Genomic DNA, 72,089 nt, shown 5'->3' with positions numbered 1-72,089 from the left:
GGTTATCCTTCTTATGTGCTAGAAGATACGGGTGCATCACATACATTTATTTCTGAACAATTTGTTATATCACATGATTTTCCTGTTGAGCCATTAGCTACTGTAGTATCCATCTCTTCACCTTTGCGGAGAGGTATAGTATCAGTGAAATCTGTTAAGAATTGTACACTGCATTATGAAGGCAATGGGATTGAGATCGATTGTATTGTACTTGGTTTGTCAGACTTTGATTATATTATCGGCATACACATGTTAACCAAGTACAGAGCTACAGTTGATTACTTTCAGAAGGTTGTGAGATTCAGACCATAGATGGCAGACGAATGAAAGTTTTATGGTAAGGGTTCACGAGATAGAATCCCTTTGATATCTGTTTTATCTATGACTCATTTATTACAGAAAGGAGCAGAGGGATTTCTTTTATATGCCATAGATGTGTTGAAAACTAGCCCGAAATTGGCAGATTTGTCAGTGGTTAGTGAGTTTGCTGATGTCTTTCCTGATGAGATTTCAGGATTGCCTCCAGCTCGAGAGGCAGACTTCAACATTGAACTGATGCCAGGTACGCAACCGATATTGAAAGCTCCTTACATAATGGCATCGGTTGAATTGAAAGAATTGAAGGATCAACTTGAAGATATTTTGGCTAAGGGGTACATTAGACCGAGTGTTTCACATTGGGGCACTCCAGTTCTATTTGTACGAATGAAGGATGGATCGATGAGACTGTGCATCGACTATTGGCAACTGAATAAAGCAACGGTAAAGAATCGATAACCTTTTCCTAGAATAGATGATTTGTTTGATCAGTTGTAGGGTTCTTCAGTTTATTCCAAGATCGATTTGAGGTCTGGTTATCATCATTTGCGAGTGCGAAATGAAGATATCTCAAAGAATGCTTTCAGAATGAGGTATGCTCACTATGAATTCATTGTTATGCCATTTGGACTGACCAATGCTCCGGCAATTTTTATGGGACTGATGAATAGAATGTTTCAGAGATATCTTGACGACTTTGTTATTATTTTCATTGATGATATTCTAATTTATTCAAAGAATATGTGTGATCATGCTGAACATCTAAAAATTGTGTTAAAGACTTTGAGAACAGAGAAATTGTATGTCAAGTTAACCAAATGTGAATTTTAATTTGGTTGCAAAAAGTTGTGTTTGTTGGAAATATCATTTCAGGTGATGGTATTTTAGTCGAATCGAGCAAGGTTGAGGCAGTGATAAATTGGCCAAGACCTACTTCAGTGCCGGAAATAAGGAGGTTTATGGGCTTAGCAGGTTATTATCGAAGATTTATCAAGGATTTTCTAGTATTGCGAAGCCTATTACTCAGTTGACACAGAAGAATGCGCCGTATATTTGGACTGAAGCTTGTGAAGCTAGTTTCATCGAGTTGAAGAAAAGATTGACAAGTGCACCGGTCTTGACGATTCCTTCAGGTACTAGTGATTTCACTGTTTATTGTGATGCTTCTCACAGAGGACTAGGATGTTTGCTTATGCAGCGAGATCATGTTATTGTTTATGCCTCAAGACAACTGAAGCCACATAAAACTAGATATCCAATTCATGATCTTGAATTGGCAGCCATTGTTTTTGCATTGAAGATTTGGCGACACTATCTTTATGGTGAGAAATTTTAAATTTATTCTTACCATAAAATCTTGAAATATCTGTTTTTGCAGGCTAAACTGAACATGAGGCAAAGAAAATGGCTTGATTTGATGAAAGATTTTTATTGCGAGATCAAATACTATTCGGGGAAATCCAATGCAACGGCTGATGCATTGAGTCAAAAGATATGGACCTTATCTTTATCTACTATCGGTATTTATCATTTTATAGATTATTGTTGTACTACTGGATTAGTATTTGAAACAGATGTGAAGCCTATTCGCATTTGTGTTATTCGAGCTGAGCCTGAGTTATTGATGAGAATCAAAGAAGCGCAGAAAACAGATTTGAATATTCAGAAATCGATTGAGATGGTCATATTAGGGAATCAATCCGAATATAAGGTCAGTACTGATGATGTTTTATATGTGAATAACAGACTTGTTGTTCCAGATGATTTTGATTTGAGACAGCAGATATTACAAGAAGCTCATTGTAGTAGATTCAGTGTTCATCCTGGTGGCATAAAAATGACAATGATCTGAAAAATCAATATTGGTGGAAACAGATCAAGTCTGATGTCACCAATTTTGTATCTCGATGTTTGAATTGCCAACATCAAGGCTGAAAGAATGAAACAAGGTGGTTTATTACACAACTTGTCTATTCCAGAATGGAAGTGAGATCACATTTCCATGGATTTCGTTACAAATACCGCGTTCATCCAGAGGTTGTGATGCCATTTGGGTGATTATTTACAGGTTAACGAAATCAGCGTGCTTCATTCCGTACAAAATGACGTATAAACATGATTAGATTGCAGATATCTACGTCAGAGAAGTGGTAAGATTGCACGGTGTGCCTAGCTCTATCATTTCAGATCGAGACCCCAGATTTAAATCTCATTTTTGGCACAGCCTGCAGCAAGCTCTAGGTACTCGATTGCATTTGAGTACTGCATATCATCATCATAATGACGGACAGTCAGAACGAACTATTCAAACACTTGAGGATATTCTTAGAGCTGTAGTGCTAGAATTTGGCACTAATTGGCAAGATTCATTAACACTTGTTGAATTTTGATATAATAACAGATATATGACCAGTATTGAGATGACTCCATTTGAAGCGCTGTACGGGAAGAAGTGTAGATCTCCTTTGTATTGGGATGATGTTTCAGAGGCACCTGAACTTGGGCCAGATATGATTCGAGAAATGACTGAGAAGGTGAGGCTTATTCAAAAAAGAATGAAGACGACTCAAGATCGACAAGCCAAATATGCAAATATCAGATGTAGACCGTTATTTTGATCAGGGAGATAGAGTATTCTTGAAAATTTCTCCTTTTAGAGGTACAGTCAGATTTGGAAAGCAAGGAAAATTGTCTCCACGGTTCATAGGTCCTTATGAGATTCTCGAGAAGATAGGCAATCTTGCCTATAGACTTGCATTACCTCTATCTTTATCTGGAATACATGATGTCTTTCATATATCTATGCTGCAAAAGTATCAGCCTGATATTTCTCATGTTCTTCAACCTGATGAAGCTGAATGACTGCTAAAATTGGTGTGATTAAAAATCTACTGGCTAGCGCACCAGGTCAAGTAATAGTAAAGTGTACAAAGGTCCAGATGTCGAACCCACAAGGACGGTATAAGTATGAGTACTAAAATATGATTATTTTCACTTAATCTAGACTATTCAATAAAAGAGATTTTAGATTTTAAACTAAGAAATTAAATTGCAAAAAAAATTTAATTAAAAATGCAGCAGAAATTTATGATTAAATTAAAATATGGGAAAAGATCGATCAAGGACACACTTATGTACAAAACAAATTATGTAACATGTAGTTGATTCAGGACTCGGATCTAATCTTAAATTACGGGAATTCTCCTTACTTGTTCAAAGGTCTATTCCAAGAACAATCAAACCTATTCAAATATTGATGTATTAATCTTTTGTAATTCTAATCAAATTTGAATGCATTAAATATTTGTGAAAATTCAATTTTCACCTAAACCGCACACTGAAACCGAATTCTATTTCTAGTCGGTTTTACCATGTGTTGATTATCAAAGTGATCGGAATCAATACCTTCTCTGTCAACTTGGAATCGATTAACATGAAACCAACAGTTGATCAGGCTATTCACAAGAAAAATATAAATATGATAATCAATAAAATAAAATCAAGTCTGAAAAATCCCAAATAATCATCCAAGTTTTCTATATAAATTTGTCCGGCCCAATCACGTGGCCTTGATCGAAAAAAAAGACTACTCAATAAACAAAATCATGATTCAAACAATGTTTTTAATCATGAACTAAATAAAAATAAGAAAAGAAGAAGAAACGAGAAATCTTCTCTCCCAAGCGTGTAGTAGCCGCCTCCTCCGTTGTCTGCGTTCTAGCACCTTTAATTTGATGCTAAAAACGATATTTATATGCCCAAAGATATGGAAAAGATAATATCCTTCCCGAGAAAGGGTTTCCAATTTTAAAAACTCTGTACTTGCGGCTCGCTCGAGCGAGAACAATGTGCGCTTGAGCAAGAAACTCTATGATCCGAAGATTTTAATTGTCGTTTTTCTCGCTCGAGCGAGCACAAAGTGCGCTCGAGCGAGAACTTTTCTGCCTCGAGAAAACTCACAACCCAGACCATGCGCGATTGCTCCATTTCTTGCGTTATCGCGCTTCTCTCTTCCATTCTCCATCCTTGCGTTGCTCCATCAAATCATGCGCGATAGCGCTGAGCAGCAGCACTTCTCCATAGCGTGGCTTCATAGCGCGATAGTGCTGCGCAGCAGCACTTCTCCGCAGTGCGGCTTCATAGCACGATTGCGCTTCACCATGCGCCCTTCACCTCCGCGATTCCCATGCGCGATTGCGCATCCTTCAGCGCTCTTCCATTTCTTCACACAAAAATGCAGCTGCTCACTCCATTGGCGCATACATGCCTCCTCAAATCTTTAACGTGCACAACTGCTGCTCAATCATTCACGCATAGTGACGCATTAGTTCTTTCTTCAATCCCGTCTTGAATCTTGTCTCTTTTTCACCACAATTTCTGAGTTCCCTTCTATTTTCCTGAAAATAAACCGAGGGGAATAACTTGTAGACACAATGCATGGAATGACCCAAAATACACTAAAACATATCACAAATACATGAACAATAAACATAAAAATATCAAAAAATAATGCATACAAAATGCACCCCATACTTAACTCTTTCTCGCCCTCGAGCAAGAAATGCAAAAACAATATGCAAACACAAACATAAGTAAGAATTTCATGAACAACATAGCCTCCGATAAGTTTCAACTTCAACAACTAAAAATTAAAAATCACAAACTTCTGATTGTTCACTATACACCGTCAGTTTAACGTAAACATGTGTTTGTGCCATGTCATTTCAGTTTCATGAAACTTCAAAAGAATCTGTCCTAAGAATGCTTAGCGACCTATGACAATTCAGTGCAAGTGTCACAATCCAGCACTCCTTCATCCCAAAAATCCCAAACAATAACATATACTTTCTTGAGATAAATTACACACCACCGGATTTTGCACCCGATTTTTTTAAACCCCAATAATTACCTGCAGACTTAGCTATAACTATGATATGATTAGAATTTCAATCCCCTTGTCTATAGCTCGGATGGAGCTACAATCCCATTTAGCCCGCAAACTTAGCTATGGAAGAATGATTAGAATTTCAATCATTTTCCAAGCCCGGATAGAATTGTTATTTTTTAAAAATTTCAAAATTTTAACCCCATGGAATCTGCATACTTAGTTAAGAAAAAGGGATTAGGATTTCAATCTCTTACTCGTAACCCGGATGGAGTTAACTTAAGTTTCAACCAAAATGTTTTGAAAATTTTCTAGGTGCGCCCAAGATCATACATGCAATGTCATAAAATCATCAGGAATCCAAAGACACTATCATGATCAACAAACACCTATTGTCGTGCAATGGTCAAGCAAACACGAACTTCATCAATTACTTCGCTACATTACACCTGTCTAACATGCGTGCTTAAAATGATTCACGATTCAACCAACTGCTTCTCATGTTTAATCAAAAGCAACATTTTCTCAAAAACAATTTTTTTTTCACAACTCTATCATCATCGGCCAACATTCATCATTCTACTTATTCACACAACACAAACACAAAACAAAATGATATGTAGGATTACGAACTAAATGCAAAGAACTAAACCATATGAATGCAAAACACAATGATGAACGAAACAAAACTTAATAACACCCCCCCATAGTTATCCAAAGCATTGCCCTCAATGCTCTAGAAACACAAACAGTATGCACAAACAAAGAACAAATTCAAGACGATCAACAAAAGCAGAATGTAATGGAAAACTGAAACTCCCCTGGTTAATTCGTTGGCATATCCATCGTTCTCTTCCTTTTCACACTCTAGCAGCGCATCTTTTGAGGTGAAAATAGTCGACTGGGTGAATCGGCATTCACGGCAAACTGGCACGGGAAAGAAGCAAAAATCTAATAAAGATAAAAAATAAAACTATGCAAAAAGAAACTAAAAGTCAAGGTAAAAAACATTGTGTTGCCTCCCAGTCAGCGCTAAATTTATAGTCTATAGCTTGACTATATTCATCTATTTAGTGGCGACATTCAAGGTGGTTCCTCCACCCTCTTGGAACAATTCTTAGGAATTTTGTAGCATGTTCTTGTTCCGCTTTGCTCAAAAAAATTCATAGGCTCGATTCCTTCAGAAATATTACCCTACATTCATGCACAGACATTTTCATGAGTCATACAAATAAAATTCACAGCAGAACTAGACTTAAAATTTAGGCCATCTCTAGCTGACTTAAATATATGGAACACAACTTGCTCTCCATTCAGTCTTAACACCAATTTTCCCTTTTCAACATCAACTAATGCTCGAATCATGGATAAAAAGGGACGTCCTAGAATCATGGGTACTTCACAATACTTCACAATTTTCATCTATGTCAAGAATAACAAAATATATAGGATAAATAAATTTGTCTATCTTGATTAAAACATTTTTCATGACTCCTCTTGGGTATTTAATAGATCCATCAGCAAATTTAAGAGAAATATTTTCTGGTTCAATGTTGCATATACCCAATTTCTTAGCAAGTGCACGAGGCATCAAATTTATGCTCGATCCTAAATCACACAAAACATTATCAAATGATAAACTTCCAATATGACAAGGTATGGAGAAACTCTCTAGATCGTGAGATTTGGTTGGAGCTTATTCTGCATCACCGCTGAGCAGTCCTCATTAATTGCAACCTACGTCACGTCGTTCAACTTCTTTTTATTCCTTAATAAATCCTTCAGAAATTTGGCATCTGAGCTAAAGCTTCTGCAAAAGGTATGTTAATATGCAGTTTCTTGAAAATTTTAAGAAACTTTTTAAATTGAAAATCAAACAATAACTGTTTAGCTATATGGGGGAAAGGTAAAGTAGAAATATCAACATCAACATTAACTTCAAATTTTGAATTTTTACCTTTCTTACCTGCTGTGGAAGAATTTTCAGCACGCGCATCCTGCTTGGAATCTGAATTTTTCGGCCCCTCCATAGTGTTTTCTTCGTGCCTCTACTGCTCCTCAGACTGTTCTCTATTCATGACCATGATTGCATTCACGCCTCTAGGATTTGGTTCAGTATTGCTTGGCAAAGTTCCGGTAGGACGGGTTGACAATTGGGTTGATGTCCGACCCATCTGAGTTTCCAACTTCTGCAGCATACCATCTTGATTCTGTAGCCGAACCTCAGTACCAGCTACGTACTTTGTCATTATCTCCTCAAAGCTTGGCTTCTGCACCTCTTGCTTAGGTTGATTCTGCTAGTTCTGATTATAGTTGTTGTTGTAGGAGTTGTACGGCTGCCATTGTTGCGAAATTTGTGCCCGCAAGTGCACGGTGTCAAGTTTTAATATAGTAGTGAATAGAGTATCGTTTTCACAAGGAGTAATATGAAATTATCTATTACTTGTAATTAAAATAGTCCTAATTTTATTTAGAAAATCAATAATGAAGATATTTGCAAAAAAATAAAATAATCAATGAGTTTTTATAGCACACACACAACTTTCAAAGAAATGTCAATCAGAGAAAAAATGGTCTAAAAGTTTTGATTTCATCTGGTTTCAACAACAACTACTCCTAATTAAATTATTTTCATGAATTCTATTCAATTTATAGCCAAGAACACTTAATTATATTATTTTCCTCTCCCAAGCAACAAATAATGTGTATCAACTAAGATTCAATTCCAATATCCCTATTAAAAAATTTAGTCTTAGTGATATGTGTAAAACAATGTTCTTCCTAAAGCTCTGTTAAAGTTATATACTCTCTCGAGTTATATAAACAATTAACGATATTATTTCTATCGGTCCTATTCAAAATCTCCTCTCCCGAATGCCAGATTTCAAATAAATATATCAAATCAATTAGTGATCAATTAATTGAAAAGACAATAAAAACTAGAAAAAACAATTAATTTAGGAGAATTCAATCCAATAAAATCAAAAGCTCGTAGAAGAGTCTATATCAGGTTCCATCTGATCTCTAGACTATAAAAATTTAGTTCATAATAAAATTCTGATAAAAATAATTCATGTTCATAAATCTAGAAATCAAATCAATAATATAAATTCAAAGAAAGAAAACAAATCCGAATATGCGATCTTCTGTGTCCGGTTGATCGACGTCCGTCTTTGTTGATTGATGTTCTTCAATTCTTGTCCAGATTTTTCTCTTCAAATTCTCACGATCAAGCCCTTGATTTTTTGTCTGAGTTTGTGCGGCTGCTGCTCCTCTCTGATGTGTATCCATGAGCTTTTATATAAGTTAGAGTCCAGCCCGAAGTCCATGAATCGAAGCCCAAAAAAAATCGAGAGTTCGAAGTTTCTGAAATTCTAATTTTTTTTCCTAAAATAGCAGATGCGCAAATGCGTGAGATTCATGCGCAAATGCGTTTCTTTAATTCCCCAGTTTCTGGACTTTCACGCATATGCTCCATTTTTCCCGCAGATGCGCTTACTCCTTTCTCAGATTTTTGCCTTTTTGCGCAGATGCACCAACTTCTTGCGCTTCTGCTATATTTCTCACACAACAGGCGCAACTACTCTTGTTTCTAGCGCATATGCGCTTATTCTTTCCTCCAAAAACTGATTTTAGGCACAGCTGCCCCTCTTCGTTGCGCAGGTGCGCTTCAATTCTCGTCCAGGTTGCAGAGATGCGCTTGTTTCTTGCGCAGCCGCGCTACTGCATTTTTCCATCGGAGCGACAATATTTAAAAATTCATATCTAACATTCTAGCCGTCGGATTGAGTTGAAATTTTTACAACGGCTTCAAAACATCTTAAACTTTACTATGAACTGTGGATATTGAATTTAAATTTCTCAAAAATTCCCAGTAATTTTCTGAAGTTTGTTGTCCCATAATTCGGCTTTTCGTTTCTTCTCGCTACTTTTCTCCCAATCCTTGCAACTCACAAAAAAAAAAATAAATATCAATAATACCTACTCAATACATCACAAAATCCAAATCAAATCATATATAAATTAAGTGCATAAATTTCACTTATCAGCCGTCCTAGATTTCCTGCAAAATTAGCCACCTCCACCTCAAACAATTGTTGTTCTTCTTGCAGATTCTCTTGTACTTGAGTCGTTGGCTCTACTTTCATAAGTGGCACTTGGTATGTTAGAGCATTAATCTTTGCATTCATGGCCATTAAAGAATCAAACTCTAGAACTCCAGCCTTCTTCTCCTTCTTCACATCCGACCACCCAATATTGCTCTCTATCATATTACCAATTATCTCTCATGCATCTGCCGGTGTTTTCCTGAATAGGCTTCCATTAGCAGTAGCATCCAACATGGATCGAACAGACTGATCAGCCCCATTGTAGAAAGTCTGAGTCTGCTGGCTCTTAGTAAGATTATGTTGAAGACACATCCTCATCATCTTATTAAATCTTGTCCATGCCGCATGAAGAGATTCCCCTCCTTTTGCTTGAATGAGATGATGTCAGATAATAATTTTGCCATCTTCGTAGGAGGGAAATAATTGTTCAAAAAAATTTGAACAAGTTGGGTCCACGTAGTGATAGAACCCGTAGGCAAATCATCCAGCCATTCCATTGCATTGACTTGCAGAGAAAATGGGAATAACCGCAGTTGCACTGCATCAGATGTTACCCCATTAACCTTGAAAGTGTCGCAGATCGACAGAAAATGCTCCAGATGAGCGTAGGGGTCTTCCACAAATGTGCCCCCAAATATTGCTTGCAACTGAATCCTCTGAATAATCGAAGGCCTCAATTCAAAGTTATTCGCCTCCACAGCAGGGAGAATGATTCTAAAGCCATAGCCTTCAACTGGCGGACAAATTAGATCAAGAACTGTGCGATTATCAACTCCATCTGCCATCTCTTCCTCAGATTCTGATTCAAGTACTAGATTAAGATTCCTCTTTGCTTTTCGAATTCTGCTCAGTGTGCGCTCGATCTCCAAGTCAAGTGGTAAGAGATCTTTGGTGCGTCGAGTGCTATGCATAAACAAGCAGATAGTACCTGAAAATCACCAAGAAAAGAAGAAAATTCAGAATTTAATAAAATAAATTAAAATAAAGTCTAATCTCAAGTGGAATAAAAATTCTGATATCAAAACAGTCCTCGACAACCGCGCCAAAAACTTGACGGCTAAAATCGGTGTGATTAAAAATCTACTGGCAAGCGCACCAGGTCAAGTAATACTAAAGTGGACAAATGTCCAGATGTCAAATCCACAGGGACTGCATAAGTATGAGTACCAAAATATGATTATTTTCACTTAATATAAACTAATCAATAAAAGCGATTTCAGATTTTAAACTAAGAAATTAAATTGCAAATAAAATTTAATCAAAAAACGCAACAAAAATTTATGATTAAATTCAAATATGGGAAAAGTTCGATCAAGGACACATGTAAGTACCAGAAAAATTATGTAACATGTAGTTGATTCAGGACTCGGATCTAATCATAAATTACGGGAATTCTCCTGTAACACCTAAAATCTAATCTACTAAGTTGCATGCATTTAATTTAACAAATATTAGAATTATTATTTTTAAGTTTAATTGATTTAAATTTTTTATTTGAATTACATGTTAATAAAATATTAATTATTTATTTAAAGGAATTTATTTTACTAACTACTAAATTAATTCTTTTAATTGTGTACGTTTACTCATTTAAATTATTTTATTATACTACTTATTAGTTTTAAAGATTTTAAAGGTTTAAGCCTTCTTATTTAAATAATGTTTATTATTTAGTTTATCCATTTAAATTATATTAACCATTTCCTTTACTTATTTAAAAACTACTTGAGCTATTGTATAGTTAATTAAATGATTTTAACTATTAAACTTATTTATTTAAATATTTTGACTGTCCAACTCATTTATTTTAAATAACATAAGTTTGGCGGTTAACTACTTTAAATTATTTTAAATGTCTAGCTTATTTATTTAAATTCTTTTTAATTGTATAAATCATTTTAAAGATTTTATTTCCTCTTGTGTATTTATTTAAACTACATTTAAACGTTAGTCTAGTTTGTTTAAATTATTTTAATCGCACTTTTTATAATTTAAATATTTTATTTATCGTTGTGACATCAAAATATTTAAGTATTGAAGATTAGCATTTTTAAACTCAATAAATAGAATTTAAGTGTTTAACTCTTAAATTGTCAAAATTGAGTATTTGCAAAATTTGGGCCTTAACGCTTATAAAATACTACATATTATATTCTATGTATTATGCTTCCTACCCGCTTAATCATAAGTGTTGACCCGGCCCAATAGGTACTTGCACTCACCCAAATGATATCGGCCCATTAAAGAAATCCACTTAGCCCAAAACAACCGGCCCTGTATGTTTTTTCTCTTCTCCAAACATCAGACGAGGGCCTCTCATTTTCTCCTCTCCATTCCCTCACGTGATCGGATTCTCAGGTTTCCCCTCCATTCCAGCTTCCTGCCGACGCTAGCAGTCATCCTTCCCGGCGAAATCACCTATCCAGTCAGATTAATCGAGCTCCATATTCCCTTTTTCCAGCGATCACAACTCAACCGAGTTCCCTGCCCTCCACTTCTGATTTTTGAGCAGAGGCAGGAATATGGGCTTTTTGGCCACCAAGTAGATTATTACATTGAATGTTTGTTTTCTTGCTTGCAACTCGTTCTTTGTCTGGATTTAGGTAGTTACACGACTCTTCACAGATTTCTTGATGGCTCTCGTTCGAGCTCGGTTCATTTTGGGTTTATGCCGATTCAAAATTTTGATTCCTCTTTTGACGTCCGTCACTTGCTTGTGTCATTTCATGTTATTAATCCTATGTTGGCTAAGTGTGAGTAGAAGTTCGGTTATTTTTTGCAATTCCCTTGTCCCTAGATTCTCTATTTTGCCGTATGCTGGGGTATGTTTTGCTCGAGCTTGTTTATTGGTTGGATTGTGTTGTAGGGGCTTCCATGGTTGAGAAGTAGCTCACATGGTAGTACCTAGGGTGTGAGAGTTGGCTGGCAAACGTTGAGGTGAGGGGCTGTGGATTTGATGTCAAGGGAATCGGGTGATTCTGAGGCTGGGGCAGGGCTGATTCGAACTAGGTATTGACTTAGGACAGGGCTATCTTGAGTTGGGTTTTGGCTAAGGTAGGGCTGCCTCGAGGTGGGAATTTACTCTAGGACATGGTTCGGTTCTTAGGCATGGCCGATATCTAAGCTTGGGTGTTAGCTTGTAAGGGGTCGGTGTTATGGTTTGAATGGGGCTGGGAATTGGCCTTGGTCTTAGGCTATAGGTTTGGAACCTGGTAATTCAATGTTTAGGAGCCTAGAAAGGGAGATGAATTAATACATGGGTGAGCGGAAATTTATCGAGCATAGGGCTGTCCGAAAAAGATCATTTAAGGTAGGGTTACACTCATGTTTTGGTTGAGGGCTCGGGTTTAGAAATAGCCTAGAATGCTAGAGAAATGTCGTTTCAAGCGGGAATTAGGTAGTGTTAGGGAGAGCTTCTTAGAAGCACTTCTCAGCTTTTCCGTTAACAAAAATTTGAAATTTTGTGAAATTTTGTTAACAAAAAGTTGAGAAGTGCTTCATAAAAGCTCTCTCAAACACTATCTTAGTTCGGTTAAGTTTTGGTGATGTTCTAGGCTATTGAATGTTAAGGTGCGGGAGTTTAAATGTTAAGTGTTGCTGCCCGAAAACATTATTGCCAGAAATTATTGGATAGGATTTGCACTTGGAGGATGAGTTCTTAGTTGAGTATAGAGTGCTTGGGAACCATGCTTTCAAGCGAAAGTTGTTTAGACTAAGAATTTTATAAGTTATAAGTTTAAGTGGATTGCTCGGGATATGTCCTAAGTGACAAAAAGTAAAATTCTAGATTCTTAGCTATGGTATGCCACCTAAATCACCATCCATGTCAACCATCTTACTTCATTTATCTGAGTATCGAGTAAAAGTTTGCAGAGAAGGTCATTTCTTGAGTTTAGTCCAAATCTTCGAGTCAAGTCAGAGAAGAAAGTATTTTTATTAAGGAGAGTTGATTGTGACTTATCAGGGTATGGACGGGTTGGGAGAAATCCTGGCTTCCCTTACCAACTCAGGGTATGGACGGGTTGGGAGAAATCCTGGCTTCGCTTACCACCTCATGGGTTTGGACGAGCTGAGAGAAATCTTGGCTTCCCTTACCATTTCAGGGTGTGGATAGCTGGGAGAAATCTTGGCTTCCCATACTGATATGAATCTAGGAGGTGCTCGAAGATTCATATTGTACCAAGATTTGATCCGTGATTTACAATGGAGAGTTGAAGAATTTGGAATTAATGGGAATCAAGTTGGACTGCTTGAAGATCATTTTGGTGGAAGTTATAATACTATTAAAGTACAAAAAGATCAAGGAAGTGAAGAAAACCTTGGAGAAAATACAAAAATAAGTCAGAAAGCCCGAAGCCTATGCGCGCCCGCGCCTTTCTTGTCATGCGCCCGCGCGTCTGAGTGAATTTTGAAGTTGTTGGACAGACGGCCATGCGCGCCCGTGCCTTCACGTTTTACACACACTTTGGTGTGTTTGTGTGTGTGCGTGATTTTTGATATATTTTGATATATTGTGCTATTTTGAGTCTTTTAAGTCTATTAGGAAACTTCTAGATGATATCTTTGATATATTTTGCATTATCTTTAGGATTTTGGAATTATAATTAAACGAAAAAATCTTTAGTCTATTTCTATTAAGATTTCTAGTTTATTTCTTTTATATATTGTAAACTTCTCATTCATGAGAGACAGATTATTGAAGTTATTGAATTATTAATTTTTATCAATTCTTAAAATTTTTTCTAGAATTTTGTCAAAGCTTTGCTTTGGTTTTATCAAAATCAAACTTATCAAAATTTAACAACTTTGTGGCGTTTGTCAATTGATTATCTTCGTGGATTGTCAGAAACAAGTTTTCTGAAGGTTCCATTGTGATTAATTGTTTTCTTCTCGTGATTATCTGTTGCTAATTTCAAGTAAATTAGAGGTGGATATCTGAAAACTTGCTTGTTCAAAAGGTCGGGACAAAATTAAAGAATCTTTTTGTTATTGGATTGAGGGTACGATTTTAATATAGTCTTGTTTGTCTTCCATGCATCCTAGATTCGCATAACATACCAACAAGGGGCAAGACGGGTTGGGAGAAATCTTAACTTCCTTGCCGGCATAGTATACTGCAGCCATTGATCGATCAAAACTAAAGAAAAGGGACACAATCAATGATCTAAGTTCACAGTCAGTTCAGTTTATCAGTCAGTTCAGTTTATCATTTTACAGTTCAGTTTATCAGTTCACAGTTCAGTTTATCAGTTTACAATTCAGTTTATCAGTTTACAGCTCAGTTTATCAGTTTAAAGTTCATTTTATCAATTTACAGTCCAGTTTATTAATTCTCAGTTCAGTCTTTTCATCCCACATGTTCAGCCTTGCTATGCACTTGCAGTTTATGTTCAGTTTCAGTTATATTCAGTCTTGCATGCAATATTTTTAAGTACTCCATTTTGTAAGAGATTCAGTTAAGAAAAAAAAACAATGTATTTTCAGTATATGCTATTTTTAATTGTGTGTGCATGTATATTTATTACTCGTTATTTCATCTCATATTCTTGTTGAGTCTTAAGTCTTACTACATCTTCTTGGTTCAGGTGAGGATGATTTCTCATGGGACTGAGGGGCAGGACCTCCAGGGTTAATAGCATCTGGCGGAGCACACCCATGACCGTCGCTTCCCGTTACTTTTCAGTATTGAGTTGTCTGTAATAAAGAATGATTTACATTTGTTTATCTTCCAGATTTTTAGCTGGATGTGATTCCCTGCATTTGGTTCTAGGCATGTAAACATGTTATTATCTTCTCAATTTTTTGTAGTTGGGACTGTACCCAAACAATTTCTTATGTTTACCGTGTTATGTTTCTTATCTTTTGAGAGTTTTTCTTTTATTTTGAAATGTTGAGTTGAGACAGGTAGGTTTGATTATAAACAGATGGGTCATGCCGAATTTTTCAAAAAAAAAAAAAATATATAATATAATAATAATATTATTATTAATAATAATACTTCGAAATTCCTCCTTCTCATTTATTTAATTAAATTAGAGGTTAGGATCATTTTAGTTTGTATTAGAGAGACGGTACTGCTTTAGGTTGTGCCTACTGCCGGTTGATGAAACCTAGGGGATCTCGCCTCAAAGTCTATAAGTTTTAAGAAATTTTATATCTTATGGGAATTTGAGCTATACTATAAATGTTTTGATGTCACATTCTTTTAAAAATATTTTCAAAACTACTTGTTTAATTTATTTAAATGTATAATTCAGTGTCAATTTTTGTTTGAAATTTCTTTTAGTAGTTGTTTAACAATCAAATGTTTATTTATTTAATTTTTTTAAAAATTTTTTTGCATGCGACATCAAGTTAAACGAAGTTGATGTTCAAACATTCCTTTCGGTTTTGGATAGTACTTGGAAATTATTTGAGTTATTAGTGTTAAAAAATTTGATGAGATGGTAATAGTTTGTCGAAAAATGTTAAACTTGAGTATTAGGAGATATTAATTGTGTGTACTATTATAAATTGTTCTCTTATATTGGATTTTAATCGGATACGACTAGGTGCATAGTTTTCTTATAAATTGATAGATGCTTGTTTTGTATTATATTATGAATAACCTAAGTTTTGATTTTGTTCAGGGGACAAATTTGGATCTTGGATATTGGTGAATCGGTTACTAATGAACCTATCGATTATATGAATTATTATTTCGATCATTATTTCCTTTTTCTTCCTTTGTGCTTGTATCCATTGCAACATATGCTTTCGAATATCCAAAGTCTCTTTGCACGTCTTTGTGCATTTATGGAATCGTATGACATCAGTCAACGTCGTATTTTGTTATTTTGACCTTGGTTAAACTTCTTAATAATTTTTTTTTATATTTCACACTTCTTGAAATTTTTCTTCGGTTTTAGAGCCACATGTTGATGTGAGTAAGATTCACCTTGTCTTTCTTTTTGGTGATCTACCTATGTTGTGTTTGACATCTGAATATGTCTTAGGACCGTTGTTTTCCCTGATTATTGACCTGTGTGGACTTCTCTCGACTGAAGTCACGCTGATTGCCTTAATTATGCTTTGATTATTTGGGCATGATGTCATTACCCATGGATGAGTGATCACAAGATTTGATATCTTGTTGATTTATATTCATTGTTCTTAGAATCTACATTATTATTCACTCTCCCCAAGAATTGAATTATGAGTGAGTTGTTTTCACTCATCCAAATTTTCATCTCCAGATCGTTTTCCTGTAATGCTTGCATTATTTTATTTCATATTGAGCAACATTACTTGTATGTTTGCTTCCTTATATGATCCATCATAATGAAGACTCGAGTGGATTATAGTTTCAAAGGTCATTTCGATTTCTTGTGTAGAGATTTGGCTCGTAACTTTATATTATGTGTTTGGACTATTGGAATTTAGTATTAGTACTAGATAAAACCCTAAGTTGTCGTTGCGTTATGGGGAATGACGACTATCAATTATATTTAGTTCTAGCGAGAAGACTACTAGTAGTGAATTAGTTGAATGAGTTGTTTCATTTTAACAGGATCGTTAAGGGCAAACAGACGATTTTGGTAAGCTAAATGGTTGTTTGATTATCCGATTAAGACTTGCAGCATATTAGAGAAGAAATTTTCCCCGTGTAAAATCAATAATTTGGTTGATCAGTCGTGAGATAAGAAAATAGTGTTGTCCTTAGAGACTTTTGGGATACTTTACTTTTTACATTCCTAGATTTCGTAAATGTCAACCGGAAAGACTAATGCACCAACTATGGGTACAGAATGACAAATAGAAGACTCGGGTGGTTTTTGGATAAGCTATAGATTTAACTATCGGTGAAATACTAAGGTACAAGAGGAACAAGAGGAGGAATTTACGCTCGGGTTACAAACTCTTCGAGGTGTCCAATTGTATACCAAGTATTTAAAATATGGATTCAAGTTGTACCATACAATAATTTGGGAATTTTTTGATTTTTCATACCTGCTGTCGAGTTGAGCTAGAGGTTGGAGATATGTCCTCATACGATATGTGTAACGCCTCGATTTTATCTTAATTGAGCTTATTTGAGCTAATCAGAGATTACAGAGTTCAAGAGCCGACTTTATTTTGATCAGGGTCTATTTTGCAAATTTTTAAAATTTCAGGGACTAAACGCAAATATGGAGTTTTATGTATTATCTTGACTTGTTTGACTTGGGATGAGTCTCCTACTTCCGCCCTTGCACGCCTCCTCCTCCATTGTTAATGCCTCCAACCTTTTCAAGCTTTCAGATTTGAGTTTCCGATCGATCCGTCCGTTGGAATTTATTTCTGAAGGCAGTTTAGTGATCACAGCAGCGAGAGCTCCGTTATATCGTAAGTTTTTCTACGATCAGATTCATTCTAATTTTTAGATGTTGTTAGAATCGATTGAGTTTCAAGTATGTTGTTCTTGACAGAGTTCTGATCGTTTATTCTCAGTCGGTTTTGAATTATAGCGTCGTTCGGAATTTTTTTGATTTTTGGAAGCCATTTTCGAAAATCTAGTTTTGAGATTTGTTGGGTTTGAGCCTTTATGGTTGTCTTAGAATTGGATTGAGTTATGTGCAAAGCTATACCGCTGTCTGCATTTTTGGTTTGTTCAGTTTATAGCCGTTATGCCACCGGTTTGAATTTTAGAGATTTTGAACCGTTTTGTGTTGTTGAACCTTGGCTTGAGAGTTGATCGTCGTTTGTTAATCTTCTTTGCCTCCGTAAAGATTTGTTTGTAGTTGTCGAGCCCTGTGTTAGCAGCATTAGATCGTCGAAGAGTTGGACGAAGAGCGGTAAAGAGTTTACCTTGAGACTTGTTGTTGTTTAGGTTGTATAGTTTTTGATACAATCTTTTTTGTAGCGTATCTAGAGTTTGAGCTACTTGCATTGAAAGATTAAAACATTCATCGTTAGCGGGATAGCATACTCGGGACAGTTGGTTCTCGAGTTTCCCTTAAAATCACATACTTGCATCAATACATGTTCTAGCATGTGGAACTTGTATTTTGTGGTTGATTGAGTTTTATTATGTGGCTTAATGCTTTATGTTTCTTATGCATTCATCTTGAGCCAAACCCTTAATTTCAGCGGGCGGAACAACCCTTTTTGTTTAGAGGTTTTGGGGGCTATACTGTGAGTGGCCTGGGTGTAGAGGTTCACCTAGTGTCAGCATACTCCTTATAGTCGCACAAAAGTCTAGGGGATTGGGATACGTGACACCACCTCGATTGCGGTCTGAGCCCATGCTATAGGCTGGGGAGGGATGTAGTGGAAGAACGTGGTTCGTTACTTGTATTGCTTGTTATGTTGCTTTTACTAGGAATATCATTCTCACCGGAGTTATCCGGATGTTGCTTTGTTTTGTTTGTGTACTTGGCAACAGGAGGGGCAGGATCAAGTCAGCGAAGACTTGGTTAGCATCTAGAGGGAGAGTTAGTAGTGGGACGGTTTAGAAGTCGTGTCAGCATGTCTACCTAGTATGTTGGAACTTGTTTAGATATCGAACTTCGTTGTTATGTTGTATTGATTATGCAAGCTTTCTGGTTGAATGTTGTTGTTGCATGTTCTATCTTTCTGAGCAACTGATAGACTCTAGAACCTCATGTATTATTTGGAGAAACGGTGATTGTAATGCATGATTATGATTTGAATGTATTGAATGGCTTTTGGATTGAGTTCGCTAGTTGATTATGTTTTTGTTGTTCTGGTGCAGGGTGCGAACGGTCTGCAATTTTTAGCAGACCGAGCGCCCCCCCTTCCGAGAATGACATCAAGTCTGCTGTTTTGGGCGCGCTCGATCTGCTGTTTTTAGCAGACCGAGCGCAACCCCTGTTGAGCAGAACAGTAGAGCTGTGATTTTGGAGGCGCCTGTTCTGCAGTTTTTAGCAGACCGAGCGCACCCCCTGTTAAAAAAAATTCTTTTACTTTTAGTCTTGGATCTTGTATGCTTAATTGTTGTTTATTTCGAGATTAGTTGTTTAGAACTGAGGTCTCACATTAAGTGGTATCAGATCGGTAAGTTTTTGGTGGAACTAGAGTGAGCGGCGTAGATCGAGTCTGCGTGTATTGTCTACTCGCATGTGATTGAGTTATTTAACTGTTTATTAAATTCCATGCGAGCATGCTTTATTATTTGAGAATTAATTGAATTACATGCTTATGTGATTTAATTTATAAAGCATGATTTAATTGAGATATAATTATTTTTGTTATCGACTAGTATCCGGTATTCTTTGTGGTTGTAAGGGCACCGATTGTAGCGATTGAGATATCTTGTGTCCTAACCTTTGATTATCAGACGGGTCCTCGTTGAGTTATTAACAGAAATCCACCGCCAGTTACTCCACCAAATGAGGAAGCTAGTACTGAAACTGTTCAGATGGATGCTACAACGACGCCTATGGAAACCTTGCTGAAAAGATTTCAGTCTTTTAATCCGCCTTTGTTGCTAGGTACAGAGAATCCGGTTGACAATGAAAGCTGGTTGGATGCCATTGATCAGTTGTTCGATTCCCTTGATTACTCTGACGACCGCCGAACTAGGTATCATCAGCTCCGTGGTGTTGCTAAGAACTGGTGCATCACGACGAAGAGATCCATGGAGAATCGAGGTACAGTTGTTAATTGGTCCCTTTTCAAAACTGAGTTTTATAAGCGGTTATTCCCTGTTTCGTACCGAAAGGACAAGGGAGCCAAGTTTGCCAATCTCAGGCAAGGGAATTTGAACATTGAGGAGTACGTAGCCAAATTCAATAGTCTGCTGCGTTTTGCACCACATATTGCTGAAAATGAGGAAGTAAGGCTGACCAATTCATTAACGGCTTGAATCCTGATATCTTCACCCTTGTGAACACTGCTAGGCCTGATAACTTTGCGGATGCCATGAATCACGCAAAGGGAGCTGAAGCGGGTTTGTGGAGATAGAAAGGAAATCAGATGGTACCTCAGTAGTAGAGACAACCTCAGAATCAACCGTCTCAGTATCGGAATCAGTCACCTCAGTATCAGAACAAAAAACAGAGGTATGAAGGTGGAAGCAGTGGGGGAAACATAAAGGATCATTACAAAGAAAGAGGGAAACAATTCAAGAGGCAGGGGAACAGTTCTTCTAGTTCCAGTGGTTCCAAGAAATTTGGTTCAGGACAGAGTTCTGGATCATCATCTTTGTTCTGCAACAAGTGTGGGGGTAGACACTCACCAGATTAGTGTGTAGGAGTCTTTGAGAACTGCAATACCTATCAACAACCGGAACACTTTTCTAAGGTGTGCCCTCAGCATAGTAGAGATTGAGCTCCGAGTGGGAGTTCATCTACACCTACAGCACAGCCTGAGAGATAGTCTTCTGCGGTTCATTCCTTCCAGCCTCAGTAGCAGAACAGACAGGGAGGTAACCCTAGTGTGAACCAGCCTCCGAGAGGCTCATTGCAGTCGGTTCAGTGTTCATCCTAGAGGTCGGAAGATGTATAACGATCTGAAGAACCAATTTTTGTGGAAGAGAATGAAGAGCGATGTTGCGAGGTTTGTATCTCGATGTTTGAGATGTCAGCAAGTGAAAGCAGAGAGAAAGCGACCGGGTGATCTGTTGCACAGTCTATCTGTTCCTGAATGGAAATGGGATCACATTTCTATGGATTTCGTTACGAAGCTACCGCGATCTGTTCAAGGATGCGATGCTATTTGGGTAGTAATCGACCGTTTGACGAAGTCTACTTGTTTTATTCCATACAGGATGACGTATCGTCATGATCAGATGGCTGAGCTGTATGTTAGCAATGTTGTGAGATTTCATGGTGTGCCGAAGTCAATCATTTTAGACCGAGATCCTAGATTCACTTCGCAATTTTGGCACAGTCTTCAGGAATCACTTGGTATTCGTTTGCATCTGAGTACAGCTTATCATCCTCAGACCGATGGACAGTCAGAGCGGACTATCCGGCGTTAGAAGATATGCTTTGTGCAGTAGTGCTAGACTTTGGCACTAGTTGGCAAGATTTTTTTCCTCTTGTTGAGTTTTCTTACAACAACAGATTCCAAGAGATTATTGGTATGGCGCCTTTTTTGGATTTGTTCAGCAAGAAGTGCCGATCTCCGTTGTTTTGGGATGATTTGTCCGAGTCACCGAATTTGGGATCGGATATGCTTCGAGATATGGTAGAGCAAGTTAACATCATTCAGATGAGAATGAAGTCAGCTCATGATAGACAGGTGAAGTATGTGAATGTCAGACGTATACCTCTGAGTTTCGAGTAGGGAGACCGCGTTTTCCTTAAGATTTCTCCTTTCAGAGGCACTGTCAGATTTGGTAAGAGATGGAAGTTATCTTCGAGATTCATCGGGCCGTACGAGATTCTCGAGAAGTTAGGCGATCTTGCCTAAAGACTTGCACTTCCTCCGTCTTTATCTGGTATTCACGACGTTTTTCACGTCTCTATGCTGCGGAAGTATCATTCAAATCCTTTTCATATTCTTCAGCCTGACGAAGCCGAGTTAGACGAGATTCTAAGCTACTTTGAGCAACCGATTCAGATCCTTGATCGGAAAGAGAAGCAGCTCAGGACCAAGTTGATTCCATTGGTGGAAGTGCAGTGGAGCCTTCATGGAGTCAAGGAAGCAACTTGGGAGACAGAATCTGACATGAGGCAGCGTTTTCCTGAGTTATTCGGATGACACGAGTACTTCTTACTGTCATCTGTTCTATATTCTTATCTTATGTGATTGATTCTGTTTGATTTCGAGGACAAAATCTCTTCTTAGAGGGGGAGAATTGTAACGCACCGATTTTATCTTAATTGAGCTTATTTGAGTTAATCAGAGATTATAGAGTTCAAGAGCCGACTTTATTTTGATCAGGGTCTATTTTGAAAATTTTGAAAATTTAAGGGACTAAAACGCAAATATGGAGTTTTATATATTATCTTGACTTGTTTGACTTGGGATGAGTCTCCTTCTTCCTCCCTTGCACGCCTTCTCCTCCATTGTTAACGCCTCCAACCTTTTCAAGCTTTCAGATTTGAGTTTCTGGTCGATCCGTCCGTTGGAATTTATTTCTGAAGGCAGTTTAGAAATCAAAGCAGCGAGAGCTCCGTTATATTGTAAGTTTTTCTACGATCATATTCATTCTAATTTTCGGATGTTGTTAGAATCGATTGAGTTTCAAGTATGTTGTTCTTGACAGAGTTCTGATCGTTTATTCTCAGTCGGTTTTGAATTATAGCGTCGTTCGGAATTGTTTTGATTTTCGGAAGCCATTATCGAAAATCTAGTTTTGAGATTTCTTGGGTTTGAGCCTTTATGGTTGTCTTAGCTTTGAATTGAGTTATATGCAAAGCTATACTGCTGTCTGCGTTTCCGGTTTGTTCAGTTTATAGCCGTTATGCCGCCGGTTTGAATTTTAGAGATTTTGAACCGTTTTGTGTTGTTGAACCTTGGCTTGAGAGTTGATCGTCGTATGTTAATATTTTTTGCCTTCGTACAGATTCGTTTGGAGTTGTCGAGCCCTGTGTTAGCAGCATTCGATCGTCAAAGAGTTGGACGAAGAGCGGTAAAGAGTTTACCTTGAGACTTGTTGTTGTTTAGGTTGTATAGTTTTTGATACAATCTCTTTTGTAGCATATCTAGAGTTGGAGCTACTTGCATTGAAAGGTAAAAGCAGTCATCGTTAGCGAGATAGCATACTCGGGACAGTTGGTTCTCGAGTTTCCCTTAAAATCACATACTTGCATCAATACTTGTTCTAGCATGTGGAACTTGTATTTTGTGGTTGATTGAGTTTTATTATGTGGATTAATGCTTTATGTTTCTTATGCATTCATCTTGAGCCAAACCCTTGATTTCAGCGGGCAGAACAGCCCTTTTTTTTAGACGTTTTGGGGGCTATACTGTGAGTGGACTTGGTGTAGAGGTTCACCTATTGTCAGCATACTCCTTATAGTCGCACCAAAGTCTAGGGGATTGGGATACGTGACACCTCCTCGATTAGGAGAGTCGGTGAGTTGTTACGTGATCTCATCCTCGGGATCCCAAAAGCAGAGCAACAACCCCTTGTTTATCAGAGTTGATATCCCTATTTTTAAAGACGTGCATATCATTCGTTTGGATTTGATTATGTTGTCTTGAAAGCATGTTGTTGTTATATTACATGTATTGCCTGTTATGTTTCTTTTACTGGGAATATCATTCTCACCGGAGTTATCCGGTTGTTGCTTTGTTTTTTTGTGTACTTGGCAACAGGAGGGGCATGATCAAGTCAGCGAAGACTTGGTTAGCATCAAGAGGGAGAGTTAGTAGTGGGACTCGGTTTAGAAGTAGTGTCAGCATGTCTACCTAGTTATGTTGGAACTTGTTTAAATGTCTAATTTCGTTGTTATATTGTATTGATTATGCGAGCTTTATATTTGAATGTTATTGTTGCATGTTCTATCTTTCTGAGCAACTAATAGACTCTAGAATCTCATGTATTATTTGGAGAAACGGTGATTGTAATGAATGATTATGATTTGAATGTATTGAATGGCTTTTGGATTGAGTTGTCTAGTTGATTCTGGTTTTGTTATTCTGGAGCAGGGTGCAAACGATCTGCAATTTTTAGCAGACCGAGCACCCCCCTTCTGAGCATGACAGCAAGTCTACTGTTTTAGGCGCACTCGATCTGCTATTTTTAGCAGACCGAGTGAAACCCCTGTTGAGCTGAACAGTAGGGCTGTGATTTTGGAGGTGCCCGGTCTGCAGTTTTTAGCAGACCGAGCGCACCCCCATGTTAAAAAAAAATTTCTTTTACTTTTAGTCTTGGATCTTGTATGCTTAATTGTTGTTTATTCCGAGATTAGTTTTTTAGAACCGAGGTCTCACAATATGTAAGAATTATTTGTACTTAGAGACAATTTAATTCCATAAACGGTTAATAGTTCATGGTATGCTTTGGCTTCAAGGATAAATATGGATTACATAGTCATTGCGTCTTAGATAGAGAAAGGTGGATAAACCGGTTGGGAAATTTTAATTAAGAATTGAACTTTCGGTAGAATCAAAGATGCTAGAGATGAACATTTTAATTGGTGAATGAATATTAGGAATCTGATTGGTCATCTATTTGGACTTTATATATTATTGGATAATATCTTGGAATTGAACAACAATAGATTTTATGGTTATATTTCCATTTCAAGGATTAGATTAGATTTATTTATATAAACGGGTCAATCAATCCTAAGTTGAGGAAAGTTATTTGTTTCACTTGGAGTTAACTGAACTAGAGTCGTTCTTGAGGAAATTCTTAATCATCCTCAGAAGTGTTGCGAGCTGTAGTAACAAAGTAGGGGATGATCATAGTTCAGGATCATTAATTAAGCAAAGCACTGCTAATAAGGGGCGTAGGCATTTGGAAATTCAAAATGGTTATTAAGTTGTTCTTGAAGGTATTAAAATACTTACAGGGAGGTCATGTCGAAAATACTCAGACAGCAGTTTATATAAAATAACTAAAACTAGGACCTCAACAAACTTAAACATCACACAACCAAATCCCGGCCAGACACGAAAATGAATTCAAACATTTAACACATGCATGAGCCGACAAGGCTCGATAAAAATTTAAAACATAGCAGAAACTCTCAAATACAACACAAATACATTGGGGCATCTCCCCGGAGAATATAAAAATGACTCTAACATAATACATAATATAACTCCGATAATACATAATATAACTAGGAGACAAGACACTATCCAACCTCCTCATCAAGCTCCTCCAGCGGACCCTCTGCCTGGTGTTGTAAAGTCACTTGGGTAGCCTACCATGGTGCCAAACAGCAACCACAGTAACCCTCCCCCCCCCCCCCCCCGCCATAATTAACTGAGGTTAGGATTCTGTTATGAAATAGTTTGGCAACAACAACAAAACATATAAACTATGCATAAACACATTATAAAATGTAGTATGCAATGCATGAAATGGGCTCAAAGTAAACGGGATAACAGGAGCCAACAAACGGTACGATAACAACTGGAACAATGCTCGAGCTATAACACAGGGGAGCTACATCGTCATGTAACTAAACCGCTCTGCCAAGTATGCAAGGTATGTCGTGATGTGTGAAATCAAACACCCACGACTCGGCCTCTATACAGCTGATAACGATACAACAGATAGGCACAATAACGAACAACATACGATGTCAAGATTCCAAGTGCATATCACACAGAAAATGCATCAAGGAATATACAATCATAATTTCGGTCTCAGGGATACTAGGCATAAAAAGCCAAGTTTTAGTTATTTTATATAAACCGTTGTCTGAGTTATTTTGGGATGTCCTACTTATGGGGAGGTCATGCCAAAATTTTTATTGGCCCAAACTTTATTTTAAATCGTTTTTCCGCTGCTTTGACTATTAATTACTTGATTGTATGATAATTAAATATAATTAGTGTAACCGGGCCTCACATGCTATGTATTGGAGATTTTGATATGTCGATTGGCAATTGATTTCTATTGATTAGTTGTGTTATAATATTGCCAAAAACTAAAGGAAAGGGAGCATTGTCTTCTTTGTCTGGTGCCCCATATGATCGACATCGTTTTTGGAATGCCACAGCCGAGTCTTATTGTGTTGAGTTGACGGAGAAGGGATTGCAGAAAGAAAGAGGAATGAGCCAGAGAGTATGATGCTCCGACATTAATAGAAGCGAGGAGAAGAGGTTGGGAAACATTTGTCAAGAGTTTGCCAAAGGCCGTTATATCTTTGGTTTGTGAGTTTTATGCCAATCTAATGATCAAAGATGTGAATCTCAAGGTTAGAGTTAGAGAAAAATTGGTGACTTTTGACAGGAGCACAATTAATACTCTCTATGGCATGCCAAAAATTGAAGATGATGAGTATCAGGTATTCAAAAATGGTCCATTTCCAGATGATCTTGTACTTTAGACTTTGTGTCATGATGGGGCGGAATGAAAGAAAAATTCAAAGCACGAACCTATTACATTTTCATCAATCTTTCTTCGACGAGAAGCAAATAATTGGCATGAGTTCGTAGCTGCCAGGATGTTGCCATCTAGGCATACATCAAATGTGACGAAGGCTAAGGCCACTCTTGTTTACTACATAGTGACAGGGAAATCCGTTGATGTGGGGAGGGTGATTCAGGAGTCTATTATTGCTGCTGTTAGGGGTTCTTCGACTATCAATGTACCCCATTCATCTTTGATTACAGAACCTTTTCAGAGTGTCGGTGTTGTGTGGGATGCTACAGAGCAGCTTCTTGAGATACGAGGTCCTATAAAAATTACCGATGCATTGAAACGCGATAAGAAGAAGGCGGCCAGTACTTCCGCACAGTCGGCTGAACCATCGCAGCCCTCTGAGCCACTACCACACTTTGAGGCAGTACCTCCTCATTTGGAAGACTCTTTGTTTGAAACGACCCTAACCTCTAAACTTAAATAAATAATAAAAGAAAATGCGGATTTTAAAAAAAATTTGTCATGACTTGTTTGTAAGTAAGTAAAACCTCCCTGTCACAGACATCAATTTTAACCAAAAGCAATAAATGCGGTAATCATAACTACTGCGATAATCATAAGTACAAAAAGGAAAGACAACCACCACCCAGTTGCCAAAATAGCAATAACATGTTTAACAAATAAAACTTAAGCACAGGGAAAACACATCCTGGCTACTACCAAAAGTACATAAGTTTAAACTCTTTATTACAATCATAAACTAAAGCGGAAATATAGCTACGATGGTCTTAGGGCCTCGCACCACCGGTGACCTCAACCTCGAGGAGCCTGCTCTTCGGTCTCAACAAACTGCTCCTCACCTGGCAAACAAACAATCATAGTGAGTCTAATGACCCAACAAGTATAAACAGTGCTATAACAAGGGTTTTAAAATACTCCTAGCAATACTCAAACTACAATACATAATATAATTTGAAACTTAAACTGTAAACGTGTGTGAAACAAGGGAAATGGGAAAACATGCAAGTATGAACTCACACCAACTCACGCCATGAAACTTATGAACATTCTTGACTTAACTGAAATGCATGCATAACATAAAACTAAATAAATTGAGACGAGTCAACTGATACTTGAAACTTTAACTTTTGCTTTTGCTTTAGAACTTAGATCCTCAAATTGTGACTCAAGTTTTGATCATGATCATGGCTACAGTGCACTATGCCGGCAAGACGCCGAGATTTCTCCCGACGCAATTTGCCCCTTTACTTTCCTTTTTGGTAGGGGAGCCGAGATGAACCCGACCGCTTACTACACGTCTCTTTTGGTAGGGGAGCTGGATGTCTCCTAGCCGCTTACTACATGTCTATGGCAAGTGGGTGAGGCATCTCTCAACCCACATTGCCCTGTCCAGTCACAATCAACTGACTTTGTTCAAAAAATATTTTCTTTCCTTCCATGACTCGACTCAAAATACTTAGCATGCAAGAACTTGTAACGACTTCCTTTGAAAATATTGTTTGGCTCAAAGATGAAACTCACGCACACGAATATGCAACTTAAGAAATAGAACTCAACTCAAAAATATGGGTGCAAGGTGGGTGAGTGGCTGCCCCTAGGTGCTAACCCAACCTTAACTCAAATTCTCACATTCAAGGCAATAACCCGAGCAAATGCACCGAAAATCTCTTAACTCTATCATCCCTTAACCAAATTTGACTCCGCTCAAACCGACACTCTCCAAACACTACCAACTAACCAATAGACCAATTTGTAACTTCATTTGAAAGCCCAAGCAAAAGGATCAAAAACTAAAATTGGACAGCCCACTTTACTCCTAAAAATTTTGCACCGACACCCTAACTTCGAAAATCCATAACTTATTGAAATCTTAGCCGAAACAAGCCCATTTTATACCGACGCGACCACAACATCATGAAATGGACCTAGGACCAGCCCTAACCATGCCCAGACCTCGTTCAGATCCTCCCCTGCCCCAAAATAGAACTGCCCTGTCCAATCCAAACTCACTCTACAACACCTCAACCTTGAGAAAACACCACCAAGACTTATTCCCTTACCTCCACTTTCTTCCAAACCACCAACCCACTCAAAACCAACCTAATGACATCTTGTGGGACTTAAATTAACCACCTAGGCAGCCTGTGAGACCTCGGTTCTAAACAAAAATTAAAGGAGTAATTCAATAAGTAAGCAATTAAAAGCCAAGAGCATTTTATTTTATTTTATATTTTTTTAAAGGAGCGTGCGGGCGCGCATGGCGTCCTGCCCAAGCCCTCGCGCGGGCGTGCCACCAGAGGCGCGGGCGCGCCTGAAGCTCTGCCCAAAACTTCCGAAACAAAGTGCAAGACGCGCGGGCGCGCATGGCCTGCTGAATTGGCTCAAAACAAGCCTCCAAAAGTGCAATAACATAACCAAAAGAACTCTAACATGATCCAACTAATATATATCCAACAACATAGCATTTAAATACATAAAAGTGAAGCACACGCATCGATGCTAGCTATTACAAGCCGAATACAGAATACAAGAGTTCTAACCACAAGCAAGACCACTTCCAATCCAAGTTCAAGTTCTTAACATGCTTCAAAACATAAACTAGATTGTCATGCTAATAAGACTTCTAAACCGAGTCTCACTTCTACATCATTCCCTCAAAGCTAACCATGCATCTTCTGACTTGATCCTGCCCCACCTGTTGCCAAGTACACATACAAAACAAAGCAATAGCTGGATAACCGGTGAGAATGATAATCCCAGTAAAAGCAACATAGCAAGTAATACAACAATAATCATGCTTTCAAGACAACGACGAAATCCATAACAACGTAATGAGATGCATGTCTTTAAACCGGGATATCAAATCTGATAAACGAGGTATTGCTACTGTGCTTTTGGGATCCCGAGGATGAGATCACGTAACGACTCACCGACTCTCCCAATCGAGGTGATGCCACGTATCCCACTCCTCTAGACTTTGAGCAACTATAATGAGTATGCTAGCATCAGGCGAAACGACTACGACCCAGGCCACTCAATCATAGTTCCCAAACGTCTAAACAAAAAGGGTGGTTCTGCCCGCTGAAAGCAATATTGGCTCAAGATGAATTCATAACAGAAACATAACATAATCCACATAATCAAAAGTCCAAGAAATCAACAAGACACGAGTTCTTCATGCTAGAACAAGTGTACAAACAAGTATGTGATTTAAAAAGGGAAAACTCAAGAACTAAGCTGTCTCGAGTATGCTATCCCGCTACGATGACTGCTTTTACCTTTCAATGCAGTAGTTCCAACTTCTGGAAAGCTACAACAAAAGATTGTATCAAAGTCTAACCAATCTAAACAACAACAAGGGTAAAGGTAATTCTCTATACCGTTCTTCGTCCAAAACTCTGAAACGAACAATTGCTGTTAATCTTGGGCTTGACAAGCTCCAAATGAATCTGTTCAGATACCAACAAATGATCAATAACCACGATCAACTTACAAGCCAAGATCACAACTCAATAACGGTTCGAAATCCCCAAAACTCAAACCGACGGCATAACGGCTATAAACTGAACAAACCGACAACGCAGACAGCAGTTCAATAGCGATATCAACTCAATTCAATGCTAATACAACAACAACAAGACAAACCCAACAAATCTCAAAACCATGATTTTCGAAAATAGCTTCCAAAAATCATAACAATTCCGAACGTCGCTCTAATTCAAAACTGACAGATAATAAACGATCAAAACTCCGCCAAGAACAACATACTAGAATCTAAAACGATTCTAAGAACCTCCGAAAAACAAAACATATCTGATCGGAGAAATACTTACGGTATAACGGAGTTCTCACTGCTGTGATCACTAATCTTCCTTCAGAATTAATTTCCAACGGACGGATCGAGTTCGGACCGGATTTTAAGAGCTTGGAGAAAGCTTTGGGCGCCTACAATGAAGAGAAGCCGATGGATAAGAAGAAGATAAGGCAAGGAAGACTTGGTCAATCCAATTCCAAGAGTAGATAAAATAACAATCTCAAAATTTGCGTTTTAGTCCCTGAAATTTCCAAAATTTGCAAAAAGGACCCTGATCAAAATCAAACCGGCTCGAGAACTCTGTAATCTCTGATTAACTCAAATAAACTCATTTAAGATTAAAATGGGGCGTTACAATTCTCCCCCACTAAGAAAAGATTTCGTCCTCGAAATCAACGAGAACCACAACTCAAAAGATAGAATAAAGAACTAAAGACAGTAAGAAGAACTCACGTCATCCGAATAACTCTGGAAAACGCTGTCTCATGTCAGACTCTTTCTCCCAAGTCGCTTCCTCGACTCCGTGAAGGCTTCACTGCACTTTCACTAACGGAATCAACTTGGTTTTGAGTTGCTTCTCCTTCCGATCAAGGATCTGAATCGGTCGCTCAAAGTAGCTCAGAGTCTCGTCTAACTCAGCTTCATCAGGCTGAAGGATATGAGAAAGATCTGGATGATACTTACGTAGCATAGAGACGTGAAAAACGTCGTGAATACCAGATAAAGATGGAGGAAGTGCAAGTCTGTAGGCAAGATCGCCTATCTTCTCGAGAATCTCGTACGGACCGATGAATCTCGGAGATAACTTCCCTCTCTTACCGAATCTGACAGTGCCTCTGAATGGAGAAATCTTAAGAAAAACACGGTCTCCCTGCTCAAAACTCAGAGGTCTACATCTAACATTTCTCATATTTTGCCTGTCTATCTTGAGCTGACTTCATTCTGGTCTGAATGATCTTAACCTGCTCTGCCATATCTCGAAGCATTTCCGGCCCCAAATCTGGTGACTCGGACAAATCATCCCAAAACAGCGGAGATCGGCACTTCTTGCCGTACAAAGCCTCAAAAGGCGCCATACCGATACCCGCTTGGAAGCTGTTGTTGTAAGAAAACTCGACAAGAGGCAAATAATCCTGCCAACTAGTGCCAAAATCTAGCACTACCGCTCGCAGCATATCCTCTAACGTCTGGATAGTCCGTTCTGACTGTCCATCTGTCTGAGGATGATAAGCTGTACTCAGATGCAATCGAGTACCAAGTGCCTCCTGAAGACTATGCCAAAAGTGCGAAGTGAATCTAGGATCTCTGTCTGAAACGATCGACTTCGGCACACCATGCAATCTCACAACATTGCTAACATACAACTCAGCCATCTGATCATGACGATACGTCATCCTGTACGGAATAAAGCACGCAGACTTCGTCAATCGATCGATCACTACCCAAATGGCATCGCATCCTCGAACGGATCGTGGTAGCTTCGTGACGAAATCCATGGAAATGTGATCCCACTTCTAATCAGGAACAGATAGACTGTGCAACAGACCTCCTGGTCGCTTCCGTTCTGCTTTCACCTGCTGACAATTCAAACACCAAGATACAAACCTCGCTACGTCGCTCTTCATTCTCTTCCACCAGAACTGGTTCTTCAGATCGTTGTACATCTTACGACCTCCAGGATGAATACTAAACCGACTGCAATGAGCCTCTCGGAGAATACGCTGTCTCAACTTCAAAATATCAGGCACAACAATAAGGTTATTCACTAACAAAACATCATCTCTAACCTGGAATTCAGACTGATGACCCGATCTGACTTTCTCTTTTGAAATTTGGATGCTCGGCTCAGACTTCTGTGCTTCTCTGATTGCAACAAACAACTCTGACTCGGCTTGAATAGCAAACACTCTGATAGTCTCCCTATCTGTTTCAAACTCTAAACCAGAAGTGCAACAATCATCGATCAACTGAGAAACACCAATAGTAGAAAGATATAAAGAACAAAGCTTTCGGCTCAAGGCATCTGCAACTGCATTCGACTTCCCGGGATAATACTTGATTTCGCAGTCAAAATTTTCAACAGATCTAACCATCTTCTCTGTCTCATATTCAGCTCTGCCTGCGAAAATAAGTACTTGAGGCTCTTATGGTCAGAAAAGATCTCGAAAGACTCACCATAAAGATAGTGACGCCAGATCTTCAGTGCAAAGACGATTGCAGCTAGTTCAAGATCGTGAACCGGATAACGGGTCTCGTGCGGTTTCAGCTGTCTCGATGCATATGCTATCACATGCTTATGCTGCATAAGAACACAACCCAAGCCTCGGTTAGAAGCATCACAATAGACTGTGAAACCTCCAGTACCCTTCGGAATAGAAAGAATTGGAGCACTGGTCAGTCTCCTCTTCAGATCAACAAAGCTAGCCTCACAATCTGGAGTCCAAACAAAAGGCGCATTATTCTGAGTCAGCTGGGTAATTGGCTTGGCAATAGACGAGAAACCCTCGATGAATCTGCGATAATAACCCGCTAAACCCATGAAGCTTCGGATCTCAGGTACTGATGTCGGTCTAGGACAATTCATAAACGCTTCAATCTTGCTGGGATCGACAGAAATCCCATCTTCAGAAATAATATGACCGAGAAAGACAACTCAATCTAACCAGAATTCGCATTTCGACAGCTTGGCAAACAACTGCACAACTCGCAAAATCTGCAATACGGTCCTCAAGTGCTCTGCATGGTCAGTACGGTTCTTCGAGTAGATAAGAATATCATCGATAAAGATAATGACGAACTCATCTAAATAACGCTGAAAGATACGGTTCATCAAACCCATAAAAACCGCTGGGGCGTTAGTCAAACCGAACGGCATGACTATAAACTCAAAATGACCATACCTTGTTCTGAATGCGGTCTTAGGAACGTCTTCCTCTCGCACTCTTAACTGGTGATAACCTGACCTCAGATCAATCTTAGAGTAGATAGAAGAACCCTGCAGTTGATCAAACAAGTCATCTATTCGGGGTAAAGGATACCTGTTCTTAACTGTAGCCTGATTCAATTGACGGTAGTCGATACAGAGCCGCATAGAACCATCCTTCTTCCGAACAAACAGAACAGGAGCACCCCAAGGCGATACACTAGGTCTAATGTATCCCTTGGCAATCAAATCCTCAAGCTGCTCTTTCAACTCTCTCAATTCAATAAGTGCCATACGATACGGAGCTTTTGAGATAGGTTGAGTACCTGGCACTAAGTCAATGCTGAATTCGATTTCTCGAATAGGTGGTAAACCTGGAACATCTTCCGAAAATACATCCGCAAATTCTCTAACCACTGGTAAATCTACCAACGCTGGGCTAGATTTCAGTACATCCACTGCATACACCAAAAATCCTTCTGCACCTCTCTGTAGCAAACGAGTCATAGATAACACTGAAATTAAAGGAATTCTAGATCGAGAACCCTTACCAAAGAATTTCCACTCGTCTGCCATTTCTGGTCTGAACCTGACAACTTTCAGAAAACAATCGACTGTCGCCCTGTACTTGGTTAAAGCATCTATCCCGACAATACAATCAAAATCTGACAGTCCAAGTACAATACAGTCGAATTCTAACAAATTTCCTTCAAAACACAGTTCACAGTTCCTGACTAATCTGACAGAAACAATTACTCCACCCAAAGGTGAAGTAACAGCTACTACTGTAGGCAACAATTCAGTTGGCAAAGCATGCAATAAGACGAATTTCTCAGAGATAAAAGAATGGGAAGCACCTGTATCTATCAAGACATGAGCAGAATAACCAAAAATCGAACAGTTACCTGCTATAACATCGTCAGGTGCTGCTTGAGCCTGATCCTCTGTCAGAGCAAAGACTCGTGCTTGCTGTCTCGGAGGCTGATTTGCACTAGAGTTACCTCCCTGTCTGTTTTGGTGCTGAGGCTGGAAAGAGTGCACTACAGAAGACTGCCTCTCAGGCTGAGCTGCAGGTCTAGACGAACTCCCACTCTGAGCTCTATCTCTATTACGCGGTGGGCACACTTTAGAGAAGTGTCCCGGTTGCTGACAGGTGTTACAATTACCAAAGACTCCCACACACTGATCCGGTGAGTGTCTTCCCCCACACTTGCTGCAGTACAAGGATGATGATCCAGAGCTCTGTCCTGAACCAAACTATCGGGAACCACTGGAACTAGACGAACTGTTCCCCTGCCTTTTGAACTGTTTACCCCTTGCCTTGTACTGATCTTTTCTGTTTCCCCCACTGCTACCACCTTCATACCTCTGCTGCTGGCTCTGATGCTGAGATGGTTGATTCCGATACTGAGACGGTGGGTTCTGATACTGCCTGTATTGCTGAGGTGCCACCTGATTACCTCTTTGCCTCCACAAGCCTGCTTCTGCTCCCTTTGTGTGATTCATGGCATCCGCAAAGTTGTTAGGCCTATTTGTGTTAACCAACGTGAAGACGTCGGGGTTCAACCCATTGATGAACTGATCTGCCTTAGCTTCTTCATCCCCGGCAATTAGCGGTGCAAAACGCAACAGACTATCGAACTTAGCTACGTACTCTTCAATGTTCAGATTCCCTTGCCTCAGGTTGGCAAACTCTGCTCCCTTGTCTTTGCGATACGAGATAGGGAAAAACCGCTTATAAAACTCAGATTTAAAAAGAGTCCAAGTAACTTCCGTACCTCTACTCTCCATTGCTTTCTTTATCATGATCCACCAGCTCTTAGCAACCCCACGTAGCTGATGGATGACTATCCTGATTCTGCGGTCATCTGTGTAATCAATGGAATCGAATAGCTGATCAATATCATCCAACCAACTCTCGCAGTCAACTGGATTTTCTGAACCCATCAATAACGGCGGATTGAACGACTGAAACCTCTTCAGCAAGGTTTCCATAGGCGTTGCTGAAGCATCCAACTGATCAACTTCAGTGCTAGCTTGCTCAGTCGCAGGGATAACTGGCGGTGTGTTTCTGTTTATCAATCGTCGAGGACCCATCTAATAATCAAAGGTTAGGACACGAGATATCTCAATCGCTACAATCAGTTCCCTTACAACCGCTTGGAATACCGGATACCAGTCGATAATGTAAGAGTGGGTGCCCAGTGAGCCAACTGTGTGGCTATGGGCTTTGTTGACTCTTTGTATAAACAATCTTTTGTTTAATATTATTTACACTTTTATGGCAATGACTTTATATTACTTCATATTGTTATATTGTGATATACTATTGTTGTTTTGATAAAGACCTTGAATATACTATAGTGTATGTAAGATGTGGTAGAACATGGAGATGTCTATCATGAAATACATCTTATAGTCACTGTATATTCTAAAACCGTTCCTAGTCGATTGAGCCGTCCGATAATAAGGATAAGGATCGCTCGAGTTTGAGACTAGCATTTGCGATGCGGAGTACCACGTTTCATTGGTAGGGAACATGGAGATGTTCGAAGCATGCAAATGGATATTCATAGGATGAATAGTCGAACTACCCTATCCGGACTTTCCAAGTGGTTATCACTTATCGAGTGGATAAAGTCCGCGGTTTTGGTTGTACACCATTAGTCCTTACGACTTGAAACATCATGGAGACTCTATATGCTAGTACTGTGCTTTGACTCGTTTACCGACTCTGAGGGGGTCATCAGGTGTCGAGATTGGGTACAGTTACGACACATATAGGAGTCAATGCATTGTTGTCAAGGATTCACCACATACTTGCGAGTGTGGATATCCTATGCGATCTGAGGAGATATTAGTGTGACAAATCTCTGGCCAGAGTACTTGATGTGATTTAAGAAATGGTTTCTTAGTAGCACATGCGATGTCACTAATTTGATCTTCAAGATGCATTGCATAGTTATCGAATCTTGAGCGACTCTCGATATACCAATGGTTGTTGATTCGATCGGGATATATGGATGAAGGGACCGTACTGTACGCTAACCAAAATCTACTGGTTCTTGTAGGCACTATCAGTGATACCTAGGGAATCATGGGGCGATGTTGCTAGGCGCTTTACCATGATTCGTTGGGCAAGTCGGAAAGTGTTGTTCCGAGTCACAAGGAGTTGTGAGCCCACGGCTAGCTGTATCCCTGAACCATTGAGGGTCACACAGTGTAATGGAGTTTTAATCCCCGTTGAGATAGTTAAATTTAAAGAGTTAAATTTAATGAATAAAGAAGTTGGACTTCTTAAGAGTAAGGGAGTAGGATTTCCTAAAATGACATAGGGATGTACATTTTTGGAAACCACTGAATTCGGATTCAGGAAAATTTATTTTGACTTTAAAACGTGCAGAAATGGTTTCTGTGCACATTGGTGAAATCGTTTCATCAATCGGAGTCACGATGAATTTTATATTAATTTCTGAACGAGCGGGTTTTGCTTGTCGGGCCCCAGCTTATGACTAATGGGCCCTAAGGTGTTAGTGGCCTGCATTATAAATAAGTTATTTCAGTACAGAAATTACACACGATAGCTCATAATTTTGAGAGAAAAAATCGAAACCTTAGCCCCTCTCTCAAGCTTGGCCGTCGCCCCACCTCCCTCTCTGTCTGAGAAATTCCGGTCTGTGATTTTGAATTGCAGTCTGGAATAGCGAATCAAATTCGTGTATTCTCTTCGCAGAAAACTTCTGATAGATTTTCTAGTGCAATCTATCAGAGGGATTAAACCTCTGTTCGTGGACCTGATTGAAGGCGTTCATCGGTTCCAGGGAGAGACAACAAGAGCAGAATTGTTCTGTTGGTGTCCATTAATCTCGTTGCGAGATTTGAGGTAAAATTTATTTAATTGTTATTTAAATTTTACACACACGTAATTCAATCGATGAACGGTTGATACCCATACCATGGAAACGTTCCATGAAAAATTTTTAAACTTCCGCTGCACCGGGTATCAATCGTAATTGGTCTGGGAACTCGCCAGTTTTCCAACAGTGGTATCAGAGCAAGGTTGCTCAGATCAATCGATTGAATAATCAATTGTACAAAATTTTTGAGTCTCGGTTTATGAAACAAAATAAATATTTTTAATAAAAAAATTTTTTTTCGGGGCAAAACCCGGGCAGCGATTGGATCGCTGCCCGGTGGGGCAGCAATTGTTGCTGCCCCGGGCGGCGCACGGCGCCGCCCAAAGGGGGCGCACAGCGCCGCCCAAGGCGGCGACCGTCGCCGCCCAGGGCGGCGCATGGCGCCGCCTAGGGGCGGCGCCAGGCGCTGCCCTAAGGGGGCAGCCGGGCTGCCCCGGCCCGCGCCCCGGGTGCGGGCCAACCCGGGAGTGTCCCGGGTGGCCCGCGGGAAAAATTATATTTTTATTAATTTTAATATTTAAAAATTTTATTTTTGGTCCGGTCAAAAATTGTTTTTGATTGGTTCACGAGATTTCGGATCGAATTGTTCGAGTCCGTAAATTTTAAAATTGATTTTGGATAAATTTGAATTTTTGGAAAATTTTAATATTTTATCCGTAAATTGAATTTTGAAATCAATTATTTTGGTACAATTGATGATAAGATATGATCTTATGATATATTAGATAAAATATGATTTTATTTGTAAAATTGGATTTTATAGATAAAATATGATTTTATTTGATATGGAGATAAAATATGATTTTATATGTGAAATGTGATTTTATATATAAAATATGATTTTATCTTGTTTAAATTTGAATTGCCACAGCATGTTATCCAATAAATTAATTTTGAATTAAATGTTATTGGATAAGGATGATCGATTGCCATGACCAATTTTGTAGGTGTATGTTAGGAATTTACATTTTGTCTTTATTGTTGTTGGTTTTATTAATGGGCCTGGTTTATGGCCCGATATGAATGTCATATGTAATAAAAGTGGGCTTGGTTTATAGCCCGTTCCCACCCCCTAAAAATGTATCCCCTACTTGTCATTGTTATTTAATTGTAAATACATTAGATTTAGTGGGAGATCAAGATTTGAAGATGGTGGGCCCAGCAGACAATGAAGACTGAAGAAATGTAAATTGGAAGCATATGTAATAGGATTGAATTTGCATACTGCATATTACCTAGGATTGGACTAAGACCCGTGATTGGCAACCACGGGTCAATTAGAAATGGAATCGATCATCCTATATAATATGTGATATTATGATTGTATGCATGTTTAGACATAAATTGCGTGAATCCGGCAATGCATGCAATAAATTAAATATGATGAGACAAATATTTTTATAAATAAAATCCCTCATTTTAAATATGATTTAAAATTTATATCAAGATAAATAAAGGAAATTTAAATATTGTTTAAATGTTCCTACCTTCCATCAACGGTCAATGTATGTGATGCTACCGCGGATACGGTCCGGCTCATATTATTGGGGGGCCCGTCCGTCGGAAAGCTGTACATTGGATCGACAAATGTTGTAAGTTGGGTGGAACTCCCATGGGATCGGCTCATATTATTGGGGGATCCACATGGCGACCGTCCATCACAACTTAATATTGATGGGTCATCTTGACATGTCACTTTAAACGGCGTCATATTATTGGGCCCTTATTGGACATGAGGTAAATACATGGGGGTTGCTTTGGAAGCAATTGGGCTCTACCTTTTGAGAATTATGGTTGGCTGATATTATTCGGGACCATAAGTTTGTCAATTGGACTCCATGTTCTCACTAAGGAAAAAGTTTCCCGTTTTCACTAGAGGGTGGTGAAATCGTTAAAATAGTGGGAGTGAGATTCATAAAATTAAATTCGCCTATTTTATGTCTTAGTAAATTGTTAAACAATCATTGATATATGTCTGTTTTTCTTTTCAGTATTTCATACAATGAATTCGCGAAATCCTTTATTCTCGATCCTCGAACAAAACAAGCTGACTGGCGCCAACTATACGGAATGGTTCCGGAAGTTGAAGATTGTCTTAACTTCGGAGAAAATGCTCTACGTGTTAGAGAAAGCACCTCCGAAGGAAGCACCAGCTGACATAAGTCCGGAGGAATTGGCCAAACTTGATGCATGGTGTGACCATGACATCAAGACCAAATGCTATATGCAAGCCTCGATGTCTGATGAACTCCAGAGGCGATTTGAGGACACGGTGAATGCTGCTGACATTCACACGCAACTCAAGGAACTTTTTGGGGCTCAGTCGAGGGCTGAAAGGTTCTCTACTGTTAAGGAGTTGATGACGTGCCGCATGCGTGAAGGGACTTTGGTCCGTGATCATGGGGTACGAGTGATTTGGCTCATACAGAAGTTAGCGACCCTTGATTTGGTGTTGGAGCATGAACTCAATGTGGACTTGCTGCTTCTATCTCTTCCTTCTTCATTTGATGGATTCGTGATAAATTTTAATATGAACAAGATAGAGGCCACCCTTGAAGAGATGGTCAATATGCTCGTTACATATGAATCCACACTTAAGAAGGATAAGCCAGCTTTCTTGGTGGGCTCCTCATCTTCTGCTAAGAAGGGGCCAAGTATGAAGGGCAAGAAACGTTCTGCCCCACCCAAGAAAGTGGAACCCGAGAAGAAGCAAAAGACAAAGGCTTCAAACGATGGAAAATCCAAGGATGTTTGCCATTACTGCAAGAAGCCGGGTCATTGGAAGCGCAACTGCAAGGAGTATCTTGAGCAGTTGGGAACTGCAAAGGGTATGTTCTATATCGAAATAAACATGTCACTTAATACAACTTCTTGGGTATTGGATACCGGATGTGGATCTCACATTTGCAATGATTTGCAGGTGATGACAAGAAGTCGCAGGCTTAGAATGGTGAGACCCAGCTGAGGCTCGGGAATGGTTCCAGAGTTGAAGCTACGGCCATTGGAGATGTTTGTTTGATTTTGCAGAACGGTTTTAAATTATTGTTGAGAGATGTTTTATTTGTGCCAGATTTAATTAAAAACATTATTTCTATTTCTATGCTTGATAGAGATGGTTATTCTTGTAATTTTGTGAATGGGATTTGCAATATTTACAAGAATGAATGTTTAATTGGAAATGGACAACTTGAAAACGATCTATACAATTTAAAACTAAAAGACGTTCCAGTAAATTGTATTGACAAACCGGCGACAACAAACAAAAGGAAAATCGATAGTCAAAACCCGGCAAACCTTTGGCACGCTAGACTAGGTCATATTTCCTCAAGGAGGATGAACAAGCTAGTGGGAGGGCATGTTTGATATGTCTGATATTAACTCTCTACCTACTTGTGAATCCTGCCTAAAAGGGAAAATGACTAAATCTCCTTTTAAGGGGAAGCCTGAACGTAGTCAAAATCTGTTGGATTTGATCCATACAGATGTTTGTGGTCCATTTAGAGTAGGGACTCAACATGGCCACACCTACTTCATTACCTTTACTGATGATTATTCTAGGTATGGGTATTTATATTTAATGAAATATAAGTCTGAAGCATTTGAAAAGTTCAAAGAATTCAAGGCTGAAGTAGAAAACAAGCTAGGTAAAAGTATTAAAGCACTTCGATCGGATCGAGGTGGAGAATACTTGAGTACCGAGTTTTTGGACTATCTAAAAGAGAATGGGATTCTCTCTCAGTGGACTCCTCCTATGACACCACAGCTTAATGGTGTATCGGAGCGTCGTAATCGAACTTTGTTGGACATGGTTCGATCCATGATGAGCTTCACTGAGCTTCCACCTTCGTTTTGGGGCTATGCGCTTGAAACGGCGGTATTGTTGTTGAATAACGTCCACACTAAAGCAGTGGACAAAACACCATACGAGTTATGGAATGGCAAAGCTCCTAAGTATTCATACTTGAGGATTTGGGGATGTCCTGCTTACGTGAAGCGGACAGTGGGAGATAAGTTGGATAGTCGATCCAGCTTGTGTTATTTTGTGGGGTATCCGAAGAATTCAATCGGATATTATTTCTATTATCCTGCTGAAACAAAGGTGTTTGTTTCACGGAATGCCACCTTCTTGGAGAAGGAGTTCTTATTGGATAAGAAAGGCGAGATGATGGAACTCGAAGAAGTTCGAGAAGAACCCGAAATACAAAATAACGATCCCACACCTCAGGAACCATTGCTGGACACGCCTGCACCTAGAAGATCCGAAAGGACTTCTAGACCTCCAGTTCGATATGGTCTTCTTCTTGAAGAGGGTCAAGATGAACCCGACATTGGATGTGATCCAAGAAGCTTCAAGGAAGCAATTTCTGATGCGGATTCGAATTTATGGCTTGAAGCTATGCAATCAGAATTGGATTCGATGCATACTAACCAAGTCTGGTCTTTAGTGGATCCTCCCGATGGAATTGTTCCAATAGGGTGTAAATGGATCTACAAAAGAAAGCTTGGGCCTGATGGTAAGATATTGACTTACAAGGCGCGATTGGTGGCGAAAGGTTATACTCAAAGGCAAGGAGTTGACTATGATGAAACCTTTTCACCAGTCGCAATGTTCAAGTCCATAAGAATCCTAATTGCCATAGCTGCATGGTATGACTATGAGATATGGCAGATGGATGTGAAGACTGCTTTTCTTAATGGAGACATTAAGGAAGAAATCTATATGAAGCAGCCTGAGGGGTTCACATCCATGGGAAGCGAGCATAAGGTATGCAAGCTTCAGAGATCAATTTATGGTCTAAAACAAGCATCAAGAAGTTGGAACCATAAATTTGATGAAACAATTAAAGATTTTGGTTTCATCAAGAACCCGGAGGAACCTTGCGTGTACAAGAAAGTAGTTAAGGATGCGGTGACATTCTTAGTACTTTATGTTGATGACATCCTACTCATTGGGAATGATGTAGGGATGTTGCAGTCAACAAAGATATGGTTATCAGGTAGATTTTCGATGAAGGATTTGGGTGAGGCATCCTACATTCTTGGGATACAGATCTATAGGGATAGATCTAAGAGAATGATAGGACTCACTCAATCAACCTACATCGATACCATATTGAAACGGTTTTCAATGGATGGGTCCAAGAGAGGACATCTACCCATGTGTCATGGAGTTTCTCTATCCAAGTCTATGTGTCCCAAGACTGATGCAGAGATAGAGAATATGACACATGTACCATATGCGTCAGCTATAGGTAGTATCATGTATGGGATGATATCTACCAGACCGGATGTAGCATTTGCTCTGAGTGTCACGAGCAGATATCAGTCTAATCCTGGTCAGATGCATTGGAAAGCCGTGAAGGACATTCTTAAGTACTTGCGAAGGACTAAGAATATGTTCATGGTTTATGGAGGACGAGAACTCAAACTGGAAGGCTATACCGACTCTAGCTTCCAAAGTGATGTGGATGACTCGAAGTCAACCTCTGGATTTGTGTTCATGCTCAATGGCGGTGCTGTCTCTTGGAAGAGTTCCAAGCAGGACACCACAGCGGATTCCACCACTGAGGCTGAATACATTGCAGCATCAGCTGCTGCTAAAGAGGCCGTTTGGATGAGGAATTTCGTCCAAGAGTTGGGCGTCATTCCTGAATTTGTTGGTCCAGTCCCGGTGTACTGCGACAACACGGGTGCCGTTGCTCAAGCAAAGGAACCAAGGTCTCATCAAAGATCCAAACACGTACTGAGGAAATACCACATAATCCGGGAGATTGTGGAAAGAGGAGACATCAGTGTCGAACGAGTGGCCTCTGCAGACAATATCGCTGATCCACTTACTAAGCCTTTGCCAGGACCATTGTTTGACAAACATCGCGAAGCAATGGGTCTACGTAGTATGACTAGTTGGCTATAGGGCAAGTGGGAGATTGTAAGAGTGGGTGCCCAGTGAGCCAACTGTGTGGCTATGGGCTTTGTTGACTCTTTGTATAAACAATCTTTTGTTTAATATTATTTACACTTTTATGGCAATGACTTTATATTACTTCATATTGTTATATTGTGATATACTATTGTTGTTTTGATAAAGACCTTGAATATACTATAGTGTATGTAAGATGTGGTAGAACATGGAGATGTCTATCATGAAATACATCTTATAGTCACTGTATATTCTAAAACCGTTCCTAGTCGATTGAGCCGTCCGATAATAAGGATAAGGATCGCTCGAGTTTGAGACTAGCATTTGCGATGCGGAGTACCACGTTTCATTGGTAGGGAACATGGAGATGTTCGAAGCATGCAAATGGATATTCATAGGATGAATAGTCGAACTACCCTATCCGGACTTTCCAAGTGGTTATCACTTATCGAGTGGATAAAGTCCGCGGTTTTGGTTGTACACCATTAGTCCTTACGACTTGAAACATCATGGAGACTCTATATGCTAGTACTGTGCTTTGACTCGTTTACCGACTCTGAGGGGGTCATCAGGTGTCGAGATTGGGTACAGTTACGACACATATAGGAGTCAATGCATTGTTGTCAAGGATTCACCACATACTTGCGAGTGTGGATATCCTATGCGATCTGAGGAGATATTAGTGTGACAAATCTCTGGCCAGAGTACTTGATGTGATTTAAGAAATGGTTTCTTAGTAGCACATGCGATGTCACTAATTTGATCTTCAAGATGCATTGCATAGTTATCGAATCTTGAGCGACTCTCGATATACCAATGGTTGTTGATTCGATCGGGATATATGGATGAAGGGACCGTACTGTACGACGCTAACCAAAATCTACTGGTTCTTGTAGGCACTATCAGTGATACCTAGGGAATCATGGGGCGATGTTGCTAGGCGCTTTACCATGATTCGTTGGGCAAGTCGGAAAGTGTTGTTCCGAGTCACAAGGAGTTGTGAGCCCACGGCTAGCTGTATCCCTGAACCATTGAGGGTCACACAGTGTAATGGAGTTTTAATCCCCGTTGAGATAGTTAAATTTAAAGAGTTAAATTTAATGAATAAAGAAGTTGGACTTCTTAAGAGTAAGGGAGTAGGATTTCCTAAAATGACATAGGGATGTACATTTTTGGAAACCACTGAATTCGGATTCAGGAAAATTTATTTTGACTTTAAAACGTGCAGAAATGGTTTCTGTGCACATTGGTGAAATCGTTTCATCAATCGGAGTCACGATGAATTTTATATTAATTTCTGAACGAGCGGGTTTTGCTTGTCGGGCCCCAGCTTATGACTAATGGGCCCTAAGGTGTTAGTGGCCTGCATTATAAATAAGTTATTTCAGTACAGAAATTACACACGATAGCTCATAATTTTGAGAGAAAAAATCGAAACCCTAGCCCCTCTCTCAAGCTTGGCCGTCGCCCCACCTCCCTCTCTGTCTGAGAAATTCCGGTCTGTGATTTTGAATTGCAGTCTGGAATAGCGAATCAAATTCGTGTATTCTCTTCGCAGAAAACTTCTGATAGATTTTCTAGTGCAATCTATCAGAGGGATTAAACCTCTGTTCGTGGACCTGATTGAAGGCGTTCATCGGTTCCAAGGAGAGACAACAAGAGCAGAATTGTTCTGTTGGTGTCCATTAATCTCGTTGCGAGATTTGAGGTAAAATTTATTTAATTGTTATTTAAATTTTACACACACGTAATTCAATCGATGAACGGTTGATACCCATACCATGGAAACGTTCCATGAAAAATTTTTAAACTTCCGCTGCACCGGGTATCAATCGTAATTGGTCTGGGAACTCGCCAGTTTTCCAACAGATAACAAAAACAGTTATATCTCAAGTAGATCATGCTTTATAAATTAAATCACATAACCATGTAATTCAATAATTCTCAATAATAAAGCATGCTCGCATGAAATTAAGTACACAGGTAAAATAATTCAAACACATGCGAGGAGCCAATACACGCAGACTCGATCTACCCGCTCACTCTAGTTCGACCAAGAATCTTAACGCTCTGATACCACTTAATGTGAGACCTCGGTTCTAAACAACAAATAAAGGAGTAATTCAATAAGTAAGCAATTAAAAGCCAAGAGCATTTTATTTTATTTATTTTTTTTAAAGGGGCGCGCGGGCGCGCATGGCGTCCTGCCCAAGCCCTCGCGCGGGCGCGCCTGAAGCTCTGCCCAAAACTTCCGAAACGAAGTGCGGGATGCGCGGGCGCGCCACTCGAGGCGCGGGCGCACATGGCCTGCTAAATTGGCTCAAAACAAGCCTCCAAAAGTGCAATAACATAACCAAAAGAACTCTAACATGATCCAACTAATATATATCCAACAACATAGCATTTAAATACATAAAAGTGAAGCACACGCATCGATGCTAGCTATTACAAGCCGAATACAGAATAAAAGAGTTCTAACCACAAGCAAGACCACTTCCAATCCAAGTTCAAGTTCTTAACATGCTTCAAAACATAAACTAGATTGTCATGCTAACAAGACTTCTAAACCGAGTCTCACTTCTACATCATTCCCTCAAAGCTAACCATGTCTCTTCTGACTTGATCCTGCCCCACCTGTTGCCAAATACACATACAAAATAAAGCAACATCCGGATAACCGATGAGAATGATAATCCCAGTAAAAGCAACATAACAAGTAATACGACAATAATCATGCTTTCAAGACAACGACGAAATCCATAACAACGTAATGAGATTCATGTCTTTAAACCGGGATATCAAATCTGATAAACGAGGGATTGCTGCTGTGCTTTTGGGATCCCGAGGATGAGATCATGTAACGACTCACCGACTCTCCCAATCGAGGTGGTTCCACGTATCCCACTCCTCTAGACTTTGAGCAACTATAATGAGTATGCTAGCACCAGGCGAAACGACTACGACCCAGGCCACTCAATCATAGTTCCCAAACGTCTAAACAAAAATGGCGGTTCTGCCCGCTGAAAGCAAGACTGTCTCAAGATGAATGCATAACAGAAACATAACATAAGCCACATAATCAAAACTCCAAGAAATCAACAAGACACGAGTTCTTCATGCTAGAACAAGTGTACAAACAAGTATGTGATTTAAAAAGGGGAAACTCAAGAACTAAGCTGTCTCGAGTATGCTATCCCGCTACGATGACTGCTTTTACCTTTCAATGCAGTAGTTCCAACTTCTGGAAAGCTACAACAAAAGATTGTATCAAAGTCTAACCAATCTAAACAACAACAAGGCTAAAGGTAATTCTCTATACCGTTCTTCGTCCAAAACTCTGAAACGAACAATTGCTGTTAATCTTGGGCTTGACAAGCTCCAAACGAATCTGTTCAGATACCAACAAATGATCAATAACCACGATCAACTTACAAGCCAAGATCACAACTCAATAACGGTTCGAAATCCCCAAAACTCAAACCGACGGCATAACGGCTATAAACTGAACAAACCGACAACGCAGACATCAGTTCAATAGCGATATCAAATCAATTCAATGCTAATACAACAGCAACAAGACAAACCCAACAAATCTCAAAACCATGATTTTCGAAAATAGCTTCCAAAAATCATAACAATTCCGAACGTCGCTCTAATTCAAAACCGACAGATAATAAACGATCAGAACTCCGCCAAGAACAACATACTAGAATCTAAAACGATTCTAAGAACCTCCGAAAAACAAAACATATCTGATCGGAGAAATACTTACGGTATAACGGAGTTCTCACTGCTGTGATCACTAATCTTCCTTCAGAATTAATTTCCAACGGACGGATCGAGTTCAGACTGGATTTTAAGAGCTTGGAGAAAGCTTTGGGCGCCTACAATGGAGAGAAGCCGATGGAGAAGAAGAAGATAAGGAAAGAAAGACTTGGTCAATCCAATTCCAAGAGTAGATAAAATAACAATCTCAAAATTTGCGTTTTAGACCCTGAAATTTCCAAAATTTGCAAAAGAAACCCTGATCAAAATCAAACCGGCTCGAGAACTCTATAATCTCTGATTAACTCAAATAAACTCATTTAATATAAAAACGGGGCGTTACACAGCCCCTTCACCACACTTCAACTCCACACTTCATAATCAACAAGATTATACTCCAAAAGTCTTACATTCTTGAATAATCAATCAAGACCACAAGCCAAACAATAACATACCCTTGTATACTTCAAAAACAGCCTAAACATCATGCAAATTCGAAATTTCAATGGCATGAACTTCTGGATTTTAAAAAATTAACAATTGCAACCAAAACTCTTCATGCTTTCAATCACAAATCATCATGCAACCCCTTCAAAGTCTAAAGAAACTCAAATTTTTGAAAATCACACATGAACCCTACTGAAAATAGGCAAAAATTCGAACCCTACAAGCATATAATAGCAAGCATTTTCAAAAATTAAAGGAGATTATGAGCAAGATCATAAATAGCTTGAATGAAAGCCCAACAAAATGCTTATACTTGCCTTCAACCTTTAATACCCAACAAAAAAACGAAATGCATGAGGGGAGAGGGCTGGACTTTGCACTAACACCAAGCTAAAACTCCTAAGGACGTGCTTCGGCGGCGGCGGCGGCGGCTGGAGAGGAGAGGAGGGGGTGGCCGATGAAGAAAAAGAAAGAGTGAGGGAGAGAATGGAGGGGATCGACTTCTAAGGGTGATAGAATGGGGCTAGGGTTTCATTTGTGATTTAAATTATAACTTTAATATGTGTATAAGTGTGTGTATGTATAGGTGTATGCAATTAAAAGTAGGTGTGCGTGTGCTTTTAAAAGTACAACTTTGTAGTACAACTTTGTAGTACAACTTTTCCTACTACTTACACTAATAAAATTCCTAAGTTTTTTTTTAAAAAAACCCCTAATCAAAAATATTAAATTGGGTTTTACTAATCCGGGTTTATGAAAATTCTAATTGTCGAAAAAGTCAAAGAATAAGCCTAATATTGCGATACTAAGGAAAATGATTTCTGATACCCGAAAATTTCTAACTTTTGAATTCCTTTCTAAATTTTCCTCTTACCTCCCTACTAAACTTTTAAAAATAGAAATTCTTGGAATTCACCGCCAAAATCCTCCATTGCCATACGCCGGAACCGGAAGCCACTGTCTCAAAACTTCCAATAATAAAGAACTTAAAATATTTGAGCACTTAAATTTTTAAAGGAAATTTAAGCAATTAATTCCAAGCAATAAAAATCATAATTATATTTATAAAAAGAATTTTAGGCACTATCTTAGGAATTAAAATCAACACTTTAAATATTTTGATGTCACTGAAATAAATGAAATATTTAAATAATAGCAGAGTGATTAAAATAATTTAAACAACTAGACGAACGTTTAAAATTAATTTAAATACATACACAAGAAGTATAAAAAACCTTTAAAATGATTTGGGCAGATAAAATAATTTAACTAAATAAGCTAAACATTTAAAATCATTTAAATAAGCAAGCTTATACCTTTAAAATAATTAAAATAAATAAGTTGCACAATAAAATCATTTGAATAAATAAATGATATTTTATTAACACATAATTTAAATAAAGAATTTAAATCAATTAAACTTAAAAAATAATAATCATAATATTTATTTAATTTAATATATGCGAATTAGTAGATTGGATTTTAGGTACTACATTGTCACTACCGTTGCATCCTGCTGCTGAGTATTCTGCTCCGGATGATTCTAAGGTCGTGCTTGCTCAGATGAAGAAGCAGTGGAAGATGATGCGAGCTCATATAGAATACATTCATAATTTCACTGCAGCTCTCGCTAAGAATTATCCTCCCACAGATGCGTCTTATCCATCGCCTCCACGGTGGTCTCCTAATGATACTGTTGATGTTGCACCTTCTTTCCATGGAGATGATGATGATGACGCCGAGTCCTGATGCTCGGTGTCGAAAGGTATGTGTCCCTTGTTATTTTTCTTTTTTTTAATCATTAGGGACAATGATTATATTAAGTTTGGGGGGGTGAATCAGTGTCTGATATTGTTGTTTGGTTGATAGTTGATTAGTTGAGTGTTATTGTGTGCTTTATAGATAAAATTTTTGTTTGAGATTAGTTTTTGTGTTGAAATGAGTTAAATTAAGTCAAGAAATAATTGGATGCATGGCCAATGACGAAAAAACATTTGTGCTATAAGTGATATCCATGTATGTCCACCTATATAACCAAATTATGATTTTTGAGAAAATGGAACCAATTAGATGAACAATTTTCTATATATTCTGTGATTAATACTTGAATCTGATTTTTGAAACATACAAACATAGAGATGATTGAAGCATTGTTTGGATCTTTGTGCCTGAATTTTATTGAATAATTTTTTCTTAGTTGCCTATTTGAGCTTACACGTATATTAGTACTATGAGGTACAAAAATGCTGAATTTGTTGTGAAAATCATCGTTTACTGCTGGTGATTATTTGTTTATGCACTGATTGATATTTGTATGATTTAATTGTGGATTGAGACTTGTATAGAACTAGTTCGGACACTCTTTGAGGCGAAATACTGGCATAACTGTGATTAAGAATGATTTAGGCAATTTTTCTGAAATGGTTTGAGCCTTTCAAGCTACCCTATTAATGCATGTTATCCTTAGTACCTTGTTTGAACCTTATTGAAAATCGAATGGTATGCATGTAAACGTGTTATAAACCCTCATTCGTCATCATTTCAAGGTCCTACATTGACTACCTATGAATAGCCTAAACACTAATTCCTACCTTTAAGGGAGTAATTTGAATGCTAAAATTTTATGTGCTCCTAGTTGATATTTGTAAATATGGAATGGTTTGGTGGAGGAATTAAAAAGATACAAAGGTAGTAGAAAAAAAAATGAAAAAAGGATTGAAATATGATGAGAAAAATAAATGAAAAAGAATGAAAAAATTGAAGAGAAGAAGAAGTGTGAAATTGTGAATGAAAAGGAGTGGAAACTAGAAATGGAACATCACTTACTCTTTATTTTGAATTCTTAATCCTTCGTTTGTATCCATGAGCCAGACCTGACGTTACAAGCCAATTAAGTCCTATTGACCGAGTCACAGTTGCCCAATATACTAGTAGAGAAGAGTTGCGAGAGTCTAGCCTATGGATTGTTGATTGACACTTTTAATGATTATGAGTTTTTTTTTATCGAAACACACACACACTATTATTCTTTCAATTAACCCGATTGTGAGTATTTTTGATTAATATCCATATATTTGATCCCTTGCTACCTTGAAAAGTCATCATGATCTATGAATGTTTGAATTGAATTTGGATAAGGGTGTTTTGAAACGTGAGTTGTGGAGATTTTAAGTTTATGCGGTTATTTAGTTATGATTAAAATTTTCAAGTTTTAGTAGGCTGGATGATATTGGATTTGATTTTAAAAATTATTGCTGAGGTCATTGCTCTATAACATTTCTTGACTATTGTTGGTGATTTGAAGTTTTTGGAATTTATTGGTTTTAATTGTTTTGCTCGGGACTAGCAAAAGTCTAAGTTTGGGGGTATTTGATAAGTGTATTTTATACACTTAATTTGATTATGATTTTAATTGTTAATTATTTGTTTTGAGAAGATTTATGCGGAGTTTTGTTGTTTTTGTGATTGTAGGAAATTAGTGAAGTATTGTGGAAAAGAGAAGAAAAATAAGAATTTGAGAAGAGAAGAGAAAAGAAAAGAATAAAATGGAGAAAAGAAAATTGAAGCAGTAAAGAAAAGAAGAAAGAAGAAAAGAAAAAGAACAGGAAAAAAAACGAGAAAAGCTAATGAGATTCTTATTGGGCTTGGACTGTTAGCTCTTAAAGTATCGCTAAAGAGAGGAAGAGAAGAGCAAACGCGCAACTTTTTGTGAGAGTGAAGAATTGGAGTCAGAGACTCATGCGCGCTCGCCTGGACTTACTAAGCGCCCGCCCCGTGATTGAAATTCTCGGTGTTTTAATTATCAGAAGGAAACTTTCATATTTTATTGGGCTATTTTTCATGGGCTTTTGGGTGACGGTATAAAAGGGAATTGAAGTCTGCGATTTGAGGGAGCCTCCACACATATAAGAAATATCAGAGAAGATATTTTTGGAATTGATCGTGAAGATTTATGGGATCGTGCGGAGTTTAATTGAAGAACGAAGACGGAGATCGATAGACCGGACACGTCATCGCATCGACGAATTTGTTTTCTTTATCTTTTATTTATTTAATTCAGAATATGTTTGGATTTTTGAATATGATTTGTTTTATTTATAATTCGGTTATTAACTAAATTTTTAGAGTTTAGAGGTCAGATGGAACCTGGTGTAGACGCTTTCATGAATTTTTAATTTTATTGAATTGAGTTTCTTCTAGATTAATTATTTTTTTCTAGAATTGATTGTCTTTTCAATTACTTGATCACTAATTGAATTGTAATATTTATTTGAAATCTGGCACTCGGGAGAGAAGATTTTGAATTGGAGCAATAGAAACTACACTGTTAATTATTTATATCACTCGGAAGAGTGTATAATTTTAATATAGCTTTTAAAAAGAACATTGTTTTGAATAGATCATTGCAAGTAGATTCTTAATAGGGATATTGGAATTGAATTGTAGTTGATAAACATTATTTGTTTCTCGGAAGAGGGAAATAATAAAATTAAGTGTTCTTTTCTATTAATTGACTTGAATTCATGAAGATTAATTAATTAGGATTGATTGTTATTGAAACCAGGTGAAATCTATACCTTTAGACCATTTTTCCTCTGATTGATAAATATCTGAATATTGTGTGCACGCTTTTAAATCCCTGATTGATTATTTATTTATACCTCAAGCGTTTATTACAACTCGATACAAATATATTTTGAGGGACTCGAAATAGGCTTCAATGCTTGAAAGATTGCTTGAATATTGTTTGAAAGATGAGATACTCGAAGTTGAGTTGTTTGATTCCAAATGACCTTGGAATGCCTCTATTTATAGTGAAAATTTGGTTGAGATCGTTGCGTCCGTTGGGTAGATCATTGCGTCCGTTCAGCATACTACAACTTTGGTCGTACTAATTTCTTCCTTAATTTTTGGATCATGCTTTTGACTGAGATAGTTGCGTCCGTTCTCCAGTTTGTTGCATCTGTTCAGCGTCAAATTCCGTGATTTTTGTGATTTGTTATAGGCATGAACGTTTCTTACGATCTGGACTTCGTTGCTTCCATTATTTGAGCATTACAAGACATCAGAATAACTTCCAAGATTTTATATGTCAATGAAAATCTAATCTGCAAAGTCTCATTGTAAATGATTAGTAAAAATAACCTAGTTTTGTAATTATCAAAACAAGATAAGTTATCGAATTAAAAACATTTAATATTGTCTATGAGATTTGTATGCGTTTAAGGCATAACACCTACTCCCTTTCTCAAGTGATATTAGAAGTTCGTATCTAATATTAAACTTAATATTCCTATCAAAGTTTGAATATTAAATTCGGTAAACAACACAATAATTCTTCCAATAGCTTTAATGGAGTTATTCCTCCCGAACAATATAAACACCAATAATGTATTTTCCTATGTCGTATTCAAAATTCCCTCTGCAGAGTGATAAATTCTAAACAATAAATCATTCAATATATGGACAATAAATTGAAAGCATTAAAAACATGAAAACACAAATAAACTATGCGAAGTATTCAAATATATACATCAAAACATCAAAATCATGGGTTCAAGTCAAGATCCGTCTACCCTCTAGAATAAAATATTAGTTCATGACGAATTTAAAAATAAAACTAAGAATTTTATTCCAAAAATTTATCAAATCAAAAATATATAAAGAAAGAGTAAAAAGAACAAAGTCAGAATAATCTTATCCGTCCTCGGATGTCGCCGTCTTCCGCCTTCGTACCGAGTTCTCTGGCTCGTGTGTGCTCCAAAAGCTCCTAGCCGCCTTATCTCTTGCAAACCATCAATTTTCCACTCAAATAATCCCAGCAACACTTTTAAAATCCGAGAAATAAAAATTTCCAAAGATACGACTAGCAGGGCACAGGTGCGCTGTAGCTCGAGCGCGGGTGCGCTGTTGTATTGAAGATTGGGCGCGAGTGCACTGCAGCTCGGGCGCGGGTGTGTTGATCGCCAGTAGTTTGCTAAAAAATATGGACCACAAGAGCTGGGGCTCCTGTTTCTCGACACTAGGGCACCGATTCTTGGAGTGACGGGCGCTGGAGCACTATAAATATGGCCCTGGGGGCACCTGCCTTCACCCCCCTCTTTTTTATATGTGCAAAATTCTTTAAAAAATCGTATCTGAAGTTATAGCCGTTGGATTGGGCTGAAATTTTGACAGCATATTTAAAACATCTTATGTTATATTTTGAATGGTACAGATCGGATTCAAATCTTTCTAGAGTTGCCAATAATTTCTAGACTCTTGCTGCTTTGTGATTCTTTCTTGCGCCTCTTCTCGGTGCTACAACTTTGATATTTGCACTTCTTTTTGCTTCGATCTTATCTCTTTCTCCTTATTTCATCTATTTCACTTCTTTTACAATCCAAAAATTGGTTTTTACCTAAATTCTTGCAAACGACACAAACAACCACAAACACGCATAATATCTCTCGATACATAACAAATGCCAAGCTAAATCATATAAAATATAAGTGCAAAAATTGTTCTTATAAAATCCTCCCAAACTTAAACTTTTGCTAGTCTTGAGCAAAAATAGAATAAAAATAGGAGAGAAATAAACGACACCAACTAAACAACTAACACACAAATAATGCAAGTCATGATATCAATTAATGTAGTTGGCCTCAGAGATTTATTTTTCATCATGTAGTCCACTTGTTTGCTACAGCATTCTCAAGAGTTCTCGTGTATATGTGATTTTTCAATCTCCTCTACCAAACCTGACACCCGGATAAAATTATGCAATCAGTGAGCTTAAAAAATTCATTCATCCTGCTCTCAAGTTTCAAAACGTAATCAACCATGGTCAATTTATCTGCGCAGATCAAAAGGAATTTTTTGATTATCATATGTTAAATCAAGATAGGCAAGAAAGCATATATACAAGAATACATCAATATTAATCAAAGAATCGGAAATATAGCAAAGGGATTAGATAAAATTATCTATTTAATCTTCAAAGTGGGAAGTACGAGTAGCAAAAATAAATTTTTTGTGCTGCCAGATTTTGCATCCATCTTCCTTCTACTCCATACATTCTCCTTCTTTATAGCCTTGCATTTAAATGGATAAGAATTTCAATCCAAGGTCTCCCCTTACCTTACTTTCTTCGCCATTACATTTTTATTTGCAATTTTTAGCTAATCATTTTTTTTTGTATTTCCATGATTATAGGGTGGTTAAAAAGGCTCAATTGATTTGCAAATTACCTAAATCACTTCTGTGCTCATAAAAATCTACATCTGATTCGAGCAAAAATCAAAAGAGTTAAGAATAAATTCTCTAATCCACATCAGAAAATTCACATAACTTTTCTCTAAGTATCAGGAGTATTGACGGTCATGACATTACGTGCATATTTTTGTGAGAACTCAATATAAGACACAGCTAACATCGACTGTACTTCTCTGATAAAACATCAACAAACAATCATTTTTGAGTTTCTCATCATAGGCCGGTTATGGTCACTAACACATGACTTTAACTCACAAATTTTTTTAAAATAAACACAATAATGACTATTTTTTAAAATTAAATTTTTAACACAAATAATAATAAACTAAAAACACACCGCAGGAATTCAAGAAAACAACAAAAATTAAAATCAAACGCACCCCCAAACTTAAAAATGTGCATTGTCTTAAATGTACAATAATTGAATAACAATAACCAAGGAATTCACATACCTGTGTTACGTCCGTCAGTAGTCGTAGCCCATCATCATTTCGAATGTAGGTTCGTTGGTACTCAAGATTTCTCATGATTTCTAGGACCTAGAGTAGAAATTTAATGTTAGTGCATGGACAAGACATGCCCCTCAATAAAACTAAAAAAAATAAAATAACAAGAGGAAACAAATAATTTAAAATTAAATAAATAAAACAAAAATAAAATAAAATTTGGGTTGCGTCCCAAAAAGCGCTTGGTTTAAACTCGTCAACCTGACTGTACGCTGATTTTAGCCCATCACTGCCACTTTATTGGTCTTGTTCCTCTCTTTCACCCTCCAAACATACTCAAAAATCATCTTGGACTTGGCTTTATTTTTCAACTTCTTTGCCACCTTCGGATCTCACCCACTCTTCAACGCTAATTTACTCTCAACTTTGCTGCATTGTTCTGCTTTCTTAGTTTGCTCAACCATGCATACATTTTCCTTGGGTGATTTGCTAGCCTCCTTAAACACCGTAAAAATTTCTTTTTCACCTTATACTTCCATCGTCAGCTCTCTTCTTTTGACATCTATCTTGGCTTCAGCAGTAGCCAAGAAAGGTTTTCCCAAGATCAAAGGTATGTTTTTGTCTTCCTCCATATCTAACACCACAAAGTCAGCAGGAAAAATAAATTTATCAACTTTTACCATAACATCCTCAACTACTCCATGAGGATATGCGAGGGATCTATCCACTAACTGCAAAGCGATGGTAGTGGGCTTCACCTATCCAAGTCCTAGGCTCCCGAAAATAGACAAAAGCATCAAATTAATACTAGCTCCTAAATCACATAGTGCTTTATTAAAATAATAAGAACCAATAGTACAAGGAATAGTAAAACTCTCGGGATCTTTTAATTTCTGAGGCAACTTTTTTTGGAGGATCGCACTGCACTCCTCTGTCAACTTCGCAGTCTCAAAGTCTTCCAGCTTTTGCTTCCTATACATCACCTCTTTCAAGAATTTGGCATAATTGGGTATTTTTTCCAAAGTATCAGCAAATGGAATGCTGATGTGAATTTTCTTGAAGATATCAAGAAACAAAGAAAATTTTTCATTCAACGCTTTTTTCTTGAACCGCTGAGGATACGGTGAAATTGGTTTTAGTACAGGCGGTTTCTCATATGAAAAATTCTCATGATTGCGCAAACTAGGATGATATTGATTTGGTACAGGATTACCTCGATAGCCATTCAAATTGCGGTTGTTCACATACTAGCTTGCTCCATACTTTCAAATCCATCAGTAGGATTAATTGCAGTCGCCAATGATGCCGACTCAGTTGAGACTTGCTTTCCCTTTCTCATCAAAGCCAACTGTGTAGAAATAACAGCCATTTAATTAGTCAAAGTTGTGAATGCATCAACTTTAGGAAATCCAGCATGTTTCCTTATCATAGACCCTTTGCTGTCGATTGCCTCAAAACTAGGCCACAGCTCCGCTACGACGCCTGGATCGCTATGCCACTTCCGAATTCCCGATGGGACACCTAGAATGCCCTAGATCTAAGCTGGAAGACTGAAGAAACGAGAGAGAAGAGGTGATCGGTGTGCTCAAAACTGAATCTCGGCCTTCCTATTTATAGACGGAGTTCGGTCCGTCCGAACACGATCGGATCGTCTGATCCTGACTTCGGGTCGTCCGAACCCGATAATACGCCATTGCTTACGTCAGCACAATGACATCATCCATGACGACTGTCGGCAGCACGATCGGAGCATCCGAACCACTCTTCGTACCTTCCGAACTCGGACTTCGGACCGTCTGAACTCACCAACGGAGCCTCCGAACTCAACTTAAATAAATACGATTAGTTTTTTAATCTCTTCATTTGGTTACGGGCCACTACACGCATGCCCTTGCGCATGGGTGCCCAAAAATGTTGCAAGTGTGTGCTGATAATCCTTTTTTTTTTTAAAAAAAAATGAAATAAAATAAAGCATCGGCTTGAACCCAAAACTGACAGCGAACCGGACTCGGACCGTAACCAACCACAAACGGGCCAGTTAATGGACCACGTTTTGTCAACCCGGACCGTGGCCAAAACTACCAAAAAGTATTGTGTATTGACTATTGTCAACCCGGCTGCTTGCTAGTGGCCGTAAGGTTTATAACTGAGCCAAGTATTCAACATATATGTTAAATGGGCCAAGTATAAACGGGCGTATGCTTGCTTTACTTCCTCGGGTGGGAGTATGTTACGTACTGCTTTCAAAAAAAAAAAAAAATGTTACGTACCCGAATCCGATTGAGTATTGAAAATGGTAACCGATGGTCGATACCAACCCAAAAATACAAAGTTACTTGATCGAGTCGGATCGGATACTCGGTACTCAGACTAGACCTGGCCAAGGGCCGGGTCAAACCCGGACCCGACCCGAAATCGGCTCGTGGTCAACGGGCCGGTTAACCGGGTCAACGGGTTTGACCCGAAACCGTGATCGGACCGGCCACTGAACCGGAACCCTGGCCGGTCCGGTCACGGTTTTTTCTTTTGAAACCCGTTGACCCGGCTGTTCTGACCCGGGTCCGAACCGGCGGGTTGACCCGGGTCAACCCGACGTGTTGGCCTATTTTTAAATGATATATTTATTATTTTTTTAAATTTTAAATAATATATTTAAAACCTTCACAAGTTGGATTTGAACCCAAGACCAATTGGTTGATTGCATCACTCTTGTCACTAGGCCAATAGATCACTTGATATTAGATTGTGATTGAAAAATCATTAAATGTAATAAAATTTGTATACAAGATGTTTAAATTGAAATGTAATAGATTTTTTTATTGAGATATGTATAATTTTTAATATAAGATGTTGAAAGTTGAAATATAATATATTTTTTATTGAATAAATGTAATAAATTTTTTTATTGAAATATATATAATTTTTAATATAAGAAATGTAATTTTTTTTATTTAATAAATATAATATATTTTTTTATTGAGATAGACATAGTTTTTAATATAAAATGTTGGATGTCATATATTTTTTATCGAATAAATATAATATTAAAAGATGTTGAAAGTTTAAATGTATATATTTTTATTTAATAAATTTATATATTTTTTATTGAGATAATAAAATATTTGATAGAGTTTTTAAAAGTTTAATTGTAAAAAATTTTTTAAAAAAAAAATTTTTTTTTTTATAAAAAATAAGGGTTGACCCGGACCCGGAACCGACGGTTAACCGCACCCGGACCGGAACTGCCGGTTCATCAACTCGGACCGAAACCGGCCAAGGGCGGACTGGTTAAAGTTTGGTAAAATACCAACCTGGACCCGACGGTTCCTACCCGAAACCGGCCCGTGGCCAGGTCTAACTCAGACTACAAAACGTTCACCCGTATTCATGTGTGCCTTTGGAATGTAAAGTAATGAATTCGCAATTAGCCCCCTCTATTTTTAAATTTCGCACTTGACTCCGAGGTTTGAACTTGGAAGTTGGAACACAGAGAGAACTGTCGAAAATTTGCAGCAAATATTCAATTTTTCTTCATTTGTTCAAAAAATTAAATCTACACCAATTCAACGGCTATTTATCCCTGAAGAATTTCATAGATTCTTGGAAAAACTTGACTCACGCAGAATATACGAGAACTATGTGTGCATAATCCTTTCATAAGAAGGTGCAAGAATCATGGGAGTGAAGAATCTCTGGGACATATTGGAATCTTGCAAGAAAACCCTTCCTCTTCACCATCTCCAGTAAGTTAATCATCATTTCCCTTTGAAAGAACCGAGGGGTGGATGTGTTATGTGTGATTATGTGTGAAAGATTTGAACTTTCTTGGTGTTTTCGTTCAATGATTGTCAACTAGGAACAAGAGGGTATGCGTGGATTTGTCTTGTTGGATGGTTCAACTTCAAAGTGTGAATAGATCTTACTGTGCGACGAAAGAGAAGGTTTATTTGAGGGGTTTGTTCCACCGCCTAAGAGCTCTCATTGCCTTGAATTGTAGTCTTATCTTTGTTACAGGTACTATGTGGTGCCTTTTGCTTATGCTCGTTTTATTGAATCTTTGTTCAAGACTTATTCGAGGTTTATTTGAGGGCGATTTGATGCCACCTTTCTTGCTTTTCATGCGAGTGTGCCGGGGAACCCATTAATATAAATCACTGATTATAAGGTCTTTGTTAGTTCCTGCTTGTAATGAATACATTTTGGACAAAGCCTGAAGCAACCTGAAAACTTAAATTTTCATGCTATTACATTCTGTCATGATGGAATATATCTTAATCATGATAGTTAAATTTTTTTATTTGGTGATTCATGCCCGCATTTGCATTTTTCTAGATGGAGCAATTCCTGGTGTCAAATTATCCACTTACAGGCGCCGCTTAAATGCAGAGAATGAAGTAAGATTACAATGCACCTTTTCTCAAGACTTATTTTTTTATATCTGCAACATCCATTCTAAATTGCTGTCGTAAGTTATGCAGGTCATTCTAGATGCTGCAAATCGTTGTAAAGCATCGTCCATTAAAAGAAACATGGGATCTGAGTTTTCACGCATGATAAAAGAAGCAGAAGTTCTAGCTTTGGCACTTGGTATTCCATGCCTGAATGGGTAAGTTATTAGGCTATGTGGAAATTTTAATTTACCGATTCGCATGCACATGTGAACCTATTTATATTGGTTATATGATGAGGGTAAGAAGATCGAATTTTCACTAGAGATTTTTTTTACTCTTTCCATTGTGAAATGTTGTCGATGTGCACTTATGGCAATCTGTTTCTCTTAAAACATATGCAGAATTGAGGAGGCTGAAGCTCAATGTGCATTGCTAAACTTGGAATCATTATGTGTTAGTTTCTCAAAAATCCCTACATTCAAGACTTTGAATTTTAGATTTTTTTGGATGTGCCCGTGCCCATTGGTGATTCTCTAACGATGTTTCAATTATGTGACTAATGGGAAACATTTCTTTTCTTTTTTAACCGAATTATTATGATTATGCAACCTTCACTTCTTCGGTTCATCAGGATGGATGTTTCACGACAGATTCTGATGCTTTTTTGTTTGGGGCAAGAACAGTCTACAGAGATATTTGTCTTGGTGAGTGATAAATTCTCTTAGTATCAGTATCTCTGGTATCACATACTCGTGCTAATGCCATTTCTTTTATTCAGGAGAAGGTGGTTACGTCGTTTGCTATGAAATGGATGATATTGAGAGATTTCTCGAATTTGGAAGAAATTCCTTGGTAATTTCACTTTCTCTTGTGATGTAATTGAAGACTCATAATTTTTGCACAAGTCCCTTTTAAAATGTTGTGATCTTCAGATTTCTTTAGCTGTTCTTCTTGGCAGTGATTATACACAAGGAGTTCGTGGTTTCGGACTGGTGAGGTTAAGATATTTCTGTTCCACCACATTTTGCTACCAAAATCTGCCATTAGACTCCTATACATGATCTATAGTTTTTCCGGATGTAGGAGTCAGCTTGTCAGTTTGTCAAATCTGTTGGTGATTCGGCTGTTCTTCAGCGTCTTGCATTAGAGGGATTGCCAATTGTAAAAAAGAAAAAGAGCTCCAAAAGAAAGGGACAAACTCTAACTAGCAAACATGAAGAGCACTTTGCCATTCTCAAGTCTGAGTTTGATGGTTAGTTTATAAAGGATGGTATTTATCATCTCTTGGTCTAGATAGTTGTAAGATTTTGACATTTTGTCAGATTTACGAAGACCCTTACAAAATTCTGGGCATTCAACAACAACAAAATCTTCTGTCATGCATTTTATAGAACCAATGGATTGCTACTACCTGTCCCCCCCTTTAATATCACTACATGATTTAGGGAATGGGTGTAATCTGCCTACCGACAATCACTTTTTGGAAGTAATTGATGCATACTTGAAGCCAAAATGCCATTCTGCAGAATCAGATGCCGTTTGCAGGTTAATCAAGTCATCTCTCATTTTGTGAATATGACGTTTGGGGACCTAATCTTTGAAGAAGCACGTTTGCAGGTGTAATGCTTTCAATTCAATAACAATGAATAAAATGGAAAAATAATCTTCCCATTCATCTCTATATTTCGTCTCGACAGGGCTCTTTCTTTGTATCCCTTCAGTCGTGGCCAGTTGCATCAGATATGTACTCAGTTTTTTGACTGGCCTCCAGAAAAAACAGGTTCTAATTTAGCAACCTACTACCGTATGTGTCTATATGTGAACTGTATGTGTTTCTATGTGCATGCATGTGTTCTTTGAAAACAGTCACATAATGCTAATATTGAACGTGTAGATGTTGTAATACAGACTTAAATCGAATGGAGTTATAATTTCTCGATTTATGAAAATTTGTAAAATGGCAAAAATAAGTGAGATAATTTTTTATTAATGGAATTTGTAAAATGGTAAAGTGGTGCTCTACCACATTTTCATTTCTGAAAAAGTGTATTTATCGGCCCAGACGAATACATCCTTCCGAAGATTGCTGAAAGAGACTTGAGGCGATTCTCTAACCTTCGCTCCACCTCATCACAACTTGGAGTCCATTTGTCTATAGACGAGGTAACAATCTTTTCGCATCTTCTGAGCAAACTGGAGGTTTATAAATTTTTTGTGAGGATGAAATTGTTTTCACCTATTCGTAAATAGTAAGTCCTATTTGGGAGACTTCAAAAATTATGTTCAGTATCACCTTTTCATTGTTTTAATGAAGAAACCTACGTATGTTTCACTTAACTTTGAGATTTAATTTGCATTTGTTCCAACCTTGGAGTTTTCATTTGAACTTGTATTGTCTTCACGATTAAAAGATGAATGAATGGAATGATTTTGCTAATGAATGCAGAGGCCAGTCAAGTGTCCTGTATCTAGCATTGTTAAGAAGAGAATATCTCAAGGAAGAGACTACTTTGAGGTTACTTGGGAAGACATGCATGGGCTCAAAGCATCCGTGGTACCTGCCGATCTTGTGGAGAGGTGAGGCGGAGACGGGTCCACGAATTGTAGTTGATCGATACCTTAGTTTGGGAAACGAGTGCTCTTACATGCGATTTTTTAACTACCATGCTTACTAGTGGGATCTTATTCCTTTCTCCTTTTGTGTTAGTGCTTGTCCCGAAAAGATTCTGGAATTTCATGAAAGGAAAGCTCAAAAGAAGAAGCCAAAGCATAAGTCGAAAGTAGAGAAGACAGTTCTGAAGGAAATTGATGATAAACTACAGGAACTTCTGCTTGATATTGAGCGAGACACGAACAATCTTTATATTATAGGAGGATTAGTACCAGAGGAGATCAGTACCTCCTTCCAAGTTGATATGCTTGACCAAATTACACGCCATAGTTCCAAGTTGAAGGTCAACAGTCGAGGAGGCGAAGGGGACAATGGGGTTAGGTCCAGTTCAGATAGCTATGCAACTGGTTTGAGTTTTCCTGAAAAAGAAATTAATGATTTGATGAGCTCTTCACCATCAGTACTTGCTCGTGGCGTTTCTGAATACCGAGATGTGAAGTGCGTTGATGTTGTTGAGTTGAGTGAGTCGGATAATGATGTTTCACCTGAACACGCAAGAAAAGCAAGGGAGCTCAGATTGTTCATAGCCCGAATAGGAGATCGAAACTCTTGATTGACAAATGTGAAAGATGTGGGCTTGATCAAGATGGATTCTTGACTGAGAAGGATATCTATCGCATTTCAATTCTTGTTTATTTCCCATGTATGGCATTTATTGATTTCTGTCTAGGAAATCTCAAAAATCGATTTTATGTTCTGTAAGCAATATTCATGTCTTGAATAGAGTAAAAGGGAGAGCAACATAAACAAACTCTAACCATGGGAAGTGAAAGAAAATCAATCAACTGAAAATTAAAATAGTTTTTGCAATCTTCCCATCCTCTGTGTTTTTTTCCCTTAAAAAAATAAAAATCTATCGAATATTTCTGGGATAACTCCAGGTAGTACAGGGCACACATTTTATACAGTGCCGCATCAAAAAAGTCTAGAACCTTGCCCAAAATTGGATTTTTCTTCAGTCTCTGTAATCTGACTGAACGCTTGAAATTCATACATGGCTGGATTAGTGAAGTAGGGATTGAACTGGGAACTGGTGATGTATGGCTTGAACCGGGAACCGGTGTCTGGATTACCGTGGAACTGAGATATTGCTGAACTGGAAAATGAACTAGCGATCTGGTGAGAAAATTCACCACTAGAGAAATTGTTATTATTCATTCTCGGGTAAACGGTGCTAGTCGCAGCATATGGAGGGATGGTCGAACCCACAGTTCTTGCAACAGTACCAGAAGAATAAGGAAAATATAAACTTTCGCTGCTTGAGATGGAGACTTGAGCCCCAGGAAACATTGATGGTTCAGGGCCATAGATGTTAGCAGTCTGACCATAAATAACAGATGGAACAGATGTAGGTGGGGGAGCTGGAACAGGTTTCTGCCCAGCTATTCTAACTGCCAAAACCTTACCTTCCATTTTGTACCCATTCATGTATTTGACAGCTGCAGATGCATCAGTGGAATTATCGAATTCAACAAATCCATAACCTTTACTGAGACCTGTTGTTGGATCCTTGATTACAGCAGCCTTGATGATTTTACCAAACGGCAAGAATAGCTCTTTTAACCTTTTATCATCAGTTACCTGGGATAGATAGCCAACATAAAGAGTTGAATTGCTCACCTCTTTGTTAGATTTTTCATTTGATTTACATTTTGACGTGGGATGGTCAAAACTTCCACATGTGTCGCAGCAAGCAGCGTTAAAACATGAATCTTTCAGAGGGCAGGCATATTGTCTGTGACCTTGCTCCTTGCACAACTGGCATGTGTTTTGATCTTTATATGTCCCCCTCATTTTTGCAAGCTCTGTTAACTGAGCTTTCTTGTGCTCATTATTCTCATCTGCCACCGGAATAAGCAGCTTCTCAACCATAGCCACGGCAGCATTCAATGCCCTTTGGTTGCAAGCCTCCACGAGGACATGTAATTCATCAGCCATGGAAGGGTCCCCGTCCCCGTCCCCGTCCCCGTCCCCGTCCTCAAAACCTTTTCCTCTTAGACGTATCTTTGCTCCAGTTTCCTTCTCCATTCTCTTTTGGGTATTTCCCTTAGGTCCAAGAATGAGACCTATGAATTTATAGGTTGGATACTCCCCCACAGGAACAAAAATTTTCTTCGTAAAACGGTAAGGACTTCTACAGGATAATAGTGTAGCTAACTGAGATAAAATTTTTCATTGACTTTTCTTGAGTTTCCTTCGTGCACGTGCATTTATCTTCATGCCATGGTCATTGTTATCTGGTTTCGGAGAGGATATTTCTTCTGCATTTTCCTTACCATTAATCTCCGAACTTTGCAGCATTTTGTTTATTTCCATTAATCTCTTCTTGAACCTCAAGACCTCTTGGTCAGTTGAAAGCTCCAAGGAACTTGATACCTGAAACAAGAAATTTCGAGAATCGTCATTATCCCACCTGGTTTTCCTTCTTTTACTAGTCTCATCAATTAAAGGAGTTTCCTCTTCAGCTCTGACATCCCACCGACTATGCCTGTGTTTTCTAAAACTTTTACTAGGCTCCTGCTGTCTAGAAGCACAATCATCATTGACAGTAACACTAATAAGTCCTATTTTACTATCAAATTTGCTTGTAGCAAATGTATCATCTGATTTGGACTTCAAGTTTTTTTCATTCTGAATCATCTTATCTTCAAGATCCTCAATTATTTCCTCTTCTGATTCTTCTTCAGGTTCTTCATCAATTTCTTCTCCTGGAACATCTTCAAGATCCTCAACTATTTCCTCTTCTGATTCCTCTTCGGGTTCTTCATCCATATCTTCCTCTGGATTTTCATCAGGCTCCTCATATACTACGTCCTCTAGAGCACAATCATTTTCCTCATTTATTTCCTCTTCTGGATCATCTTCAGACACCTCAACTATGGTATCTTCAGGATCTTCATCAGATTCCCCATGTATTTCTTCCTCCGAAGCTTCTTCAGGTTCCTCATTCACGACATCTTCAGGATCTTCATAAATTTCCTCATACAATCCGTTTTCTTGATCTTCTTCAGGGTCTTCCTCACTGTCACACTCACCACACTGGTGGCTTAACTTCTTGGTGTGTACCCCAGTCATAACATTCTCAGGTTCAGCATCAGCTTCTCTCATTCTTACTGCATTTGGTTGTAAACCAGATAAACGCAAAAAGGAAATTGCTTCAATAAGACACACCAATAAACAAAAAAAGATCAAATAGGGCAGCTTTACATTTTCCAATTCCAAAACTGCCTCGACTACTTTTCCTACTAACCCCAAAACAGCTCTATAATATACCAGTCCAACTCAAGAATGTATCTACACTTCATGATCATGACATACCGCTGAGCATACAGTCTTGTGATCTTAATCAATTTCCATTTCACATCAAAACAAACAGAAAGACAACTAAAATAACAACACAATTTTTTCTTTTAAAAAAACTTGGTTGGAATACCCTGAATCATGAACGGAAAAAACATAATGAAATAGCGAAATTAGCTACCGAGAGTGAAGAAGAAGACTGAAATTGAATGAGACTAACCTTCTCGACGAAAAGCCTAAACCAGAAAACTTGAGCCCCGATTCCGCGAGAATGGCCACGCGTAGATGAACATGCGTGATTTGGGCAATTTGCAGGTCTCACTCTCCCCCTCCCCCAATGCGAGAATGGAATTCAACCCGTCGCTAACTGCGGAAATATAGTTGGGAAAAAAAAAATCTTAGCGGTGAATTTGGTTGGGTTCGTCGGATCCATCTCGTCACATTATTTTTTATTTTTTTTTTAACTTTATGAGATATAAGTATTTTTTTGGGGAAATGTTTTTTTTAGTTCAATATATTGTTTATTTTTTTTGGTTTTGATCCTTTAATTTTTTAAAATTTGGTTTTATTACGCTAACTTTTAATTTTCAATTATTTTGGTCTAATTGCTGACATGACAACTAGACATGTCAACATTTTTCGGTGTCACATTAGTAGAATTTGAAAAGTTAATGGACCAAAACCAAAAATATGAACAAGTTAATGACCAAAAAAAAATATTTTCCCTATTTTTTAAAATAAATGTTGTGATTTGTTTTTGTTAATTACTTTATATGAAATTTATACGTGTGAAATAAATAATTAAAAATTTTATTAATATGTTTATATTAATATTTATTTATGAAATGAAATTTATAATTAATTATAATGAGCTAATCCGCGGGCCGACACATCGTACCTGCAACACACCTTGGGTTGGGTTAGGTTGGGTTGAGGATTTTCAGTCCGTCGAAATGATGGGCCGACCCATTCTTGCCTGCCAAATCGTGGCTTTTTGGTGTGCTGGCCCACGCCAATCATGCGTTGGCCCGTCTGACAGTTCTAGAGAAAAATGTTAGTGCATGTAACAATGCCTCTGATTTCCGTCACGTCAAATAGCGGAACCAATACATTTCTAATTTTTTTTAAATCTTTTTTTAAAAAATATATATGTTTACACACAAAAATTGATGAGTGGCTGTTGCAGGCATGTCAGACACGTACGTGCAAAAAATTGACAAAAATTGAAAAATTTAACTAAATTGACAAAAATTGAAAAATTTAACTTCTACCATAAGCAATTACGAACTCCGTTTCCACCGTCGGTCTCAGTTTCCTCGGTTTAACAACGAAAAACGCCAAAAATTGATAAATAAAATTCTGTAATATCAATCGAAATTAACTTTGACATTAAAAAATCGAATATGGACAAAAACTTGCCATAAAATATTAAAGTACGGTGCTGGAAACGCAGGGGAACTACCAAAACATAATCTGGAAACATGCAACGAAAATTCGAAAAATAAAAGATGGAAATTCGAGAACTTGAAAATCTGCAGAAATAATGCTGTAAAACTTCGAGAGCTTTAAGAGCCTGATTTGGATTGAGTAATTGTTGAATGTGTTGATCCTTGATTCTGCCGTCTTCTTTTCTTTCAATTTTGAGCAACTTCCCCACTTCTTCGTCATCCCAAATCATGGTCCAGCTTCTCCATTCTTCCTCCTATGACCAATCATTTGGTTTTCTCTTGGGCCTCTTCTCTATTTTCTTGGTTTGGCTTTGTGTTTTCTAGCTTGGGCTTCTTTCATTTCAGCTGCACTTCCCACGTTTGCTCAGCAGCAGGGACAAATATATTTTCTTAATCTGGGCCAAAAAGTGTCTTCATTTTTTGGGCTAAACAATTACCCCTCGCATGTTGTTGGCTCAATGGGGCATCAAGCCTGGATTATGATCCTCACTTTGTGGTGGGCTTGCTTTTTGGTGTATTGGGTCTTAGGGTACCAGGAATTGTAGTAGGCCTGGAGTAGATCACGTTATCTATTTTTCAAATTTTGGCTCTTGTAATGACCTACCCTGATCATCTAATAGCCAAGAGTCTTAAACATGCAATATAATAATTAGAAAACTTAATAAGAGTTACTAGCAACTAAACGAAAACAACTGGAATAAAAATATATACCAAATATAAGCTTAACATAGAAACCACCGGCGACCCTTGCTACCAAGTTTTGGTTACCGACTAACCACTGATCTCGCTCCTGGTCCACCTGCATACCTGTCCCTTCGAATGGGATGTCCAAAAAATACAACAACATGGACGTGAGCGACTACACTCAAAACATTAAGCACGAGTATACAAACCTATTATGATGCATGCAAATGACTGGGTACTGGCTAACACGATATCTGTTCAGTTTGGGCGCCGATGAGTATGTAGTACCATCTGGGATCAACTCCGCTGGGTACCTCCACACACCCCTCTGATCCATCGTAGTGTCAGTACCCATCATCATGGCGTCTCCCGATGTCAGACAGTAACAAAGAATACAGGGCTGAGCGACCCTATTACAAAGGCTATTTCGAAGGAGACTCGGCTGAACATGAATATGCATGTGCAACATAATACATAAAAGTAGTAAAACATGTATCATGGCACATAATATGCAAAACATAAGCATGCGTACTCGTTGGATATCTCAGTCAGTACTTACATACCACAATCACTGTCCTAGATGTATAAGTATCTACAGTCCAAGCCTACAAGCCAAGATAATACCATATTACTAACACTGGTGTACAATCCTTAACTATAATAATACCTACTCCTACTAGCTATTAAGAGTCTAGACTTATATCTGCGTCCGTCATCAGCCCGCTTATATCGAAGGCACTGACCCAAGCACAGCTCCGCTATAAGCCCCATAGCACCTCGCTAGTGCCCGACCCTCGAGAATATAACCCAAAGCACTCAATTATAGACCAATATTTCGAAAATCCTCTGAATTTGCTCTTGAAAATGAGGTTTGGACACCTATTTATAGGCCATGGATCGGAAGATCTGATCTGGATTCGGAAGCTCCGATCTGTGCATGATTTCCACGTGTAGAGAGCATTTTGACACCTCAGGCTGCAAGTGAGTTCGGAAACTCCAAACTGGGATCGGAAGCTCCAAACTGCAACTTGTCCAATACACCTTGACACCTGGTTCCTACTGTGTTCGGAAACTCCGAACTGCTTCGCTCCTTCCGAACTAGTTTGGCTGCTTTCGTACTATCCGAGACTACCAGGACCCTCTCTTCCATTTTCGGACATTCCGAAGCTGATTTTACACTTATTTTCACCAAATAATGACTCATTAATCACTTTTTGCCACTTTTTTAAAATTATATGCCATTTGCTAACATGTAAAATAGAATTCGGGTTGCCACAGCTTCCGCCCTTCACGTTCCCAAGAAATTGGCCGACTTCAACCCCATCAATCAAAACTCTTGCCATCATTTCTCCTCTTTTTTGCATAATTTCTCTCTGCTCACCCTTCATCTTCTTTTGGTTTTTGCATACCGCCGACTTGTGAAGTTTTCTCCGAAGTTGCTTTTGATATTTCTCAAGTATGGTTCCCTCGTCCTGCTCCTTTCTTTACTCAAGTTCTTTAAGAAAACTTGTAAAACATAACGAAGAGTGAACAAAAAATTCTCATTTACCTTCTTCTCGTTGGTGTTTTGTGTATTTTATCCACCATTTCATCCATGGCTTCTGTTCTTTTGAGCAGTTCTTTTCCTGTCTCAGAAACCCTAGAAGTTATCAGGTAAGTGCGATCTCACATTTCTTTCATTTGCAACGCTTTCATTTGAGCAAGAAAAATTATTGCGTGATATGATTCTAGACCCCTGAATCTATATGCTGACAAGTCCGAGTTCACTGAAGTTCTAGCCACTGTAGTTGTGATCCACCCTCCGTATGTAGAGGTTCCTCTACTTGAGCAAGTGTTTAAAGATCTCTTCCCTCTTGCTTGTCTTTCTAAGACCTCATTGTTTCTGTCTCGTTCCTTACAACCACCTTCCAAGGCTGCAAAATTCAAATCTTGGCCTTGTTTCACTGCTGAATGCGTTACTTGGGTTGATATGCTAGAACCTCATTTCGGAACCATGTGGAAAACCTACGTGTTACACCTTAAATGCAGACAAATCTCGTGTAATGAGATTAAATATTTTTAATGCATTAAAAAGTCTCAAAATATTGTGTTTTGATGATTAGAAAACTCGGTTAATTATTACTAACAGTTTAAAGTGAGAAATTTGCAGATAATAATATTTTTGTGTATGGACAATATTGGAAGCAAGAACTGATAAAAAAAAATTGGAGATAAAATTTGAAATGTTCGAATTTTCCTATGTTCCGACGATCCGAAGATGGTTCGGACCATCCGAAGATTATTCAAGAATTTAATATGATCGGATGACAAGCTCGGAGGCCAAGAAAGACCTGTTCGGACGATCCGAAGCTAGTTCGGATGGCTCGAAGTTTTTTTGAAATTAAATATTTCTCGGAGGCACTCTCGGATGGCACGAAAGTCATAGTTCAGGCGCTCCGAAGTCAGGATCGGAGGACCCAAACTCCTTTACGGTGACTGAAGATTTTGTCAAAAGAAATTTGCCGGAATGAATTTAATGCAGCCATTCGGACAACCCGAAGACCTGTTCGGACCATCCGAACAGTGCAACCGCCGCAAAAATTTGAAAATCAATCAGTGAAGTTCGGAGGACCCAAAGACCAGTTCGAAGGATCCAAACCTGCTTGATTTTGCAACTATAAATAGAGGTCATTCAAAGCCATTTGAGATATCCCAATTCACTCTCATCTCTTGCAAGAATAACCTCTCATTCAAAGTATTATATCAAGAGTTATTCGATATAATCGCTCAAAAATCAAGAGTTGTTTGTAAAAATCATTTGTGAGTTGGTTGTGCGATCATTGTAAACACTTGAGTGTGAAGCCAAGTGTATTGTGCTATTGTTGAGGATATTCTTGGAGCCCTTAAGGCCAAGTGTATCGAGTTGTATCGGCACGATGATCGTGTTGAGTTGTACGGCTATCCTTGGAGCCATCAAGGCCAAGACATTCAAAGTGCTAGCAGAACCTTGATTAATCGATCTTAACCAAGAAGGGGAGACGTAGACAATTTATCGTCGAACTTCCATAAACATCTCTTATCCCTTTTACTGCTTTATTTACTCTACGCATTTATTTACCGCATTTATATTTGATTGCTTTAAGTCTTCCGCCTGCGTATTTGCATAATCGCTTTAAATTTCTAAAGTTTTCAATAGAACCTAAATCCCCCCCATTAAGTTCTAACAAGTGGTATCAGAGCCACCTTTTTATTAAATATTTTCAAAAAGTCTCTATGAAAAATCTAGCAAGCGATTACACTCAAGGGCAATCGACCAATCTTTTTCCTCTTTTCAACGGCATAAACTACGGATATTGGAAAAATCAAATGTCCCTATATATCCAATCCGTAGACTATGAATTTTGGAAAGTAACAGTGGAAGGTCCCTATATACCTATGAAATAGGTTGAAGGGGTTAACATTCCTAAGGGAATTGATGACTTTTCAAAGGAGGATATGAAATTAATTTCTCAAAATGCTAAAGCTATGAATATTTTGCATTTTTCTCTAGATATGAATGAGTACAACCGGATCTCAATATGCTCCTCCACAAAAGAGATTTGGAACAAATTAGAGATATGCCACGAGGGAACCAACCAAGTCAAAGAGACAAAGATCGATCTTCTACAACTCAAATACGAGACATTTGAGATGGATCCCAATGAAGATGTAGATACAATGTTCCGGAGGCTTTATCAAATCATTAATGAGCTAGCCCAACTTGGAGAACAATATCCATCCAAAAAAGTTTGGAGAAGAGCTTTACGCGCCCTACCCAAGGAGTGGGATGCCAAGAGAACGGCCATCATTGAGTCCAACAAAGGCGACACCACATCCTATGATCTTGATCAACTCCATGGGACCCTAAAAAACCATGAGTTGGAAGTATCCACAAGGAAAGAATCAAAGAAGGAGTATGAGAAGATCAAGGCAAAGGGGATTGCCTTATCCACCCAAGTTGAAGAAGAAGATGATGATATGGCCTTCTTCGAGGGAAAATTCAAACGATTCATGCGAGGAAACAAATTCAAGAAAGAGAAGAAGTCAGACAAGGAAGTTACATGCTACAACTGTCAACAGTAAGGCCACTATGCAAATGAGTGTCCCCTTAAGAAGAAGGTTGACAAAGGCAAGAAGAAAGCCCTAATAGCAACTTGGAGCGACAATGATGATGACGAGGAGGAAACCAACATCTGTCTCATGGCTAGCGATGATGACATCGTCTCCGATGACGATGATGAGATACCTTCCTACGATGAGTTAATACATGCCTATAAGCTTATGTTTGACATGACTAAATCACTTAGAAAGGAAAATAGAAACCTCAAAAATGAATTAGAATATAAGGAGCATGAAAACCTAAGGTTAAAGGATGACATAGCTCACTTATAAAAATCATTTGATAAATTTAATGTTAGTAGTAATAAACTGAATAATTTACTAAGCATGCAGAAATGTAGCTTTGATAAGGGTGGAATAGGGTATGGTAAGAAATCTATAGACTTTGCTAGCCTTATTGCTAAATCTAAAATGAGATCACCCCCTACATGCTCTTACTGCTGTAAAATATGTCATGCTAGACATAAATGTAGATCTTTGAAATATCAATATGATAAAAAGAGCTATATGAAATGGAGGCCTAAGAGTACTTAACAACTCATCAGTCGGTATTATGAGAACATGATCTAAGGGAGTTCATCATAGACCGGTTTAAACTGCCTTGACTTGCGACTGGTCTTCCCGATGAACGCTGCTCTGTCCAAGGAAATAGGTTTTTAAA

The 72,089-nt window shown here is 38.2% G+C and overlaps 2 protein-coding genes and 1 long non-coding RNA gene across 7 annotated transcripts; 2 read left to right on the top strand and 1 right to left on the bottom strand.

The window, feature by feature from the left end:
* Window positions 1–11,624: 11,624 nt before the first annotated feature.
* Window positions 11,625–15,147, top strand: LOC140864222 (uncharacterized). Of its 2 annotated transcripts, none has more exons than XR_012144155.1 (2): window positions 11,625–14,487; window positions 14,898–15,147. It is a non-coding gene; the product is annotated as an uncharacterized lncRNA (long non-coding RNA). The 2 variants fall into 2 exon arrangements; XR_012144154.1 differs by having other exon boundaries at window positions 11,625–14,504.
* Window positions 15,148–58,277: 43,130 nt separating this feature from the next.
* On the top strand, window positions 58,278–62,567 carry LOC140859785 (single-strand DNA endonuclease 1). 3 transcript variants are annotated; one of them, XM_073262342.1, is made up of 14 exons: window positions 58,278–58,540; window positions 58,654–58,811; window positions 59,130–59,191; window positions 59,276–59,403; window positions 59,590–59,641; window positions 59,820–59,892; window positions 59,967–60,040; window positions 60,121–60,180; window positions 60,272–60,440; window positions 60,634–60,733; window positions 60,886–60,968; window positions 61,251–61,351; window positions 61,635–61,765; window positions 61,896–62,567. In XM_073262342.1, the coding sequence occupies exons 1-14, from the start codon at window positions 58,473–58,475 to the stop codon at window positions 62,410–62,412; spliced, it is 1,776 nt and encodes a 591-aa protein (XP_073118443.1). In that variant the 5' UTR covers window positions 58,278–58,472; the 3' UTR covers window positions 62,413–62,567. The 3 variants fall into 3 exon arrangements, with proteins under 3 accessions (XP_073118443.1, XP_073118441.1, XP_073118442.1); XM_073262340.1 differs by having other exon boundaries at window positions 60,511–60,733; XM_073262341.1 differs by having other exon boundaries at window positions 59,590–59,713.
* A 1,317-nt stretch (window positions 62,568–63,884) lies between these two features.
* LOC140864295 (uncharacterized) lies at window positions 63,885–66,870 on the bottom strand. 2 transcript variants are annotated; one of them, XM_073268390.1, is made up of 3 exons: window positions 66,058–66,870; window positions 65,341–65,526; window positions 63,885–64,972 (listed from the first exon to the last, which is right to left on the bottom strand). In XM_073268390.1, the coding sequence occupies exon 3, from the start codon at window positions 64,965–64,967 to the stop codon at window positions 64,032–64,034; it is 936 nt and encodes a 311-aa protein (XP_073124491.1). In that variant the 5' UTR covers window positions 64,968–64,972; window positions 65,341–65,526; window positions 66,058–66,870; the 3' UTR covers window positions 63,885–64,031. The 2 variants fall into 2 exon arrangements, with proteins under 2 accessions (XP_073124491.1, XP_073124490.1); XM_073268389.1 differs by having other exon boundaries at window positions 65,380–65,526; window positions 66,058–66,869.
* Between the last annotated feature and the right edge of the window lie 5,219 nt (window positions 66,871–72,089).

This window comes from Henckelia pumila, chromosome 4, assembly GCF_033568475.1.
Source record: "Henckelia pumila isolate YLH828 chromosome 4, ASM3356847v2, whole genome shotgun sequence".
Taxonomy (NCBI): Eukaryota; Viridiplantae; Streptophyta; class Magnoliopsida; order Lamiales; family Gesneriaceae; genus Henckelia; species Henckelia pumila.
Note: the sequence above shows the minus strand (reverse complement) of the source record. Positions and strands in the feature narration are given on the sequence as shown.

Coding starts and splice junctions, on each gene's coding strand:
- LOC140859785 (XM_073262340.1), top strand. CDS start 58,473: ATGGGAGTGAAGAATCTCTGGGACATATTGGAATCTTGCAAGAAAACC. Junction 59,404..59,589: donor GGTATTCCATGCCTGAATGG/GTAAGTTATTAG, acceptor AAACATATGCAG/AATTGAGGAGGCTGAAGCTC. Junction 59,642..59,819: donor TAAACTTGGAATCATTATGT/GTTAGTTTCTCA, acceptor TCGGTTCATCAG/GATGGATGTTTCACGACAGA.
- LOC140864295 (XM_073268390.1), bottom strand. CDS start 64,967: ATGAGAGAAGCTGATGCTGAACCTGAGAATGTTATGACTGGGGTACAC.